Consider the following 59,495-nt stretch of genomic DNA (forward strand, 5'->3'; position numbering starts at 1 on the left):
GTTTGCATGTTCGCCCCATGTCTGCAGTGGGTTTTCTCCGGGTGCTCCGGTTTCCCCCACCATCAGAAAGACATGCATGTTAGGGTTAATACCCCTGTCTGAGCCCCTGACGGAGTCATGGCAAGACCAACTGGAGGTGGTTCCTGGGCGCTGCAGCTGCCCACTGCTCCTAGCTAGACAGCTAGCATGGGTTAAATGCAGAGCATAATTTCCCTACGGAGATCAATAGAGTATATCAAAATCAAAAAATCTGCAACAAGGAGCACCTCTGCATCTGACGACGTCTTAATACCATTCCAGGTTTGAGCCTGTTGTTTTTTTTCGGGCTTTGAGAGGAAGCAGACCACGAATAGTGAACTTCTGTCTCTGCACTGTGCACTGTCATAGACCATAGGGATGCCTATATTTTAATAATGCATCCTAATAATATTTGTCTTACATGTGCATGTACACATGTAACTCTTCCGATTTAATTTATCTCTAAAATGCAATATGAAGCAATGTACCTACATACATACAACATAAATTGGCCCACAGTTGTGCATGAAATGAGGCAGGGGGCCTAGTTTAGATATTGTGTATTTGAAAAAAAATGTAATACTACATACCATAGAGTGGATTTGACATTTGATAAAGATATAACTGAAATAATGTGGTCCTACGTGCCACCATTTGTCATTTTGATAATGGGATTAAAGCCGGGGGGAGGGGTGAACTATCTCCATCTCGTTGCATCAGAGTTAAATGTCATATTGTACTTTAGATTATTTATGACTTACTGGTGTGTTGGTCACGTTTCAACCTTTTGTTGAGCACAATCATCTGCACTATTCATTCACTTTTACATCCCCGTTTCTTAAAAAGAAACTTCCCTTTTTTGTTGCTCTGTTTTTTTTCTAATGCATCGTGTCCTCGCCACCTCTACTCTTGGCGTTCTCACCAGTTGCATGTGGGACGTACAAAACGAGAGGAACTTCTTCCTAATTTTGAGTTTGCCTTTTTCCAGGTTTGTGTCGCTCCAAGACACCCCCCCCCCCGGAGTGTAAACAAACCGCTTATACATTACACCGCCACTACATTTGTGGTGCTCAATCCGGTCCTCTAAGTACCACCAGTATTGCTGGTTTTCTTTCGCGTCAGGTGATTCATTGCATTTACCTGTTGTTCCAGGTGCAAAACCTCCTCGACCGGAGGCTGGAATAACTGTGGCACAAAAGGCGAATACGCTGACCAACCTGGCAGAATAGAAAACCAGCGGTATTGGCGGTACCCAGTCCCGGGTACCGCCAAGTGCAGTTCAACGATCCCACAGCCTCCACGCAGAGCCAGAACAACAGCTCTGCGTGGAGGTCTATTTCGGGGGGGGGGGGGGGATGCATTGCTTTGTAGTGCAAATGCATGCAAGCAATAGTGAAATCAGCATATCTTATAATAAGATATGATAATATATCTTATAATTATATAGATAATAATAAGTTATTATTATCTATAACTATTATAAATGGATAAATAATCTATTATTTTATTTGATTATACTATCTTGGGTGTATTGGCTGCTCATTTTAACTGGGTAAGTGCTGGGTCAGTGTGCTCAGCAATATAGACGAACACCACTGGTGCATCACAGGCTTGATCAGCAATTGCGCACACACCTATATGATGATAGGTACCCATTACCGGTGTTAGAATATTTCTAACTTAAATTCTGGGGGAATACATAGTATACTAGCTTAATTGTGGGTGTAGTATTTCTGCAGTGGAGGCTACTTTTGTTATACTTTTCAGTCACATGTAATAGTTACCTATTTTAATAATAACACTAGCCTAGTGACATTTAGGGGGTAGACAGGGATTTCAGCAATCTCACCATCGACCGCTGAGAACCTAGGACCCTGTTTTTGTTGAATATAAGAGTGTGACTCCTGTGTGCATTATAACACCAGATAAAAAGGGGGGGGGGGTTACATTTTAAACAACCAGTTGTGAAATCTAGCTCTTTCCCAGCAGACTCATAAAGACACTCATAGGTTATCTTGTGTTGTCTCAGGATAACTGCGGCATGTTTCACTAAGCATGTTGACTTGTCAGACCTGTGTCATGAGTGTAAATCATCGTGTTTTAAAAAAAACCCGTGAAGATTAATGTGTGTAACATAACACCGAGACCAGAGAGACCTTTTCCAATAAGATGCACAAGGAAGGAGACAGGGGACTATAACACTCTAGACACAGACACATACACACACAGACACGCACAAACACAAGCTCCGCCTCTTCTAGGCAAGGCTACTATTTTTTGCATCTGATTCTACTCAACATGCCCCATCTAAATCTGCAGCACCTTTTTCTCATTCACTCCATTAGGCTCTGCCTCAGCTCTGCAGGCATATATGTATACCTATCACTGCCATCAGACAGACAGATAGTCAGACATTCAGCTGCCTATCAGACTTTCAGTGACCTCTCAAGATGGCATGGTACCATAGGTAAGCCTCATCGCCTCATCAATCAAAGCCTGACTACCACTCATGGGGATGTAACTACACAGAGTGAAAGAAAAGGAGAAAGTGAAGGGGGAAAAAAGAGGAAGAGGAAGAAGAAAAAGAAGAGGAAGACAGACAGAGATAAAGAGGACTAGAGAACCGCAAGACGTTCTGAGTATCTAGTGCTGTGAAGTGGAGATGATCTCATTGATTGCCATCCTCATGCCTCTCTATGGGGCTCTGACTGGAGCTGGAGCCCAAAGCATGGAAATGGAGAGGATAGTGAGATGTGACACGCGATGCTCCCAGGTAAAATCGTGCCTTTGGTGGCACTTTAAACAATAGACAGGACTTGAATCGTATGCTTATATGTTGTATTACATTGCTACCGTTACTGCTGCAGCCACCAAAAATTAAGCGTTCTTGTGTCAATAAGAAATTAAAAATGCTCTGATTTTGCTTCTGGAGGGGCAGAGGGAAGGAGAGGGAAGGAGAGAGAGAGAGAGATTTTTCAATTTGCAATGTGTGTTTCACAAATATGAAAAGTAAGCCGCAAGAGATATTTCAAAAAGAAGGGGAAAAAATATATAGACCAAAGTAAGTCTGCATACTGCACAGTCTATGTCTAGTCTATGTCACTGCAACGGCGAAGCAGGAAAACTGCTTTATGAAAGCCTTTCCACTGTATAATGGCTTACTCCGGCTCTTTCAGTAATTGAGGAGGAAGCCAAAACAAATGTGTCTCCTTTGCTTGCCTCATGATGGAAAGCAAATGGGGAACACACGCCACTTTGACATATAGGCTTACTTCCTCCATCCATGACCTGAGCGGAGTCTGGGGCAGTGAATCTTTTACATACCCAAATGACCTTCAGCAAGTAATGCTCCATATTTTTCTGGGTGAAGAAAAATATCTTCCTCATATGGCTGCAGTTTAAGTAAAGTTCTACGAAGAGTATTATATTATATTATATTATATTATATGCTGCAATGTTGGTTTGTATTGCTGCGCTGCTCTGTTATATTTTGTGTCTCTTTTGCCAGTCTCTACTTTACATTTGCACTGATCTTTTTTTATCTGGGCTCTTTCCGATGACCCGCTGCCGTAATGATTTGATATCCCGGCTTGGCATCCTACTCAAGGGACACATTGCATTTTATGATATGTCAACCTTCTGGTTACGAGATGGTCACTATAAACTTCCTCCTATTCAGTAGGACCCAGACACCTTTGCAAACAGGTGCCCTGCATTTCACGTTGGGGATCGCTTAGTTATTTTATCACCGTGAGCCTGAATATGTCTCATGTAGTGGCTTTAAAACATCCGATCCAAGCAACGCGGAGAGCCCCCCTTTTACACACCTGTGTTGAGGAGCAGAGTGGTCACCGGGTTTAGAATAAGGGATGCCCGCAGCGTAGCTGTAACGGTTTTCAAACGGGCACATTTGCCTATCAACAGACGAAGACCAAGACATCTTCACTGTGCTAAAAAGGGGGATATACTTGAGTTTTGGAAAGTTGGGCAGATGGACTTTTGCCACTTCATGTAATGCATGCAGCACGTATCACATACGGTTCATTAACTGCATTGCACACACAGAAACTGAAAAGGAGTAAATATACAAAAAAACCCCGACAAAAAACAAACAAAATTACAATGATTTATCGGTCATTTCGCTGGTAAACCAACACAGTTTGTGCCCATGTCACACCTCACCTGGCAGCAATGAGGATGTGAGGTGTTGTTTTTGTTCAGGGAAATCCCTCACTGAGATTGGTGTTGCCTTTGTTCTCTCTGTTTGGTGTGTGCAGAATAATATTGATGGAGCGTCTTTGAAAAGCCTGAAAAAAAAACCTGTGCTTTTATTGTCTCTGTGCAGGGCCTCCAGTGCAAGACCAAGCCACGTAAGTATGGGCAGTGTTCACATGCATGCCTAATGTATCTGCCAGCATACAGAGTCATTGTGAGAAAATTGCATAATCTGCATGACTAGCAGATGGGCAGACCATGCAGAGATCCACAGAAACCTACCAAGTACAGTATTAACACTGACTGAGGTCACATGACAGGCCTTAATGCTCAATTCTTATTTTTCTTGCCTGATCTGATCTTTTCATTTGGTCATTCACATTCATGTTTGCAAAGTGACCAAAATCCGACACGAGTGTGAACAGATTGAGGCCCTGAAATGTGTGTATTTACAACAAATAATGTGGGCGCCCGGGTAGCATAGTGGTCTATTCCGTTGTCTACCAACACGGGGATCTCGGGTTCGAATCCCCGTGTTACCTCCAGCTCGGTTGGGCGTCCCTACAGACACAATTGGCTGTGTCTGCGGGTGGGAAGCCGGATGTTGGTATGTGTCTTGGTCGCTGCACTAGCCCCTCTGGTCGGTAGGGGCGCCTGTTCGGGGGGGGAGGGAGAACTGGGGGGAATAGTGTGATCCTCCTGCACGCTACATCCCCCTGGCAAAACTCCTCACTGTCAGGTGAAAAGAAGCGGCTGGCGACTCCACATGTATCGGAGGAGGCATGTGGTAGTCTGCAGCCCTCCCCAGATCGGCAGAGGGGGTGGAGCAGTGATCGGGACGGCTCGGAAGAGTGGGGTAATTGGCTAAGTACAATTGGGGGGAAAAGGGGGGGAAAATAAAAATAAAAAACCAAAAACAACCCAAAACAACAACAAATAATGTAATCCGCCTGTGCGTATCAAAAAAACAAAAAACAAAAAAAACAAAAACGACATAACTGCGAAACTGACAAAATAAACCATGAATGACATAGATGAAGCAGCGGCGCATGCGTTCACTGCAAGATGACTTACTCTGATAGTGGGATGACAGTTAGCTCTTGAGGACGAGGATGAGAAGATGAAAAAGGGACAAAGCCATAGTTGTCGCTGCATTAGCAGTCACTGCTGGTAGTCACGTACAAGTCTGAGAGACACAAAAGTTGCATGAATTCAGATCTGGCCGGTTGGACTCAGGTCACATTGACACAATCAGACATCTGTCAGATTCTAGCACCGCACGTGAAAGTGGCCCAAATATTGAATGGAGAAAAAAAAATCTGATTGTTGCATCCACACTACTCTGAAAAAAATCCCATCCTTTGACGCACATGGCAAATGAATCGGATTTTAGCCACATCTTGCTTGTAATGTGAACATATGGATTGTCACCCATTAGGATCAGACACCACACGTGTGTGAGGTTCACACAATGCTACAGAGGAACTGGAGTTACCTGAGTAAGGCATACAAAAGGCCAAAAAAAAAAAGCATCTGTATTTGTGTTTCCCACACTGAGCAGGGATAGAAAGACACAAATCCCATAAATCTTTTAGGAGAAGCAAAGTACGTGTTCCTGTATGGATTTTCCATGTTCCTCCATGATCACAACCATCTTCTTGGGTCCGTCCTCTACATGGTAACATTGCTTAACGTGTCCTCATCCTGTGTACCTATTCTTGACCCCTCTGTGTTTTAGACTTGTTCTACTCCCAGTGCCGGAGCCCTCCCAGATGCCTCAACAGCTCGGCTGCTTTCTCCAAAGTCGGCCTGTCCACCGTAATGAGCTGCAAAGGGAGGCAGAAGTGCTCACTGCATCTGCGAGTCAGCGCCGTACTTCAACCCAGCGGTGTGTATATTTGTGGACACAAGCTACATTTGGTTACACAACCTATGCCGTTTGATTGAGGCTTTTATCCAAACCGGTTAATAGCATCATAGCATCATGAGTAGGGGTGTTACTAGGATCCTAGACCCCCTGGCAAGACGTGACGCAGGGGCCCAAACTGTTAGGCATCTAATTTAGTGCACTCTTTAAACATACTAATTTGGTACAAAGCATCATTACATGTATCATGTGGTACGGTAATTTGATACCGAAGATGCCTGTTTAAATCAGGAATCAGGAACATGTATTTTTCATTTCATGCACTTGCTTACATGAAATGAAACGAAATATCGTTTCCCCCAGCCCACAGCAGTGCAACACAAAGACCAAAACCCATACCCAAACTACAAGACCACATATAGCCAAACTACAAAAACACATATATCCAACATAAAAAAAAATTCACTGTCCAAGAGCGAACACCAAGATGACTGTCGGAACTGCTGGTCTACATGGGCTAGAAGTTAGCTTAGCCTGCCCCGCTTCCACGTCCTGTCAGACCGCCCTCGGTGTTTCCTCCTCGGGCGCAGCTCCAGGCAGGGCCATGGTCCTGGGTGCCAAAGGGCCCTCAAATTGCTTGGGGCTCATGAAAGTACTTCCCACTGCCTCCCGTTAGAAGCCCCATAACTTCTGGGAGGCTTCAGTCTAAAATGGGGCAAGAGGCCGTCCACTATAGAGAGGGTTGGGATTACAACAGCAAGTCTTTATAATCTCAACGCAAAGAGCTGAAGAAAATCACATAAAAGTGAACACAGAGAGCTTTTCTGAGCTGTTCATGGTGAAGAATGAACAGGTAAGTTTTGCAGACCACTTGAAAGTCCGCCCATTTCCACAACTAAGCCTACCTGGCCAATCGCTGTGGGAAGCTGATGTAGACTTCAGAATGTCAGTTTTGAAAATGTATAAAAAAATCTCAGGCGCAGACCTCCCCTCCAATCCAAACTTCTGAGAGGAGCTTTCTGATGCTATCTTACGCTAAGAATAACACATCATTTGAAGCATGCAACAAGCCTAGTGCCACTCTCTACCCAATTCAATTACACAGAAAGGTCCACACCTCCTGAAGAGAGTAAACCCTTAAGCCACGTGCTGTTTCTAATGTGCAAGTTGTGAATGCTCTGAAATGGCTCGTGAAGAATCGGCTTCAGTCAGCTTCTGTTTGACGCCACCCGCCTCAAATCTTATTTTGCAGGCTGCGTATCCACATCATCACACAGAATAGGTTTCACAATGCCCGCTTTATATCATAGGAATAAATCCTACAATTTACCTGACTTTGCATCACCCGGACTTCAGCTGAAACTCACCAGGAAACATCCCGACAAAGAGTGATATATAGCTCTTTATGTGCCTACTCCCTTACTGAGTAACAGAGGTGGGTTTTCAGAAATAGAATAAAAGTGTTAACTGTTGATCTGCCAATTCATAAAATCAAACTAAGAGTGCTTTGGGAATGTTCACTGACATGTCTCATTCCTGATTCGATCAACAAACCAGTGTGGGTTTAATCAGTTTTTTTTTTTGAGGATCCCACCCCTCCTTTTCTCCCCAATTGTACTTAGCCAATTACCCCACTCTTCCGAGCCGTCCCGGTCGCTGCTCCACCCCCTCTGCCGATCCGGGGAGGGCTGCAGACTACCACATGCCTCCTCCGATACATGTGGAGTCACCAGCCGCTTCCTTTCACCTGACAGTGAGGAGTTTCACCAGGGGGACGTAGCACGTAGGAGGATCACACTATTCCCCCCTGTTCATCCTCCCCCCCCGAACAGGTGCCCCACCTGACCAGAGGAGGTGTGCGATCACGTTATTCCCCCTAGTTCCCCCTCCTCCCTGAACAGGCGCCCCGACCGACCAGAGGAGGCGCTAGTGCAGCGACCAGAACACATACTCACATCCGGCCTCCCACTCGCAGATACGGCCAACGGTGTCTGCAGGGACACCTGATCAAGCCGGAGGCAACACGAGGATTTGAACCGGCGATCCCCATGTTGGCAGACAATGGAATAGACTACCACGCCACCCAGATGCCCCCAGGTTTAATCAGATTTCATCTGTGTTGTGCAAAAACTGCATGTCATTACAGGCGAGCCATTACATGCCTCATATGACACAAGTTTGCACATTCATAGGCATACACAAATGCTCATATGTATGTATACACATGCACGTGCACACACACACACACACACACACACACACACGCAAACACACTCACACAAACACGTGCACAAATGCAATTCCCGCCTAATTAAAAGCAAGGCTACTATTTTAGTTTACAATACCATGGGCTATGTGTCACCAGTCCTGAATGGGGGGGGGGGGGGTTAAACAATAAACGACGCGGGTTACCTAGGCTACCAACAGCTTATCTGAGGCAGGAATGCCTATAAGATAGAACAGCCAACGACACAGCGGAGTGATTAGCACATCGCTGTATGCTTGCGGCCTACGCGGGGAGTGATTGATAGGAAGAAAGCGTGTCGAGCTCGGCCCCATTACACAGGTGTGTAGAAATGATACCAGGTGGGTTTTGAGATGACGGCGTGCAGTAGGCTCAAACGCTGAGATTCCAGTAGGCTAAATCCCAGCAGTTTTTTTTTAATCCAAGCATTTTCAAGCACTTTCCAGACCCATGGCAACCCTGACACACACACACACACACACACACACACACACACACACACAGACACACACAACGGCATAAAAATGGATCCTCAGAACACAGTACTTTGTTGGAATTCCTCCCTTCTCTCAAAGGCTCGGGGCCAGAGAGGGGAAAAACCTCTTGTAATTGCGCGCCAGTAATGGTCTATTGAGGCAAGATAACGTTACACATTTACATACTTCCTGTTGATCCAGCCATCACTATGACTGAACATGTCCTGTTAGAGCTCTTGATGTGAAAACACGCAGGCACGCATGCACACTCACACTCACACACACACACACACACACACACACACACAGTACTGACTGGCTCACTTGAACGTTGACAGGGGGAATCAGTCAATCAATAAGTACACAAATAAATCACATTGTTATGATTAGAGTCATGGTCTCTGACCTTGCTGACTTTGTTTCCCAGAGCTTGTCCACGGGGTGTCCATCTGCACAGAGACCGCCGGGATGCTGAGCCACTGCCAAATGGTCAGCTTCCCCAGAACATCCCGGAAGAAAAGGACGAGACAGCAGGTACTGCAGCGAGGACCACAGACCTCACTCACAATTACTTCTTATGCTCACATACACTGACTGAGCGTGTGTGTGCGTGCGTGCATGTGCGTGTGTGTGTGTGTGTGTGTGTGTGTGCGTGCGCATTCTGGAGGCATGCAAACAATACCACCAACAAATGAAAAAGACATAAATTATTTACCTACTACCTCTTGGCCACCTTTTCCGGAAATTTGACATTCGAATTTCACTGCTACGTGGATGACACCCAGCTTTATCTATCCACCAAGCCTATAGCTCCACCCTTCCACCCACTTCCCTTTCCTCCTGCTTACTAGAAATCAAATCATGGTTTTCATATCACTTCCTCAAGCTTAATAGTGATAAAACTGAGGTCCTCCTAGTAGGCGCTAAATCTACTTTGGCCAAACCTGATAGTTTTTCTCTGACTACTGACAATTCTATAGTTCCTCCATCGCCTCAAGTTAAGAGTCTGGGTGTCATCCTGGACAGCACATTATCTTTTTAAGCCCACATCAACAATGTTACTCGGTCTGCATACTTCCAATGCAATATTAATCGTCACTTGCACCTAAAAGCACCGCCATACTCACTCACACCCTGGTTACATCCCGTATTGACTACTGTAATTCTATCCTGTTTGGTCTCCCCCTCAAGTGTCTTCATAAGCTTCAATTGGTCCAGAATTCACCTGCCCGTATCATTACCAGAACTCCTTCCACAGATCATACCACTCCTGTTCTTCAGCAACTCCACTGGCTCCCTGTTAAATACCATATTGACTTCAAGATCCTGCTCCTCACCTTTAAGGCCTTTAATAACTTAGCTCCTTCGTATCTTTCCGAACTCCTTCATATCCACACGCCCTCCCGCACTCTCAGATCCTCTTCTGCTCTCCAACTCACTACACCATCGGCCCGCTTGACTACCATGGAGACTAGAGCCTTCAGTCATTCCAGAGCCGGCCCAAGGCATAAGCAAACTAAGCGGTTGCTTAGGGCCCCTGCGCCAGCAGGGGGCCCACAAGAGCGCTTGAAATGTCAAACACAACAGGTTGATAAATATATATATATATATATATATATATATATATATATATATATATATATATATATATATATATATATATATATATTTGTGTGTGTGATATATCATATCAGTAGTAATCACCAAAAAACAAAAACTAAATATTTTGATACCATGTTGTTAACAGACTGACAAATTGATGCTCCTGGTTTAATCATTTCCGCTGCCTATGTCAGAGCTGGGGTAAGGTTCATGCACATTATTGTTATGTTGTTAGATGTTAGAAGTTCCTCTGTTCATTGTATGTTATTATTTAAGTTTCTATTTAATTTATTTAACATTGTGTGTTTTTGCATTTGCATTTTATGTAAGAAAAATAATTTATTTCTTTTGTTACTGTTCTGCACTTTTGCACAGTTCAAAAGCAATTAAAAGTTACATTTCACGTACTCCAAAATGGCTGAGAGGGTTATTGCATTGTGACATCATCCACAATAGCTCGCTGGAAAAAAGAAAAACGATGGCGGTGCATTCCCCGTGCCAATCCCGGACAATATGACCCCCTGTGGTCATATGTCCTCCCACCGACCCCGTATTGGCACGCCCACCGGAAGCGCTATTCCTCTTTCCATCTCCAACTAAATGAGATCGGTCGATGGCTGTTTCTCTCTCGCTGGGACTAAGAGTAAACCTGCAAATACGCAAGTAATCTAGTGATATACTGGTATATTAGATACTAACTTATAGTTAGCTTACCTTTTATCGCCAAGATCTTCGTTAATCCGGTCGATGTGGCCGGATTCTACGCTTGGTGCGGGTGTGTTAAACCGGCGACGCTCCAATGGGACCCCCATCCGGACTGTGTCTCCCATATCCCGCATGTTCACTACACGGGCTACTTGAGGGATGTAGACCGTAATGAGATCGACTGCAATTTCTGTAAAACCATCAGAGGATCGGGGCGCCAAAGGTGGGCTGCCCTGTACCGTCAAAGATGGGGACTTGCCTTCGCACCTGCTAACGAGGCGGCTAGCATGGTGCTACCTAGCTATAGCCATGGGGCGGAGGCTAGCAACATCCCTCCGATGCTTCCTAGCTACAGTCACGGGACGGCGGCTAGCATTAGCATCCCTCCGGAGCCAGAGGCTATCCCACCATCCGGGGTAGTTAGAGAGGACTGGACCAATGAGATCCTATCTCTCCCTGGTGAATCCGTGGCATGTTATTCGGCGGGTGCGGAACCCGAGGATTCACTGCCTGAGGAAGTAGACGATCAGGGCGTGGAAGACGACCAGCCAAGTTCGTCTCAACCAAACAAAGATGGCGACGCCATGCAACGTGGGTCCGAAACATTCCTCGCCAGTTTCCGCGATCTGTTCGCGCGAGCGGTCAAGTCTGCCGACATCGTTACCGAGCCGGGCAATCCTCAAGATCCGGTGGTAGCCGATTTTCCACGAATGGCAGAGAGGGTCAGGGACTCCACTCTACCACCTTATCCTCACATCGAACGAGCGTTTAAGCGGGCGGAGGCGGATCCGCTACTTAAATCGTCCTCAAAGTTCAGTCAGAAGGGGGTTGACGTCTTGGCAGTCGAGGTTAGGAACCTGAACTACAAAGACTGGAAAATTCCGCAACCAGAGAGGGACGTTTTATCGTTCAACCCTAACACCAAGGTGGGGTCTCGCGATACTCCCAAACACCCTTCGCAGTGGGGCCAACAGGTGGATCGTTACGCGTGTGATGCATGGCACGCCAGTACACGCGCAGCTGGACTCGTCTCAACGGCTGGGATGATAACGGCGTACATGCGCAAGCTCTGCAGCCTATCAAACGTCGAGCAAAGCAAAGCCGCCATCGCTACAGCAGGTATCGACGGGGCCGATTTCAGTGACGTAGTGGCCAGCGAAGCAGGTTGTGAGTACATCTTGGAAATGGAACGCATAGCTGACTCCCTGGGATCGCTGCTGTATTCCATCGCTCTAGAGTGCGGTTCTAGCGCAGCTGCCTCCACCCTTTCGCGCAGACGTCTCTGGCTAGAGACAGCCGGGGTAAAAGAGGAATTCTGCAAGGAGTGGATGGCCCACTCCTGCGCAGGGAACCAGGGCCTGTTTGGAACGACCCCGGACATTATCAGCAAATACAAGGCCGCCCAGGCCGAGCGCGAAACCTTGCACAAGGAGCTTCTCCCGATGATGAAGAACCCGCCTACCCCTAAGCCCGCGGTGGGCAAAGGGCAGGGGGACAAGCCTGCGCGCAAGCAGAAATGGAGAGAGACTTATCCAAAAAGAGGTGGTAAAGCGGGGCGCGGGCGTGGACAGGGCTCACGTCCAAACTCCCAGTCTTCCACAGAACCAGCGGCCAAGGCGGCCAAGCCGGACAGCACAGACACTTCCAAGAAGGGAGCTGCCAAGTGACGTGTTTCGGCAGGATGTTACGACCCACACCAACAGACTGATTCCAGAGCCGTCTCCGGCGATATAGACGCTTGTTCAGGGGACACAGCGTGCACAGGGCTAAACACTGCGCATTTCATTTTGGTTTCTGATGCACAGTCTACTTGTTCTATTCCAAAGGTTGTGAATGTGAATAAAAGTTTTTATGTTGGTGATGATGGTGATTGCGTATTAAAAGGTTTGAAACGCAAGTCTGATTGTCTGTCTGAATCTTTAGGTAAAGATGATGATAACAATGTAATAACATCCCTGCTGGAAATATTGGATAATAATGACATGAGCGCAAATGAGCCCCTGGGAGGGGTCTATGATGCGACAATGTTTAGTCTCTCTGATGGGTCAAATGGTAATTTGGAAAGGTTCAAAACGCCAATTCCCCCATCTGGGGCTCCTTTACAAGGACGAAGCCCCCCCATGGATGCAGGGCACGGCGGGCGGGGCTTCCCCAGACCCTTTACGCGCAACTTACGCGCGCTACCTGAACAGCAAGGTACAGGAGGCAACGAGACCTCTGTCACGCATGTTACACAGGTGGAAGGAATTGGTCCCGTCGGCTTCTGTTTTGGATCAGATAGCCCACGGACACCAAATCCTTTTCGAGAACGGTATTGTACCCCCGTACTAGGGAATAGTGCATACGGAACCGGGGTCGGTGGCCGAAGCACAAATCCTAGACAACGAACTCACAGAGTTACTCTCGAAAGGGGCAATCACGGTGGTTCCTCCCCTAGAAAGAGAAGACGGGTTTTACAGCCGTTACTTTCTGGTCCCGAAGAAGGATGGGGGCATGCGCCCAATCCTAGATTTGAAACCCTTCAACAAGTATGTAGAGAAGGTCAGTTTCAAAATGCGACGCACACCGGTTCTGCTGTCAATGGTGACACAGTCCGATTGGCTAACTTCGGTCGACCTAAAAGATGCTTTCTATCATTGTCCGATTGCGGAAAGACACAGAAAGTATATTCGGTTCTGTTACCGGGGTCAGTGTTACCAGTACACATGCCTCCCGTTCGGATATCGCCTCTCTCCTCTGACATTCACAAGGTGTGTGAAAGTAGCGCTCGGAGTGTTGATGCGCAAAGGTATGCGCTTGGCATGGTTCCTAGACGACCTGTTGGTGTTGGCCCGGTCGCCGGAACAAGCAATACTCCATACTCAGGAGTTGATGGAATTCATGGAGTACATGGGTTTCACTATCAACATAAAGAAGAGCGCGCCATGGCCTTCGTGCCAGGCAACGTATCTGGGTCTGAGTTTGGATACGGTATCCATGCGTGCAACCCTTACGCAAGAGAGATGTCATTCCACCAGGACCACGTTAGCACATTTCGTCCCGGGGACATATGTCACTTATCGGATGATCAGGAGGCTGCTGGACCTTCTGGCATCGGCTCACCAAGTTGTTCCTTTAGGTCTGTTGTTCATGAGGAGACTGCAATTGTGGTTCGCAGTTCACTTCTTGAAATACGGCAACGAACGCCGGTACAACAACCATCTTATCCTGGCCCCGCGCGTGGTAGCGCAGGACCTAGACCACTGGAACAGAGCCTGCGTGGACATGTCTGGGGTCCCTATGGGCCCCAGGGGACCCGAGGTAACGATTTATACGGATGCGTCCCTCTCGGGTTGGGGGGCCATCCTTGGCTACAAAACAGCGCGAGGAGTGTGCCGTCTGGGGAGAAGGTCCACATCAACGCGCGCGAGACGGAGACGATTTGGCTGGCTATCCAGCATTTCGCTCAGGATCTCGTAGGCCGTCACATACTGATAATGACAGACAGCATGACGGCCAAGGCCTACATCAACCGCCAAGGCGGTATGAAGTCCAAGCGTTGCAGAGAGTTGGCCATGCAAATTTGGATTTGGGTCAACAGCAACGCGCTATCAATCAGGGCGCTTCATGTTCCTGGGAAGGACAACGAAGCAGCGGACATCCTCTCGAGAGGCGGCCCGCATGCGGACAATTGGAGCCTCAACCCAGCCATAGTGGCTATGATCTGGGAGAGGTTCGGGGTAGCTCAAGTGGATCTGTTCGCATCGAAACTCAATTACAAGTGCCCTCGTTGGTACTCGATGCTCCCGTCCGACCTAGCGCCGTTGGGGGTCAACGCGCTTGGACTAGATCCATGGCCCGAGGAGATGCTTTACGCATTCCCCCCGCGCAGGTGCCTCCTAGACCTGGTGGTCAAGTTCGAGCGCACAGGGGGTCGGTTAGTTCTCGTGGCCCCGTACGAACCGAGCACCCCGTGGTTTCCGCGAATAGTGCCCTGGATAGTAGGTGAGCGGTTCGACGTCCCGGAGTGGGCGGACGCGCTCACGCAAGCAGGAGGGCTGCTACGGGAGGGCCCCTGGATAGGAGGCTCCCGATTAGCGGCGTGTATGCTTACAAAGCCAGGCTCTTAGCTATGGGACTTAGTGCGCAAGTGATTCGTGTCATCTTAGCGGCGCGTAAAGACTCCACGTATTCCAGGTACCAGGGGTACTGGAATCGATTTGACCAATTTTGCGCTGAACGTGACATGGACCCTTTGTCAGTAGGGATTGGCCCTATACTGACTTTTGTGGAGGTCTGTAGGAGTGATAGACTATGGTCTTTCTCCTCGGTCAAAGTCTGTGTATCGGCTCTCACGTTCTTCCGGGGGAAGATCGAGGGTAGCACGGTTTTCACGCACCCGCTCATGACGCAGTACCTGTTGGGTGCTAAGAAGCTCTCAGCTAAGGAGCTTACGAGAGCTGAAACTTGGGATGCTTCCCTTGTTCTGCGCGCACTAGAGAAAGATCCCTTTGAACCCATGTCTACGGCAGACATGCGTTATGTCTCGGCTAAGCTGGCTGTGCTCTTGGCACTTACCACCGCAGTGAGGGGTTGTGAGCTCACTGCACTCACCATCAAGGGGATGGTGTTTTCTGGTGATCTGATGGTCACGCTCTTTACAGACCCCAGCTTCGTGCCCAAAACTGTGTCTGTCCTGACGCGTAGGGCCCCGGCGGTGATACACGCGTTTCATCCGTCACCGGTGACTAGGGATGAGAAACGCTTGCACCTCTCGTGTCCTGTACGGGCTTTACGCATTTACATGCGGCGCACAGCAGATATTCGTAGGTCTGACAGGCTGCTGTTGACCTACAGAGTGAGCAAACCAGGTTATGCCCTTTCCACCCAGAGGCTAGCACACTGGCTGGTGGATGGTATTACGGAGGCGTATACCAAAGCGGGTAAAACAGCTCCTAAGCTGAAGGCGCATTCTACCCGAGGGACTGCTACGTCGATAGCTGTGTTGTCAGGTATCGACTGGGAGGTCATCCGCCAGGCGGCGGTTTGGAGTGGTTAGATCACTTTCTTACGGCATTATTACCGGCACGTTAAGGTGCGGTCGGTTGCCGACGCTGTTCTGGAGCAGGCCTCTTAGGATGCTCTCATCAGAACGCGTACCCCTTCCCACCAGGGGTTTGAAGGGTTCATTGGACGGCTAGGGAACGGAGGCACGAATCCTGTCGTTGTTCAATGCAATAACCCTCTCAGCCATTTTGGAGTACGTGAAATGTAACTTTGGGTTCGCGAAGCGAACCCTAGTTATATGAACAACGACAAAATGGCTGAGAATAGAGCCGTTCTCCTCCTACCCGGGCCACAGGTGTGGAGCTCATTTAGTTGGAGATGGTTCGACTTACAAAGAGGAATAGCGCTTCCGGTGGGCGTGCCAATACGGGGTCGGTGGGAGGACATATGACCACAGGGGGTCATATTGTCCGGGATTGGCACGGGGAATGCACCTCCATCGTTTTTCTTTTTTCCAGCGAGCTATTGTGGATGATGTCACAATGCAATAACCCTCTCAGCCATTTTGTCGTTGTTCATATAACTAGGGTTCGCTTCGCGAACTCAAAGTTAACTTGTTCAGTAAATGCATTGTCTGCTGATTTATTTTAAGACTTTCCAGCACAATAGTAAGTCATGACAGTGGTATGGTAACGATAAAGCATGGACATAATATTGTCGGTGGTGGGAGGTGGGTTTAGCGGGGGGGGGGGGGGGGGGGCGCCCAAATCAAATTCTGCTTAGGGCCCCATAAAGCCTTGGGCCGGCTCTGAGTCGTTCTGCCCCCCGCCTATGAAACGCTCTCTCACAAGAAATTCCCAACATTGACTCTCTTTCAATCTTCAAATCCCATCTCAAAACGTACCTTTTCAAACTGGCATATTCAGTCTGAGCCACGCTTCACTGAGTTTTGTGCAGATGATGATTTTATACTTATATGTAGTATTAACTTTTTTATTGTGTACCCTGCTTGTTTTGATTTCATGCTGTTTGACAGTGCTGCTTGTTTTTTACGGTGTTCTGTAAGGTGTCATTGAGTGCTCTGAAAGGCGCCCACAAATAAAATGTATTATTATTATTATTATTATAACGCCAATGAACGTGACAACAAACGTGGTTAAGCACCATCAAACATACAAACTTAGATACGAATGTGAAACAAATGCTAATATTCAAATATTCACATTTGCTAATGACTTAATGTTGACTATATGCACACACATGTTGTGAGAGCTCAGCAAGACCGGTTAACTCATCTCTGCAGACTCTTCACTAATTACACATGGGGGAGGATAATACTCCCTTTTGCCATTACCCAACAGCAACCTAATTGACTGTTTAAAGACATACACAAACACATTCCTTGGCAGCAGTTTCTGTGCAGAAAACGACACGCCCAGTTAGACCAAGCAAATCTGTTTTTCAGAGAAGTTGGTATTTGCCTTTTCTAGTCCATTTACATGGAAAAAGGAAAAAGAGGCGGAGGTGCGAAGGTTCGGCTGTATTTTGATTTGTCTTTTTCATTCTGAAGGTGGAGGTTGAGAGCGACTGCTTTGACGTTTTCCCGGGCCAAGACGTGGAAGTAACTCTGAACACGGTGCCGAGCTACTGTGGCGTCATGTGGACTGGAGCCTATCATGTTCCAGGTGAGGGGGGGGCAAACATGTGCACGCCTGTAGACAGGCAAACACTTTTTCACATGCGTATATTGTACACCCATACTCAGGCACACACGCGTGCCCATTCAAGAATACTCATGCATGCCCGGGTAGCGTAGCAGTCTAGTCCGTTGCCTACCACCATGAAGGTCGCCGGATCGAATCCCCTTGTTACCTCCATCCCTACAGACACAGTTGGCTGTGTCTGTGGGTGGGAAGCCGGATGTGGCACTAGTGCCTCCTCAGGTCGGTCGGGGCGCCTGTTTGGGGGGGAAGGGGAACTGGGGGGAATGAAAATAATAATGATAATAATAATAATAATAATAAACTAAACTTGTGATCCTCCCACGTGCTACGTCCCCCTGGTGAAACTCCTCACTGCCAGGTGAAAAGAAGCGGCAGGCGACTCCACATGTATCGGAGGAGGCATGTGGTAGTCTGCAGCCCTCCCCGGATTGGCAGGGGGGGGTGGAGCAGCGACTGGGACAAGTCAGAAGAGTAGGGTAATTGGCCGGATACAATTGAGGGGAAAAGGGGGGGGGGGAAATCCAAAAAATAAAAATAAAAATGTGCACATCCATATACACTCACACATGCCCCACACATACAAATATGCATACACACTTGCATGCACATGCAAATACAAACATGCATGCACACGCCGTATGCCCGGTTGGACAATCACTGCACAGTGTTCATTCAACACCACTCACTGAATGGTTTCGTTGGGTAACTGAAGATGGTGTGATCCCTTAAGAAAACAGACTGACGCAGTAAAAAGTGAGGCGATCTCTCCGATGACTTCCTCTTAAAAATGTTTAAAACTGCCGTTATAAAATACCCCGTGATCTTCGCATAAATTATCTTGAGGTCAAGCTCATTAAAGTGCTCGGCAAAACAGAAACTGTGTAAAATCTGCTTCACAAACGAGACAAATTGCAACAGATGGTTGCAAAAGACATGTTTTGTTTCTTCTTTTGATGCAGTCTCTTTATCACATGGGTACTTTTTATGATTTGATGATCACTGATGTCTCCTCAGAATGCAGCAGTGGAAATCTGCGAAGTCATATCCCAGAATGCATCAGTAAGTTTTCTATTTTGCAATTAAATAGACCATGCTGTCCGGCGTCTCATGGTTGCAAAAGCCTAATTAATGGGCTTTCACACGCCACTGTGGCGTGTGAAAGTGGCAGCTCGGGATTTAGTAAACGCTTTCTCTCATTCTCTCTCTGACTCTCAGCTGGGAGACTTCAGTATTTGGTAAATCCAGAGAAAAAGGAGGTGGTGGTCAGTGTGTCAGACATGCTAGAAGACGAGGACTACCGGCTCCGGCTGTGCCACAAGGACTTCATCTGTGCAGGCACCGGAGCCAGTGCACTGGTGAGTCCATGGGGGGTTTAGCCGGGCCTGTTAGGGCCTGCACGAATAAAAACAGTGTGCAAAAATAACGGGGAAAATTGTGTAAAATGAGTATTTCAGCCCGTGTCATTTTGTTATTTTGCTAATGACAGGCCTTTCAACAAACTTTGAATTGTTGCAGGAGAAATAGTAAAGGGGGGGGGTGGCAGCCTGCTTAAGGAATGGCGTCTGCACAAGTTGTTTCTGAAAGCAGGAGTGCCCCTGTCGTTTGCAGATGGATCTTAAATCAATCAGTTGATCTCTTATATATGCAATGACTCACTCTCCCAGCTCCATTTAATTTTCTGTGAATCAGAATATGCGGGAGTGGAGATACTGGTTTTTATGACATAGAAAATGATATTACACTTACTCATGCACAGGTCCAAACCTGGTGCGCCACCTATTAAAGGAAATATTCCTTACTTTCAAAATTCTGTCTTGCCCTCCCTTTTGTCAAATTGTAACTTAACATCTGTCCTGCAACGGCAGACGAAACTCCTTGCTGTCTTGTTTTATTTGGCCTGTGTGTGGCCTGTTGTTCCTGTGATTCCTGTTGGCCGCTGAGGGAATCTCACTGGCTACACACGCATGCAGAGGAACCTATGTGTTTTCAGACACACACACACACACACACACACACACACACACACACACACACACACACACACACACACACACACACACACACACACACACACAGGAGAGGCAAAGATTAAGTGTAAAACCTTATTCGCCCGTCAGATAAAGAAAGAAGAACGTACGAGGAATGTCACCCTGCGGTATTCAAGACCTTTACCCTGCCTCTGCATTGAGGTGAGTGTTGCTAATTAAAAAGTTTCAGTTTAGTGTTTACTATCGGCCAATGGGGTATTCTAGGGCTAGGCTGTGACTGAATCCTTAACATGTGTTGCGGTGCGGTGTTCCCCACAGGGATGGTCGGACATGACGGATGCCCCCAGAGTTCAAGTGTGCCCATTCAAAGACCGTGAGTCATACGATTGCTCTTAGTCATGGGGCTTCTGCACATGGATCGTTACGTTTTCTTTTCCGAGGGCTGATATCCAACCCTGTATGTTGATTCAATCAGTTTCATGGAGCTCGTGGGTGTGCTGTTGGTGCAGAATGCCTCTAAAATCGATGCCGTAGATTATGAGGTTGCATGCAGAGCAGAATAAGGCTCACTCAGAGATTTCTCTGCAGGTCTGAGACAGACAAAATGAATCGGTCACCAACTGCTTAATCCACTGAAACCTAACAGGTGTAGAGGAACTGTGGTTTGGCGTGTCCTTTGACCTGGTCGAGGAGGCCTTGTCGTGGGAACCAGCTTGTCCGACTCTTGCCGTGATCTCGCTGTGTCAGAAAGGAGAGGAAGATATGTGTATGGATCTGCCGCATGCCATGCAGACTGCTGGCCGGGGAAAGGTAAGGGTCTACAGCAGGTCGAGACAAAGACGCAGATCTTAAATCAGGCATGAAAATTTGTGGTTAACGTGACTTGAATGCAGAACATTTCTCTTCAAACACAAAACCAAGCAAGTTAGCAGTGTTGCTGAGCACAAAATAAAGCCACTTTAGTTTTGAATATTTTCGAATATGTCTATCGATAAATTTGTGAACTGCTTTTGATGAGAAACTCAGCTTAAGATGTCACTGTGAAGGTGTCTGGGTAGCATGGCAGTCTACTCCATTGCCTACCAACATGGGGATCGCCCGTTTGAATCCCCGTGTTGCCTTCGGCTTGGTCGGGCGTCCCTGTAGACACAATTGGCCGTGTCTGCGGGTGGGAAGCCAGATGTGGGTATGTGTCCTGGTCATTGCACTAGCACCTCCTCTGGTCGGTCGGGGCACCTGTTTGGGGGGGGAGGGCAACTGAGGTGAATAGCGTGATCCTCCCATGTGCTACTTCCCCCTGTTGAAACTCCTCACTGTCAGGTGAAAAGAAGCGGCTGGCAACTCCACATGTATCAGAGGAAGCATGTGGTAGTCTGCACCCCTCCCCGGATCAGCAGAGGGGGTGGAGCAGCAACAGCAACCACGAAGGCTCGGAAGAGTGGAGTAATTAGCCAAGTACAATTGAGGAGAAAAAGAGGGGAACCCTTCCCACCCTCCAAAAAAAGATGTAATTGTGACGCTGAATGGTACTGGAGCAATTATATAGTACATTTTAAGTATAGTAGATGCAACACTGGCGTATGTTTTTTTTAAAATACAGCTGTGGATGCCCTTTGACACGATTATCATATTTGCATTTCAGATAACGTTTACGAAGGTGGAGCCACACCCTCAACTTTGTATGAAGGTAATAACCACCATCCCCTTGACCCTCTTTTTCTCTTGAGAGGTCATTCCATTGAGAAATTATATTATAGATGCGCTCACTTTCCAGGGCAGAGTAACGAATACATCATTTTCCCTTTCAGCAGCTGCAATAAACAGAAATGAGGTTATCCCAGCCCTACTGAATACCACTACTGCAGATTTTGCTCATTTTTCCTTTTGGTTTCAGTGTAAAGAAACATTTCCTACAACATACCACTCACTTTGTTGGACAGGCATACTGTAAAGAGCCAGAACACATCTGAATTAAATTTAAATTTTAAAAAAATCCTGTTTTTTTTGGAGAGGGGGGGCCGCTTTTTCTGTTTACTCTACCGTTTTTGTCGGAATTTCGTTTATCCCCCCCCCCTTGATGACTCGTTTTGGGAAATCCTACATTCAGCTGGACTCCGAATGCGTGCAACATGGTTTCTGGATTTTACTAAAGCTGGCCTGAGGGAGAGGCAGATGGACCCATCAGCACATAATGTCACATATCCAAATATAATTGAGTGATATCAAGATCCGTCTGTGTTAGTCATTGCTTTTCTTTTTCTTTTCTTTTTTTTAAATCAGCAATTCATTCAGGGAATGTTTGCCGAGCACGCGGGCGCTTTTTCAGCTCTTTCACACTTTGGCACATGCGAGCTGCTATATTACAAGCAATATCTCCCACTGTTAGACTCTCAGCAGCTCCCATTGGGCAGCTGAAGGCTGGTTGTTTATTATGAGGACCCCCCCCCCCAGCAGCTTGGGGGGACTCTATCGGTTAAAATGTGGACACGTTCAAGTCCAACGCCTCTGAAATGTTCAGTCAGTCATACTTCCCAAATCCACCGTACTTGTACCGCCACGTGTTTACCAAAGCTTCAGAACAGTCATGCCCTTCATCATAGTGTGGTCATCATTAGTAAAATACTGCGCTTGTGTTTGTTTAATGGAAAGGAGGGGCGTCTTCGTCGGAATAGACATTGACAGAATGACCTCATATCTGTGCAAACAGTTAGTGGTGTTAGGTTAGGGGAGGTCGGTTATGTAAAAGCAGTTGTGAAACAAGATGGCCATAATCTGAGGACGGATTGTCCTGAATACACGTGGTGGTTCAAGAGCGGCGTGGGGTGTGTTCTTTGATAAAATCCTTCAGACTGACGCCGAATACCATGAATACTATACCTTTGTTCTTACCTGTCTCCTCCCATTGAATGTCATGTAGTATGTTGTAGCATCTGTGTACCCATGTGTGAATCTGTGGATGCTATATGTAAACACGTATGGCGGTAAACTTGTTTTTTTAAGTACAGACTGTGGCAGCACATTTTCTCAAGCAAAGCAATGAAGAATATTACCAACTTGCTTAATTTAACAATGAAAAACTTGTTAGAGAAAACAACTTTTATTGCTATTGATGTTGTTCATGTTAATACTAGCTATTGATAATAGTTATGTACTGTTATTATGTGTTCCTCAGTTCACCGCAGGCTCTCAGTCCTGGACCAAGTGCCCTTTTGCTAAAGGGAAATTCCAAGGTAATCCGTTTTTCACATTTCTGTGTGAATGTAAACCATGTCTCAGCGATATGTCTCAGTCAACACAATGCTGTGTCACTCAGTCTGGGTTAACAAGGAAACCTGACAGCAAGTTCCAAGCAAATAAAAATGTGATGTCGACATTGCACGTTACTCAAAGTTCTCTGTAGTGCCCGTGTGCAATTCTCCGATGAACCTCGTTTCGTTTCACTTCCAGTTTGGGAGGCGGAGGTGTTAGCATCAGCGTCGGGTCATCAGGAGGTACTAATGCTGTCACAGATCACCGCCACCTTCTCTGTGGGAGTGTGTGTGAGGTCCGAAAGATCGCCTTTGTGCCAGCCTATTGACACACTCACTGTTGACATGGTATGTGCCACACTGCTACAGCCCCATACAGTCATCATTTCTGACATGTTGCCTGGAAAATTGCCTCATGACTTCTGCAAAGTGCATGACAGCTGCTTGTTTAGGATGTGACTCTATCACCTTTTTTTGTGTGCCTCGTTTCACTGCAATGCCTTTCACAAGGAGAGTTCCCCATTCAATTCATCCTTAGTAACCCGGCTTTAAGGAGCCTACAGTATATGATAAAGATTTTTTTTAGATTAGATTGTTTTATTAACCACACAGCCAAGGCCGGTGGGATTTGTTTTTGGTACACAACAAACTCTGCAGCACAATACATACATGGACAACAACAGACACTCCACATATTATCATGAAAATTACAGTTACACAAAAACAGAAATAAGCATATCACGCATAACAATTAGGTGAATGGTGGTATTTATGCCAATGGTGTGTGAGGAGAGGACTATAGGGAGGAATTCAGAATCCTGATGGCTAGTGGAAAAAACTGTTTGAGAGGCATTTAGTCTTAGTGGACAGTGACCTGTAGCGCCTCCCTGAGGGAAGGAGCTGGAAGAGGTGATGAGCAGGATGTGAGGGGTCGGAGATGATCTTCTTTGCTCGCTTTATAGTCCGGTTAGTATGTAGAGATTCAACTGAGGGGTGTGGGTTGCGTACGATTTTGGATACCTTGTTGACTATCCGCTGCAGTTTTTTTCCATGGTTGACTGTCCGTGCCGCCGTACCATACTGTAATAGAAGATGTTATGATGGACTCAGTAATGGCTGAGTTAAACAGAATGAGCAGCTGATGTTTGATCTGGTATTTTTTAAGCTGCCTAAGAAAGTAAAGTCGTTGTTGAGCTTTTGCAATTATGTGTTCAGTGTTAATTTTTCACTTCAGGTTATTGCTGATGTATGTTCCAAGGAATCTAAAAGCGTCGGTGGTGGTGATGGGGTCTCAGTTCATTTGTATGGGTGTTTTGGGATTCGGAATGCATTGGAAGTCAATAATGAGTTCTTGGGTTTTGGCTGTATTAAGCAGAACATTGTTGATTGCGCACCAAGTGACAGCTTGATCTACTTCAGAGCAGTACTTGGTTTCATCACTGTTGGAGATTAGGCTTACAATGGTTGTGTCGTCTGCATATTTTATTATTTTCACAGCGCTATCCGTGGATGTAAAGTGGGTGGTGTAAAGTGAGAAGAGCCAGGGGGCGAGAACACAGCCCTGAGGAGCACCTGTACTGAGGGTAAGATGGTGCGAGGTTAGGTTATTAACCTTCACCCTCTGTGGCCTGCTCCACAGGAAGCTCCGAATCCAATGGCATATGGCTGGGTCAATGTTCATATCGAAGAGTATGGTTAAGAGTTTGAGTGGGTTGATGGAGTTGAAGGCAGAACTAAAGTCTATGAACAGGATGTGTGCGTAGGTGTTTGGTGATTCCAGGTGTTGCAGGGCATATTGCAGGGCATCGTGCAGGGCTGTGCTAACTGCATCCTCAACAGACCGGTTGGCTTGATAGGCAAATTGATATGGGTCCATCATTGGGGAGGTGCAAGATTTCAAGTGTGACAGAATGATGTGCTCAAATGCTTTCATGGCCACAGATGTTAGGCCAACTGTTCTGAAGTCATTGAGGCAGGTGATCTTTGAGGACTTTGGCACAGGAATAAAAAAAGCTCCCCTGCGTAGCAGTGTACCTGGCCCAATAGCCAGGCAGGTATACTGACTTGCAGCCAACAGCACAACTAAATTCACCTGTACTTCAACAGGATTAACAGCGTACATACGCACAACACCAGCAGTATATTAACTAAAACATACATTCACCTGCAGTTTCCATCAGTTTTTCAGCAGGACTTTTGGGGCTGTTTGTTGACATGAACGACTAAGCCCTTTGACTATGCGACAAGAAATGCAAGGTTAATAACAGCGACTTCACGCAGAGGCTCTGGCTTAGGGGTCCCCTGAGCCCTTAGGCCCCTGGGCCCGGTAGGCCCCTTCAGTAGTAATCCACCCATGGTTACGTCCTATATTGTTTGTGTACAAGAGTAAAGTATATAGTATGTATGAGTGCATGAAATATGTATGTATCTGAGAGTGATTTATATATATATATAGGTGAGAGGTCCAGAATGAAGTGTGGCTAACGCAGCCCCTCATAGTTCGCCTCTTACAATGACTAAAGTAGTATAATGCCTTGTTCATGTTCACTTACTATGGTACAGCTGATAATATGTAAGGGCCCAAGAAGAGCCAAGCAGAAGCTATGGTCAACTCGGATTTGACCTGCACAGTTAAGGTCAACAAATGTTTTCATTTTTTCACCTTTGTCTTTCAGAAGAATCACAAGCCCGTGACCTTAAATCTAACAGGGGACTTGTGCAAACCAAATTCTTGTCTCCAGGTAGGTTTACTTAGCAAATACCAGTTCGTGGTGTTTTTTTCTCCCACATTTTTAAGCAATGACATTGACTTATGTGTTATTTGGACAGGTAAGGAGGCTTGATGTGAATTATGCTGCTAACGTCCTTAACTGTCACCTGCAATGTGGTAAGTTCGAGTCATGACCTTATGGCCCCCTTAAACACAACACTGAACTCAGTCATCTCTTCTTTTCCTTTCAATCCACCCATTTCTTTCCCGTCTCTTCTCTATAATCTAGAATTGACATCTACCTTTTGTAAGCTGAGGTCTCATTCAGCTTCTCAGAAGCTGCGATCATTCATCTGTACACTTAGCCCAGGGCACCAAGTGTTTTGGGAATTACAGTGAGGTTTATTCTGTGCAATTTTTTTTTTTTTTGGTCAACATGACCTATGAGTCATTCATAGATTGTTTGTGTCACGCAGCTTTTAAAACTCCTTGAACGGGACTGAACAAGTTCCCAACTTTACCCTCAAGTGGTTATTTGGCATCATATACAAAAGAAGTTTTCAGATTGTTTTTTGTTTCCAGTGAGGTAAGCCAAAAATCCTGAAACTGGCTTTGGAGGCGTAGACTTTTTCATGCAACATACAAACTGTATTTATCACACTCAACATCTCTTGTATGCCGGATATTTCTAAAACTGTTCCAGCCAGGATGGAGATAGGAATGCCCAAATGGTTTCCAAAAGACAGCAGCTGAATAGTGTGATGTCATGAGGCGGTGTGACCGTCTCTGTGCTCCGCAGTGTGGGTGGATTCAGGGACAAAGGAGACACGACAAGGTTTCTTTCTTCCAAAATAAAGCGGTTGGGGGATTTATTCTTCCAACAACAGAAAAAAGGCAAACCCATGTTGTACCGTTCATTGGTATGGAAACTCTCAAATCAAAACAGTTTAATTCCATCCATAAGGCAAACGTCTTCTTGAGCGCCTTACCGTTTATCAACTTTCTGGTTCAACCCTTGTCCCATCTGTCGCTGCTCTCATGAGCCCCTTATTGGCTACACCTGGGGCACCTGCCATGCGTTCCCCTCCTGCCTGGCTGCTTGGGGGGACTGGCGTTCTTCATGGCGGCCATCTTGACATGTAATCCTGCAGCCAGCCGGAGGGAATGTAGCGTCGCCCCCAGGACACGACCCCCTAGTGACATCACACAGTGACATCATAGTTTAGGGATGGGTGATGCCACTAATTTTCTTTTCGATCCGATTCTAAGTAACACCAAGGCTAGTATCCTGATCCTGATACCGATTCTGATACTTTAAAAAGTCTTGTGTATACAAAAGCAAATGCAGATACTAAAAAGTTATATCTGGAAGCCTTGGCATTAGTATTAAATAAACTACCAAAGATCAGACTTCTGTACTGACTGGTCGGGTGTGGCCGGCAGCATCTGTCTCCCTGCATGTGGTGCCGCGCCACTGCCTTTCAATTCAATTCAATTTTTTTTTATTGTCATTAAAAACAATGTGCAGGAACATGTTAAAAATGAAATGAGGGCTGTGGCTTCACCAAACAGTGCAAGACAGACACAGACAAACACAGCAAACACAGTATAAAATATACACACATGAAGACCAAAAGCTAAAAATAAGTTAAAAGAGAGCTGGAGTAAAAAATATTTAAAAATATCTACAGACATTCAGTGGGTAGCCAGGTTCAGGTGGGCAACAGCTTGTGGAAAGAAGCTGTTTTTGAGCCTGGTAGTGCGGGCTCTGAGGCTCATGTAGCGCCTCCCAGAGTGCAGGGGGGAGAACAGTCCATGGTTGGGGTTGGGTGGGATCTCTGCTGATGCTCAGACCCCTTCGAAGGCAGCGTTTGTGATAAATGTCTTTTATGGCTGGGAGCTGGGTACCGGTGATACGCTGGGCCGCCTTGACGATTCGCTGCAGAGCTTTCTGGTCTACTGAGGTGCAGTTGCCGTACCACACCGAGATGCAGATGGTCAGGATGCTCTCTATGGTGCAGTGGTAGAGGTTGGTGAGAATTTTAGGTGGTAGATGGGCGCTCCTCAGCCTCCTCAGGAAATGCGGGCGTTGTTGAGCCTTTTTCACAAAGGCCTGGGTGTTTAATGTCCACGAAAGGTCCTCGCTGATGTGGACTCCAAGGAATTTAAAGCTGGAAACACGCTCCACTTCCACCCCATTGATGTGTATGGGGGAGTGGCTGCAGCTTCTAGACCTCCTGAAGTCCACAATCAGCTCCTTTGTCTTCTGCACATTAAGGACAAGATTGTTGGTAGTACACCATGATGTGAGGTGCTCAATCTCATCTCTGTAGGCCATCTCATCATTACTGGTGATACAGCCAATGACTGTGGTGTCACCTGCAAACTTAACTATAACATTTGAGGGGTGAGTTGGCAGGCAGTCGTGGGTGAAGAGGGAGAAAAGGAGGGGGCTCAGAACACAGCCTTGAGGGGCACCTGTGCTGAGGGTCAGGGTGGAGGAGGAGTGGTCACCTAACCTAACAGACTGAGGTCTGTTGGTCAGGAAGTCCAGGATCCAGTTACAGAGGGAGGGGTTGAGGCCAAGGGAGAGGAGTTTGGTGGTTAGTTTGGCGGGGATGATAGTGTTGAAGGCAGAGCTGTAATCTATAAACAGCATCGGGATGTATGTGTTGTTAAGTTCAAGGTGGGTCAGAGCAATGTGTAGGGCAGTGGCAATGGCATCCTCAGTAGACCTTTTGGGACAGTGGGCGAACTGATGTCGGTCAAATGTGGGGGGGGATAATGTTTTTGATTTGAGCCAGAACCAGTCTTTCAAAGCACTTCATGGCAATGGGGGTGAGTGCTATGGGTCGGTAGTCATTCAGACATGTGGATGTTTGTTTCTTGGAGACAGGAATTATAGAGGTGGTCTTAAAGCATGCCGGGACTTTAGATTGGGACAGTGAGAGGTTAAATACAGGTGTGAAGACCTCAGCCAGCTGGTCGGCACATTCCCGGTAGACCCAACCCGGTACGCCGTCTGGTCCGGCAGCCTTCCGTGTGTTCACTCTGCGCAGTGATTCTCTGACCTCTGCGACTGATAGAGTGAGCACCTGGTTTTCTGGGTGGCTGGGGATTTTTGTGGCTGGGTCAGTATTGTCCTTGTCGAAGCGGGCATAGAAATGATTTGGCTTGTCTGGCAGGGAGGCATCATGGACAGCGGGACCGCGATTAGAGCTTTTGTAGTCTGTGATAGACTGAATGCCTTGCCACATTCGCCGAGGATCAGAGTTATTGTGAAAATGGTCCTCTATTCGTAGGAAATATTTGTGTTTGGCTGTTCTGATGCCCTTTTTGAGGTTTGATCTGGCTGCACTGTAGGCCTCACAGTTACCTGACTTGAACGCTGCATCCCGGACTTTCAGCAGCTGCCGGACCTCACTGGTCATCCAGGGTTTCTGGTTTGGAAAGCTGCGGACTGATTTTTTTGTTGTGACACTCTCAGTGCAAAAGTTAATGTAGGCTAGTATGGGAGATGTCTGTTCATTAATGTCTGTATGGGAGCCATGGGTAGCTGAATGTGCAAAAATACTCCAGTCTGTGTTTTCAAAACAGTCCTGGAGTTCAGAGACTGCTCCTTCTGGCCGGACAGTGATCGTCTTTACTGCTGGCTTGACCTGTTTTATTAGGGGTTTGTAGGCTGGGACCAGGAACAGGCAGAGGTGGTCAGAATGCCCCAAGTGGGGGCAGGGGGTAGCTTTGTATGAGTCCTTGATGTTTGTATAGAGATGGTCCAGGGTGTTTTGTCCCCTAGTGGGGCAGGGGACATGCTGATGGAATTTGGGCAATACAGCCCTGAGGTTAGCCTGATTAAAGTCACCACCTATGATAAAGGCATTATCCGGGTGTTTGGTCTGTTGTCTGCTGATGGCACATTGTAGCTGCTTAAGTGCTACCTTAGCATTAGCATGTGGGGGGATGTATACAGCGGCGATGGTAATGGCCGTTAGCTCCCTGGGCAGGTAAAAAGGCCTGTACTGAATCATAAGGAGCTCGAGATCAGCAGAGCAACGCCTTTCAACGATCTTTATATTGTTGCACCAAGAGTTACTGACATAAATACTCAAACCTCCTCCACGGATCTTGCTGGAGTCCGCTGTCCTGTCGGCACGGAAGGCTGTGCGGCCCGCTAGCTCGATTGCCGAGTCGGTTATGTTGCTGTTGAGCCAAGTCTCCGTAAACATCAGCAGACAGCAGTTCTGCAGCCTTTTCCGAGAGGCCAGCCTGAGTCTTATCTCGTCCATTTTGTTAGCTAACGACCGGACATTAGCCATGAAGATGTTGGGGGGGGGGGGGGACTTTGAAGGGAACGCTACTTAGCCCGCCACGTTTCCCCCTCTTCTGTTTACGTTGCCGACGGGGGCAGCGTTTCCACTGCGAGACCGGTCAGCGGATAATATCGATGGGGAAATTGTCCGTGATGGTGGAGGGAAGTGAGTAATCCATTCTGAGGTTTTAAAAGTTCCTGACGGTTGTAGAAGAGCGCATGACCTACACTTGTAAATAAACTTAAAACTAAAGTATAAATAACAAAGAAAACATGACACTGAACAGGGAACCACAGTAGCCGCTGCGTCCAGCGCGCTGCCATCTTGTATATACAAAAGCAAATGCAGATACTAAAACGTTATATCTGGAAGCCCTGGCATTAGTATTAAATAAACTACCAAAGATCGGACTTCTGTACTGACTGGTTGGGTGTGGCCGGCAGCATATGTCTCCCTGCATGTGGTGCGGCGCCACTGCCTTTCCATAAGGGAGCAGAATGCGAAGGCGGAAGGAAAAGTAGTCCCTATCCTAAACAACAACTAAGAAAAAAAAAGAGTAAAAAACGATATATTGTATATCACTAGTTGAAGACAGTACCTGGAATCATTTTTTAAAATATTAGGACTGATTCTCAAAATCTAACCCTCAGGATCAGAGAATCGATAATTTGGTATCGATTCGCCCATCCCCTAGTTCCTGTCATTTCAACAAACACACCAACCAAGTGTCCTTGAGCCTTGAGTTAGTCCCCTTGGGTTGGAACATAATGTCTAAAATGTAAACGTAAAAAAATAAAAATCTTTTCACAGTGTTGCAGAATGATGCTGCTGAAACAGCCTCTGTCATTCCCGCCAGCAAGGATGGGAATCTGTCTGTGACCTGGGCCGTTGTGCCAGCTGGTGTTTGTCTTGCTGTCATTATAATAGTCACTCTGATGGTCCACGCCATGAGAACAGGTTGGTCAAACTATGAAGCCACTTCTTACACCTTTGTATATACAAAGGACCAGATTATAAATTAAAGCGTAACTAAACCCTCGCTGCAGCTGTGTTCATCCTGCTATGCTAACATCACAGAGTACCAAGACCAGCCTGCCATGTTTTTAACCTATGCATGGTTTTTAAGCTGTGTTTGTCAGCAAAATCACTAAAATGGTCTCGGGTTTAGTTACTTTTTAAGGAAAAGGATGAACTTCGTCCCATTGATTCATACGTCTTGTGCAGTTCAGTGAACCTCCATTTACATAATGCAGCTGTATTATTTGCAATTTTAAGATGTTGATGAAGCCTATCATTTTTTGCAAGGCCTGCTTTGTATGTGTGTCACTCTCAGTCCATATCAAATTTTATTGTTCAGGGATGTTTTTTTTGGTTCACTTATGAAGCCCTGCTATTTTTACTTCACTGCTAAAGTAGTGTAAAGTGCTCCCAATTCATTAGAGTTAAAACAAATCACGCCTTGGTCAAGGAACATCCCCCATAACTTCCACTTTGTTCCTACTCAGTTCACCACACAAACCGGCAAGGGGGGGACCACGGCTGCCACCGTATGTCTGGAAAACGCTCAGATGCGCCGCTTAACTGTATCTAGGCCACCCATCTCCAAACAACATCAGATGTATTGTGATTCTGTTGTCTGCTTTTCCAGAGCCCCCTCCTCTGGCCACTGACTGTGTGGTCCCTGCATTTCAAACCATGCCTAGCCTCCACAGCCAGATCTCCGTATCGGACCCCACCCAGCTTGAGGACATTGAAAAGGCCAGTTTACTCATCAACTGACTTGCCAAAATAAAATCCTGGTGCCATCAAACGACATAACTTGTTTTTCATATTTTGCAAATATTAAATGTCACAGAAAAGAAAGTTCTCTGTTGAATGTGGCAGTGAATGTTGAGGACGACATGACAAAATGACTGTTATTTCAAATGCATTTTTCAATGTTTTGCATGTACATAGTGTGTACATAATATTAAGTGTTTCTGTTACAGTCTAGTTATAATGTATTCAGAATGTATTCTGTGCCAGTATGTGTTCATCTATTAATGACATACAATTCCTGACTGCTTTGCTCATTAAAGTGAACGTTTATGTTGTGAATGTATTAAGTTATTTGCTTTTCAACTCAGGTCCCAGTGCAAGTTCAGTAGTAAAATTGTATGCAAAATAATCAGAAGTCAAAATATTTAACACATTGACAATGCAATACTCTCTCTCTGTTCTCTTATTGTAGAAGTGCTCAATAAATTCGGGACCTTTTTTTAAAAATTATATTTAGAGTCACTGTCATTCACACATTACTTCATTTTTACATTAAAGAGTTGCATTTTTATGTTTTTACTGCCATGAGTTTTTCCACTGAATATTCATCAGTCTCCATTTAAGTTTGATGCCTCAACGTGACCGATATAATCATGTGAGACCATCAGTGAGAAGATGAGCTATTGCTATAGGATGATTTCAAACGCTTGTCTCCAGGTTGTATTCCCAGGAAAATCTGATGGAACAGATTGCGGCACACAGAAGGCAGATAGCTATAATTAGCGACACGTTACCTTATCGCTGTCGATCTTTCAAACAGCCGTGTTTCCAAAACACTAGGGCGTCTCTGAATGTTATCTTCCAAACAAATGCACGAGCTACCAGAGGGTGAACGGAGATCTTTGCAAACCGAGGGAATGCTTATGTCAAAGGAAGTCCTTCTACAGTAAAACACAGCTGTGTTTGTCCACAGGGGCGCGCAAAGGGTGCACAACAATCCCAAACTCCTGATAGCAAGTAAAGTTTTATTTATATAGCGCTTTTAAAATCACACAGTTGCAAACTGCTTTATACTCAATCAGAAAAATACCAGTAAATACATAAACTGAATGAATATAAAACATGGCACACGGAGTAACAGACCAAGCTAAAAATGAACCAAAACAGAAGGCCGGGATGGGGATGTATAAAAAGGCTTGCCTAAAACGATGGGTTTTTAGAAGCTGCTTAAAACACTCCAAAGATTTAATGGATTGGGGAAGATTATTCCAGAGGCTTGGGGCTAAAACTGCAAAGGCGCGGTCACCTTTTGTTTTGCAGTTGGAGTGGAGGAAGGATAAAAGACCGAGGTTTGAGGATCACAGTGGTCAGGAAGTGGAATGAGGAATGAGAAGATCAGAAATGTAACCGGGGGCAAGATCATGCAGTGCTTTAAATGTAACCAATAAGATCCATCCATCCATTACCCAAACCGCTTATCCTTACTCAGGGTCGCGGGGACGCTGGAGTCTATCCCAGCAATCATTGGGCAGCAGGCGAGGAGACAACCTGGACAAGCCGCCAGTCCATCACTGGGCCCACACACACACACAAACACACACACACACACACACACACACACACACACACACACACACACACACACACACACACACACACACACACACACACACACACACACACACATTCACACCTAGGGACAATTTTAGTATGGCTGATTCACCTGACCTTCATGTCTTTGGACTGTGGGAGGAAACTGGAGCACCCAGTGGAAACCCACGCAGACACAGGGAGAACATGCAAATTCCACACAGAAGACAACCTGGGATGACCCCCAAGGTGGGGCTTCCCTGGGGCTCAAACCCAGGATATTCTTGCTGTGAGGCGAATGTAGCGAATAAGTAGGAAGTAAATTATTGGTGTCTGCAGTAACTTTGAGAGCTAATATGCTTACTTATACCTGAATGTTACACGAACGCGCTTACCACTCCGCCATCGTGCCACCCTAATCAATAAGAGCTTATATATTATTCTGAATTTTACGGGAAGCCAAAGCAGGAATGCAAGAATAGGGTAATATGGGACCTACGGCTAGTTCTAGTTGGTAGTCTAGCAGCTGCATTCTGAGCCAACTGTAGATGATTTAATGTAGCTTGGTTAAGGCAAGAGTAGAAGGAGTTACACTAATCTAGACAGGGGAAAATGAAAGTGTGAATCAACATTTCGATATCCTTTAAAGACAAAATATTTCTGATTTTTGCAATATTTTTTAGCTGAAGAATACAGGATTGGACAAGCTTTAACATGGTGATTAAAAGACATATTCTGGTCAAAGATGATAAGATTTTTAGTAGTAGGTTTGATGTTTGAATGAAGTGGACCAATAATTTGAACAAAGTTCTCCAGACCAATTAGGAGAACTTCAATTTTGTCAGGGTTTAGATGGAGAAAATTAAGGGACATCTAGTCTTTGGTGGCAGCTAAGCAATCATGGAGGGAGGACAGTTGATTCACGTTATTGGGTTTGGCAGAGAAATAGATCTGAGTATCATCAGCATAACATCCATCCATTAGCTGAACCGCTTATCCTGCTCTCAGGGTCATGGGGATGCTGGAGCCTATTCCAGCACTCATTGGGTGGCAGGCGGGGAGATACACACACACACACACACACACACACACACACACACACACACACACACACACACACACACACACACACACACACACACACACACACTCATACCTAGGGACAATTTAGTATGGCCAATTCACCTGACTTACATGTCTTTGGACTGTGGGAGGAAACCAGAGCCCCCGGAGGAAACCCATGCAGACACGGGGAGAATATGCAAACTCCACACAGAGGACGACCCGGGATGTGTGACCCGGGATGACCCACCAAGGTTGGACTACCCCGGGGCTCGAACCCAGGACCTTCTTGCTGTGAGGCGACCACGCTAACCACTACATCACTGTGCTGCCCATCAGCATAAACGTCTTGAAAGTGACTAAACAAATGACCCAGAGGAAGCATGTATAAAGAGAACAGGATTGGCCCAAGGACAGACCCCTGATGGACTCCACACAGTGGGGGAGCTGACAAGGATAACATGATTGTTAATACAAACATTAAAATATCTATTAGTCAGATAAGAGCGAAATAAATTTAACGCTGTACCAGAAATACCAATCCAGTTCTCCAAACTATCAAGTAAGATGGCATGATTGATGGTAGGCAGTATTCACCTAGTATTCACCTTTATGCCGTCTCAATACTATATATACTTGTGATGAAAGCTGGATTGAAATTTATCAAAAATGTTATGACTCTGTCAACTGCAAGAGTTGGTCAACAACAATTTCCTCAAGGATGTTGGATAAAAAAAGAAAGTTTGGAAAACGGTCTATAATTCTCTACCCTTGCCGGATCGACAGAGGGGTTTTTTGAGGAGAGGCTGAACACAGGCACTTTTAAAATAGTTAGGTACGGACCCAGATCAGATGTGAGTGAGCAGTTGATGATAGAGAGCAGGCTGGGACCTAAACCAGGAAGGATGGATTTCAAAAATTATGTCGGCACTATATCACGGATGATCCGCTGTGGCGACCCCTAACGGGAGCAGCCGAAAGTAGTAGTAGTAGAGATGTCAGCACTATATCACAGGGACTGGAGGAGGGGCACGTAAGATCTAGAGCATTTAAGGAACTACAGAGAAATGGGAGCAAATTCCGACATTAAAATCGGATGGCGGAAAGGGGCGGGGGGGCAGTGGGTGTAAAATTGGACCTTAGACCATCGACCTTGTCAACAAATAAAGACAAGAAATGTTCACAGTCATTAGCAGAAGAGGGTGAAATGGTAGGAAGAGAGGGCTTCACAAACTGATGATAGCAGCTTTAGAGACAATGCTGACATGCGCCTTTACAGGTGGAACATGTCTTGATGCATTCTCAATCCAGGTAAGAAAATCAAAAACAGTTGAATCAGTTCATCTGGATACAATGTCTATTGACAGATACGTTTCATCACTCAACTAAGTGATATCCTCAGCCTAAACTGACTGCAGGTATCCCCACCCCTTGTAAACAATACAGTATAATACAGATGCATAACAACCGAAACCAACAACCAGTTTCATATGCAAATATGAGTGGGACCATTAACTAGATTCAAGATCCTTTATTGTTACGTCTCATTATACAAGTACAAGAGAGTAAAATTCTTGTGTTTCGGCTCCTCAACACTCCACAACAATAGCAATAAAATAACAACAAAGCAAAACAAAAAAGCAGTACTTATAAATAGTGGCGGCATGGTGATGCAGTGGTTAGAGCGGTCGCCTCACAGCGATAAGGTTCTGGGTTCGAGCTCCGGGGTAGTCCAACCTTGGGGGTGTCGTCCCAGGTCATCCTCTGTGTGGAGTTTGCATGTTCTCCCCGTGTCTTTGTGGGTTTCCTCCGGGTGCTCCGGTTTCCTCCCACAGTCCAAAGACATGTAGGTCAGGTGAATCGGCCATGCTAAATTGCCCCTAGGTATGAATGTGTGTGTGTGTGTGTGTGTGTGTGTGTGTGTGTGTGTGTGTGTGTGTGTGTGTGTGTGTGTGTGTGTGTGTGTGTGTGTGTGTGTGTGTGTGTGTGTGTGTGTGTGTGTGTGTGTGGGCCCTGTGATGGCCTGGCGGCCTGCCCAGGGTGCCTGCCGCCTGCCGCCCAATGACTGCTGGGTTAGGCCCCAGCATCCCTGTGACCCTGAGGGCAGGATAATGAATGGATGGAATAATAAAAAGTGTGTGGTGTTTGTAAGGTGCTGTGTGTATGTAGGCTCTGCCTTAATAAATGTGCATATGTATGTAGTTGTTTGCATATTTGTGTGTTTGTGTATGCCAAGCTACGTCTGTGTGTGTGTGTGTGTTTGTGTGTGTGTGTGTGTGTGTGTGTGTGTGTGCATGTAAACTGATGATCCGATGAAGACTATAGGTCAGTACCAGTCAGTCCAGCAACAGGCTTAGTGTCTTTAATGTTCTTTGTTCAAAAGCCTGGTCTTTGATAATCCTATAGGCTTTGTTGACACAACGTCCGTTATATATGTTCCGGATGGAGGGAAACTCACATCCACTGATGTCCTGGGCCGTCTGCACAACCCTCTGCAGGGTTTTGCGGTTGTGGGCAGTACAGTTCCCATGCCAGGCTGTGATGCATCCAATCAGGATGCTGTCAGTTGTGCCTCTGTAGAAGGCCCGTAGAATCTTGGGTCCCATCCCGAATGTCTTCCGTCGCCTGAGGTGAAGGAGGCGTTGCTGTGCCTTGTTCACCACATGGCTGGTGTGTTCATCCCAGGCGAGGTCCTTGGTAATGTGGACACCGAGGAATCAGGAACACTTCAGTTGTCGTTTCATTTGGTTCAACAGTTCAGCAGCTGCCTAAGTGTAAACCAGTGGTGATTCCGTATGTGGCGGGAGCGTTGGAAAAGCTGAGACATGTATTTTCTAAACATCACGTCTCAGTTGCGTTCAAACCCCCAAACACGCTGCGCCAGAAGTTGGTCCAACCCAGGAATCAGGTCTCCTGGCACAAACAGAGCAATACAGTGTACGCTGTTAAGTGCCAGGAGGATTGCCGTGACTTGTACATTGGGGAAACTAAACAGATGCTGGCCAAAAGAATGGCACAACACAGGAAGCTAATGTGTCAGGCCAGGACTCTGTAGTCTCCACTCATCTACAGGCCAGTGGCCACTCTTTCAAGGATGCGGATGTGCACATCCTTGATACTTGATAGGGTTTGAACGGGGAGTCAAAGAGGCCATCTATGTGAAGAGGGAATGACCATCCCTGAACGGGGGGGGGGGGGGGGGGTAAGAGTACATCTGTCACCATTTTACAATGCTGTGATTGCGACATTCCCTAATCCTCTTTGAATAGTACACATGGCCATTGAAACACTAGTTGATGGTCACACTCATATTTGCATATGAAACTGGGCGTTGGTTTCGGTTGTTATGCTACTGTATTGTACTGTATTGTTTATAAGGGGTGGGGGTACCTGCAGTCAGTTTTACACTGAAGGGGTAACTTAGTTGAGTGATGAAACATATCTGTCAATAAATGTTGTATCCAGCTGAACTAATTCAACCTTCTTTGATTACAGTTGGAACACGTTTCATGATCCTGGGGTCCTGGGAATCCAATCACCTACTTATGGTAATGTTTTGCAAACGCACAGCTGGTTACCTGCAGAGATAGATAATTTTCCTCTGGCTGCAGCCGAAGACTCGCAGGCCTGTGTGGCACAGTTTAAACACTTTAATGAAGGCTGCGAGAGAGGAGTGTGCTGGCGGAGTAGCTTACTAAATACAATATCTGAACCAACAAGCCTGTATTTTTAGAAAACAATGATTCACAACAAATAAAGACTGCATTTTGAGTCCACACAAGTCCACAGACTTGTTCAGTCAAAAATGATTTCCCCTCTGCTCAAAAGCACAAATACATATAGGGAGAGCAAGATTCATTCTGCCCATGTATTACTTGATTGCCTGGTACGCCGCTTCTGACTGCCCCTGCCTCGAACCAATGCTCAGACCGATGCTGAAAGCAAACCTCGTCTGCTGGGGCCTCTCACAGTCCACAGCAGCTGCCAACACTTGTCCTTTGTTACAACAGCTCCCCGACATGAAAGCCATTTCACAGAAGGAAGTTTGCACTCCAATTTTCATCCTGCCAAATTTATATGTATAGATCTATTCAGAGAGGCCACTGCTGTTGTGCACTGCCTGCATTTAAGTGGAAATGATTTTCCTGGGTTGTTTGCTTTTTCTTTTCATCTCCCTCTTTACTTGATATCATGCTGCCTGTTGTGGGGATCTCAAACCGCGATTAGATTTTACTTCATGGTACTGCATGTACATCGCAGTATGCTGATCTGTGATGACTGGTCTGGTGACATGACTCATTTCTGCCTTAACACAAAGTCACCATGACACATCAGGTCACGAGGTATCAGGCTATTCTGTGCAGATTATGAGGACACTACATTGATTATCGTAATGATTTTGCCAAATGATGTCATAAGACATGTAATAAGACATGCCTCAAAGGTTTTAAATCCCTCCAGTTTTCATAACACAGACAACACCAGATCCGTTATATATTTTGTGCTTACAGTGAATATAATTTTTTACTGTGATTCAAAGGCAAGTGAAGGGTATATACAATTATGATACGCCACAATGCATCACAAGACAGTACAAGTAACGGGTTTTCACTTTGTTCGTAGTCAGTCCTGACCTGGTCTGAGACACCGGGTGTGGATGTATGCGACACACATTATACCGGCCCCGAACATCTCAGTTTCTAGTAAAATTCATGGTCACACAATCATCCCATTGATCCCAGGTCAAAGCTCCTGATTAAAAGCTCCCGACTACTTTTAACCTGCCTTTGCATCCTGGAAAGGAACCAACCTTGAATGACACAACAGGGAGGAAGCCCTCAGTTACAGATAAATTTACTGATGACTGTCCCTCTCGACATTTCCCATATATCTCACCACAACTGTAAAATGAAAGCCCTGTCAGACTTATCTAACCCTGCTCCGAAAAGGAAGTGTACTCTCAATTTGCGCCTCAATGCCCTCCCTATGCTTTACATAAACAAATGACCCGGCTTACCGTACAACACACCAGGAAGAAAGTCGAAGCCTGTCTGTATCTGTGCTGACGTACACCAAGCCTACAGATGTGCATGCGTACACGGTGGTTGTGCGCAAATGTAGATGAGCAAGAGCCTGTAAAATACAATGGGTGACTGAAATGAAGAATTCAAACAAACATCCTCTTTGTCATGTACGCACTTCTTTACAGGAAGCAGACAAGAGAGAATGCGTATATTCAATGAGCGTAAGGAAGAGTATGCTTAATGACTGAGCCCATCTTTGTATTGTCCAGACCAGGCATTAGTAAAGAAACCAGCACAAATCCCTTATCCTCTACCAAGATGCAGGCCCTCGAACCGTGAGGCTCAGTGTCTATTTTCACATGACCCCATATTGAAAATTGCAGCGTGTAGTTTGTGATGATGGATACACTTCTACCTGTAATGCTGTTTTTACTCTACCACTGCCATAGCGTCTGCAATGTACAATGCTGTTAAATATCTTTCCCGCTTCTTGCTAACCCGCTCAACGTAAGAACAGGGTTTAAGAGTTGAACCTGTTCAGCAAGAAGTACAGTAAACTAGTGAGATGGTACTTGTGTTTCAAAATAGTACTGCTGCCAAAGTTGCAATATTTCACTGCTACATCATTGTTGTGCTGCAATTTCATTGAGAAAGGACAAATACTGAACACATGACTAATCTCCATGTGTCTGATTGAGGAAATAATTTCTGACCCCGTCATTGTAAGCTATGGCCCTGTTTTATGATGACTCGCCACGTGTCTCTCGAGTCCTAACCAGTTTCAAACAGTCTGCCCAGAAGGAACCGCGGACCTGCTAAGAGTTTGGGAAATCTATGGTTCCTGGTCCCACAGTGGCCCTCTAGGAGTATTACAGTACAGCATATTATCTCCCACTAGTGTTAGCCAAATCATTAAGTGTCTAGAAACCCTTCTAGTTTAGTTTCATATCATATCATATCATACCATATCATATCATATCACTTATTCCTTTGGCACATGTCCATGATGAGAAATAAAAGGAAATAAAGTGGCTGACAGTCAAACAGATTGACAGACAGACAGAGGGTGGGGTACGTGGGCGATGTTAAGTAGAATTTGTCAACATAATGACGGTCAACATGGGAGCACGGTGACTCTTGAAATTCCAATTGCAGATGTCAGTAGTCAAAGGGGGGGGGGGGTAACTCCCAAACACCCATCTGTAATCTCCACATTTATGATGGACCGTCAGGCAGATAAGAATGGAAGTGAATTACTGGAAATGCGTTGAGTTTCTTTCATTTCCCAGTTCTCTTCTGTGATGAATACCTGCATGATAGCTGCATAGCTGATATAATCACATCACATGCAAGGTTTCCTGATGAAGTTCGAATAACTACCTGGTGAAATCTGAGAATAATTACATTCTCTGTATTCAGTATGCAATATCTACTAATATGGTATCTCAACTATATATATATATATATACACACACATACATATATATGTATATATACACATACATATATATATATGTATATATACATATACACACATATATATACGTATATATGTATATATACATATATACACATACATGTATATGTATATATATACATACGTATACGTATATATACACACATACATATATATACACATACATATATATATATATATATATATATATATATATATATACACACACACACACACACACATACATACACACACACATACATACATATATACATACATACATATATACATATAGATATACGTATGTAGAAGGAGGGGAGAGGGGGGTTTGTCATAATGTAAGAAAGTAGAGTTCAGCCAGCGGTAATTCAAAGAACGTGGTAGAAAATGAGCAATACATAACATCCGGTAGGAGTTCGTCTGACTGACAAAACATTTATAGAACAGACATTTCCCAAAAATAAGATATACGGCATTAAAAAGTGAAGAAAGTAATTCTTCAACCCTACTCACAAAATATTGGGTATTATGAGTGTAACTGAATCCTTTAACAGATAAGATAAAATGCCTATCCACATCCCCGTTCAACCATCACAGGATCTTCTTCTTTCGGCTTATTCCGTTTCTCAGGGGTCGCCACAGCGGATTTTACAGTTTCCATCGGTACCCTGTGAGGGCACAGCACCAATGGTGGCCATTGTTAACCTGTGCCTTGACCGATCCTGTACGGAGCCTTGACCGACCCGGTATGCTCTTGTCAATCCACATACGGATTTGGCTAAATTTTTAGGTTGGACGCCATTCAACCATTATAGGATGTGTGCTGTTAATGGATAATGTCTTTTTTTCTTCTTCTTCTTTTTTTTCTGTGTCTTTCATGGCCTTTGTAAAGTCTGATGAAACCTGAAATTGCTCCAAACAAGTGTAGCCAACTATAAAACACCTGTGGTAGGCTTTTGAAGAGCTCAAATCCACTTGCATGGTGGACAATGCATGATTGGTATATGGTGCCATCCTCAGGCAACTACAGGAGATGCAAACAGTTTGCATACCTGTTGTCAATGCATTGTGACTGAGGGGAAAGTACTGCTCTTAGGAATTTATATTTATGATGCTGATAAAGTAGAATAATAATAAAACAAAAGTTTGCAAACAATTTGGTTTCCCGCTTGTAAACACTGACCAGTGACTCCAATGTGTTATGTTATCAAGTTGCATCTTGGAGCTGATCGGCGGATCATGATAGCAATACTGACCATTATACGTCAGTCCTTCGAATATTCATTTTTAGCATAAACACTGAACATTGAATAATGAAATTTACTTTGGCTGCATTTTTACATCTTCAATAAATGCTCTTATCAAGAAAATACAGCCAGATCCCCATCCGGACAGCCCTTCCTCTTTTTCCTTTAAAGTCAAATTTATTCCTGTGGAAAAAAAATGCTTTCCCAGTTTAGCTTTATTTTTGAGTGGCTTTATGGGTTTGGCTAAACTTGTCTTTCTGGATGCAGGGAAGAATGATGAATGTTTACTTACTCTGATGAAGGCCTTCTACTAGACACATTGGCTCCGTATACCTCTTTGAAGCCAGAAGATGGAGATGTTGACCATGATTTTACTTCCTGTGTGTCACCGGAGAGGATCTGTGCCACAGTGAGAGGCCATCTCTACCAAATAGATGGAAAGAAACCCCATTTCAATGTCAATTATGTCCATGACGATAATAAATGACAAGGTAATGCAGATTGAGGGCATGGTGGCGCAATGGTTGGCGCGGTCGCCTCACAGCAAGAAGGTCCTGGGTTCGAGCCCGAGGGTTGTCCAACCTTGGGGGTCATCCTGGGGTCATCCTCTGTGTGGAGTTTGCATGTTCTCCCTGTGTCTGCGTGGGTTTCCCCCGGGTGCTCCGGTTTCCTCCCACAGTCCAAAGACATGTAGGTCAGGTGAATCGGTCATACTAAATTGTCCCTAGGTGTGTGTGTGTGTGTGTGTGTGTGTGTGTGTGTGTGTGTGTGTGTGTGTGTGTGTGTGTGTGTGTGTGTGTGTGTGTGTGTGTGTGTGTGTGTGTGTGTGTGTCAGCCTAGTGTGGGCTGGCGGCCTGTCCAGGGTGCCTCCCCACCTGCCGCCTAATGACTGCTGGGATAGGCTCCAGCATCCCTGAGAGCAGGATAAGTGGTTTGGATAATGGATGGATGAAGTTTTGGTTATTTTATTATCACTCATCTAATCAATACACATATTCTGCATTGTTTCCTGATGATTTATGACTGATATAGTGACTTATTGAGTGGTTACTGTAAATCTATTACTGCTTGTCTGCTCTATTCATCTGAAATCTCTTGCATGTGAATCCATCCTGGAAGAGGGATATCCCTGTTTGATGCCCTTTCTTTCTTTTTTTTTTAACTGATAAGACTTTTCTGTGGAGTTTTTCCTCATCCGAATCAAACGGTCTAAAGATAGGGGGTGTCGTACATTGGCACTTGTTCTATTTTTATCTGCTGGAGGATGTGATGAAATTGTAAAAGCTCTCTGTCTGGCATCGACTTGACTCGACTCTTTGATGGGAAGCTGTACACACTAACTTGACCTTTGGCTGGTTCTCCATCACACACAAGCTGATGTGAAGTTGCCGTGTCGGTTTTTGGCTCTCGCGGGTAGAAAACAAATGCAAGTCAAAGATTGAGGAGATACTAGTGAGAGGAGCTCGCTGTTTGCACCTTGGATACCTCGGCAAAAGGGATCTAAAAACCCCACAGGGCTTATAAGTGGTTCCAGACTATGAACTATGAAAACCCCAAAACACGCAGGTTTTCATTCTAACAAAATATTAATAACGATGTACCCGTTCAACCACAGAAGGAACATTTCATCAGTGAAATCAGCTGTAGTGTTTTGCTGGAAGGGAAACCTGCATACTCTTGGGCATTGCTGGCACATAACTACGAACCACTAAATTGTGTTCAAATGAACTATTAGGTAGAGTATTCATTAAAAGGGATGGGTACTAGAGGAGTCTGTTTGCCGGTGATGGACAGTTTTGTAGGCATATCAGCAAAACTTCAGCCAAGTGAATGGAATGAAAGCTTTGCGCTCAGGCCTTTAGGAAATATTACTATTGCACCGCTCTCTCTCTCTTTCTTGCACGTACGCATGCACGCACACACACAAGTTCAAGTTTCATCAAGTTTCAGTTTATTGTCATACGCATATAAAAGTACCATGCACTGGGCATCCGGGTAGCATAACGGTCTATTCTGTTGCCTACGAACACCGGGAACGCCAGTTCGAATCCCCGTGTTATCTCCGGCTTGGTCGGGCGTCTCTACAGGCTGTGTCTGCAGGTGGGAAGCTGGATGTGGGTATGTGTCCTGGTTGCTGCACTAGCGCCTAATCTAGTTGGTCGGGGCGCCTGTTCGGGAGGGAAGGGGGGGAATAGCGTGATCCTCCCTCATGATATGTCCCCCTGGTGAAACTCCTCATTGTCGGGTGAAAGGAAGTGGCTGGTAACTCCACATGTATCGGAGGAGGCGTGTGGTAGCCTGCAGCTCTCTGCGGATCGGCAGAGGGGGTGGACCAGCTACTGGGACAGCTCAGAGAGCGCGGTGATTGGCCAGGTACAATTGGGGAGGGAAAAAAGTACTATGTACCTTCCAATGCAATGAAATGCATGTGCCCTGGCTCTCTCAGCCCCTAAAACATATATAAGAAAATAATTAAGAATAACTAAAACAATAAATAAGAAATCAGAAATCCCACAAAACAACAAATAGCTGAAGTTATGTACCCTACTGTTCATCATTCTGACCGCCTGGGGGTAAAAACTGTCTTTGAGGCGGCTGGTTGGAGCTCTGATGCTCTTTTAAGCGGTGTCCTGAGGGGAGGAGGGGGAACAGACCATGTGCTGGGTGGCTGGATGGTGTCCTGCATGACACTTAGGGCCTTCCTTCTGCAACGGATGGTGTGCATGTCCTGAAGCTGCGGCAGTGCTGCTCCTATGATTTCTGAAGCCCTTTTTACCATCCTCCTCAGTTGTTTGTGGCCCTATTCAGTCAGGTTGCCAAACCACACCAGTATGCTTCCAGTAAGGATGCTCTCTATGCTAGTCTGATAGCAGTTGACCGCACATGCACACGCACACACACACACACATTCTCTCCCTGGATGTGTATTTACAGCATGGCAGATGACTGTGCGTGTGTGTGTGTGTGGGTGAGCTGCATTCGTCTTTCTCTCTCTCTCTCTTTCTCTCTCTCTCTCTCCTTCTCTGTCGATAAGCCGTTGATGAAGTGAAAGAATGACAAACGTGGGGGCCAGAGACAACAGTCCGGGATGAGCTAAGCGGTGTTGTGTGGAATTCCAGACATACCGACGGGGTGTTGTTCCTGCCTGGGCTAATCAAGCCAGTGCCGGCTGAACACTCGCAGGGGAGCTTTGCCTTAAACAAACAAACACGGGCCTTGGAGCCACGGAAAGTGGAAATTTTAATGTCAAACAGTCCTGTACACACATAGGACACGCACACAGAAAACACAAACACACACCCACTTACATACACCCACACACCCGCACTGTGCTTACAGACAAGCGTGCATTGACATATAGGCATCCTGGGATGGCAGGGTAACTGGGGCAAGGGTGAAAGGTTCAAGGGTGAGTGGGAAAAGAAGGACGAATGGGAGATTACGGTCGAGCCTTGAGAGGGGAGAGGAGATTGGTGATTACAGAGGGGTTTAGTAAGAGATTCCCAATCTTTTCTTTGACCAGGTAATCCCGTAATGAAGATGGAAAATTCCTTTGGCGTTGTTCAAACAGTGTGCTGAAGTTGTTCCCTGTAGTTTTTTTTTCTTTTTGCTCTGCTATTTGCTACTTGTTATTGGTGCCACCGAGTCCGCCGCTCCCGCCAACTATTTACATGTACTGTAATGGAGCCCAGGCAGGAAATACATTGGGTCTACAATGAAAGAACGAGAAGGAGGAGGAGGAGGAGAAGAAGGAGAAGAAGAAGAAGAAGGAGGCGGAATCAGGAATCAGGAACACTTTATTTGTCCTTTCATGAAATGAAATATCATTTCCCCCAGTCCACAGCAGTGCAACACATATACAAAAACACACATCCAAAAACTACAAGTACTTCAAGAACACACATACTAACTAACACATATATCTAAACTAACACATATATCCAAACTAAAAAAAAAAACTGTCCAAGGGAACAAACGTCAGCCAGGATGACTGTCGGAACTGCCGGTCTGCATGGGCTAGCGGAAGCCGCCCTCGGTGTTACCTCCTCAGTCACAGCTCCTGGCAGTGCCATGGTCCCTGGGCTCACAGGACACAGCAAACCAAGCTCTCCCAGCCAATCCAGCGCCAGCTACACCACCCATCAAACGAAGACAAAATGCAGACGTGGACAAAGACATTGCATGGACGGTGCTAGGTGAGGCCGCCGCAAACGTGAATTCGCGCCGCCATCTTCCCACACTGAAAGCAGAGGAGGAAGTGGCATGTCGAATGCAGAACAGAAAGTGAGAGGTGCTAAAATACAAAGCTAAACATTATCGAACATTAAATTAGGTTTTGATATGGACTGATATGTTGCTCAATATTATCGTGTCAGATGACACTGTTGATCAGTCGTCTTTCTTCAAAATACACACGGTTAGCATTGGATTACCCTGCCGATGTTACACAAAATTCCGCAACAGCTGGAAATTCTGACCTGCATGTAAACGATTTCTGTGTGTTCAGGATCACGTCTGTTTGGAATGCAGGGCTGAGCTTTGCGGTGTAAAAACAGACTTTTGAAGAAGGATAACTGCTTTAACATAGACACATCATACCAGAGACACATACCCCGACTCTTTAAACGTTTATTTTCAAGAGCTACACAGAAGTTTACCTCCATTTGTGTGCTTGAGCAGGATGATGACAACGGCGTACGGATTATGAGAGGCCGTGCAGTATTTCACAACGCCCCCCGTGTTGTAGTTTGGTGAAGACTCGGTCTTGGCACCCAATTTTCATATTGAGGAGGGTCGCTTTCGGGGGTCACTTTCAAGGGTATATTCACCTTAAGGATGGGCAAGCCCGGGTTAGCGGGATGACTAAAAGGCGAAGGTGAATAAATGTTGGTGGACTTCAGGAGAATGCCCAGCCCTGTGCCCCCCCCCCCTCATGTGTGACTCCCCAATTACAACTGTGGAATCATTACATTTCCTGGGCACCGCCATCGCTCAGGACCTCAAGTGGGTGCTAAACACCAGCTCCCTCATCAATAAAGCACAGAAGAGGATGTACTTCCTGCAGCAGCTAAAATTCAACCTGCCAAAGACATCCATCCATCCATTCATTATCCAAACCGCTTATCCTGCTCTCAGGGTCACGGGGATGCTGGAGCCTATCCCAGTAGACACTGGGCAGGCGGTAGGGAGACACCCTGGACAGGCTGCCAGGCCATTACAGGGCCGACATACATACAGTTTAAGTTATAGCCATTCTCTTTCCATTTTTCTACCACACACACACAAACACACACACACACACACACACACACACACACACAGACACACACAGACACACACACACACACACACCTAATGGCCGATTCACCTGACCTACATGTCTTTGCACCCGGAGGAAACCCATGCAGACACAGGGAGAACATGCAAACTCCACACAGAGGATGACCCGGGATGACCCCCAAGGTTGGGCTACCCCAGGGCTCGAACCCAGGACCTTCTTGCTGTGAAGCGACCTTGCTAACCACTGCACCAAAGGCAATGATGGTAAATTTCTACACTCCCCTCACTGAGTCCATCATAACCTCTTCCACCATCTTCTGGTATGTTGCTGCCACCGCCATGGGCCAGGACAAGCTGCAGTGCATCATTCGCTCAAAGGAGAAGGTGATCAGCTGCTGCCTCCCATCTCTCCAGGACCTGCACACCTCCATGACCTTTGAGGTGGGCAGGGAAGATCGTTTCGGACCCCTCCTGCCCTGGGCACCACCTTTTTGAGACTATGCCCTCTGGCAAGAGGCCGAGGTCCATCAGGACCAAAACCTCACATCACAACAACAGTTCCTTCCCTGCTGCAGTCGGACTAATCAACAGACCCCTGTCCCCAACTGACAGACCTACTTTTTGCCGTTTTTAATTTTCCTATATCTCTAAATCTGTTTTATATATGCTGTCAAAATTAACACATTAATTTTTGCGACTGATTGAAACATTTAACTTGCTAAAAAAATTAACACAGCTGAGTTTTGTTTACTTCCTGTGGTGGCTGTGTGAGGCTGATTCACAGGCTTATCAGGAGACCTAGCTAACACATGATGTCGCAGCAACGTCGCTAGAGCCCATTTGGTCCCTGCGACATTACTTTCTGGTGGCATTCTTGTAATGTTCCAGCAACGTTGTTGCCATCTGGTCCCATGGATAACATTGTTGCGACATTGTGCCTTGGTCGGTTGCATACGTTAGTGTTGGTACCATGAATAATGTTGCCGTTGTGCGCTCTCCCTCCTACTTGTCGAATGTCTTTTCCCCCTACTCTGCTCCTGGCTGGACTGAGTGTGTAACCTTTGTCTTAGCTTTCTCACAGCAGTGGGCTGCATTTGTTCCCAGCCCCCATCCCCTCATGGAGAATGTTAGATATTCTACCATGATGTGCCATTAGGGCGCATATGGGGTTCTGTGATGTGCCATTATTAATGAGCACGTAATGAACGCCGGGAATTTACTACACTTTAAATTCAGCTGGCACTTGAACATGGAACACGTTTTTTGTTTTTAATTATCATTTATATTGGTGCATACGAGAAATTATTGCCTTCTAAGCTGATATCTAATTTTAATGGCCTTGGTGGTTTTGAAATTCAACTGGCACTTTAATATATAGGCCTGGGTTGTATTATTTCTGATAGTGCATATAAGAAATACGCCTTTCAAGCTGACAGTCCGTTTTGGTGGTCTTGGATGGTTTTATTGGAAATCTGTAGTTCACAGGAGAGAATCTGTGTTAAATGTTTAAAAGACGCTATTAAACAATAGTATTCGAATTTAAACATACTTCCTTTGTGTAGATTCGACATCAATTCCATGATTTTACATTTAAATATCCATTATTACAAGCTTCAGTCTTAAGAAGAAGAAAAAAAAGCGATTAATCATGATTTATCACAGCAAGTTTTCATTCTGATTTCTGATTCTGGAGAGGATGAAGAGATGAGCAAAAGAAGACAAAAGGCTAAGCTGCAATGTGGGTGAAGAGACCACTTCAGATGAATGGGTGGGGGAAAAAACGGAGGGAAAGAAAAGGAAGATGAGCTTATCGGGGCCGAGGATGGAGAAGGACCTCTGAAGGAGAGAGCAGTGCACGTTGGTGGGGTGTTCTGGGAAGTGGAAAAGGTCTCAAACACACAGAGACCTCTTTGTTGGTTTGTGAGTCATTCTAGAAAGGGCACAGCTGTAAACAGTCGACATCAGTCCATTAGGCCCCCGAGGTGCCGGAGTTTCTCTGGTGACTGTATCCGTAAAGAAACGGCAAGCTTGAATCATCAATAAACGGAGCGGTCAGATGAGCGGAGGGGATAATAGGAGACAAGGAGGAGGAGTCCAGGCTTTAGGAGGGATAACGCTGCTGAGTAGCTCAGGCCAGTGATCTCATACCTCTCCCGGCTGGCAAACAACAAGGCCTTTTCCATGGAACTCCTATCTCTCTCTCTTTCTATCGCTATCTCCCTTCCGTTGTTGATCCAACCGTTTAAGTCTCTTCCCACTCCCTCGCTAACACTCTCTCTCTCTCGCTCCCTTTGCACTTTTTATTCCCTCTCTTCAGCTCTCTCTCGCTCTCTCTCCTTCTTTCTCTGATTTCTTATCCAACTCTCTCACCCACTCTTTCTCTCTGCTTTCCACCCATTTTTTTGTGACTATTTTTCTCATTTCTTTAAACCCCCCCCCCTTTCTGTTTCACTGCTCCATGTGTATACTGGTGGAGGGAAACATTTCGTGGCCGTTGGTGTTTTTTTTTTTCTTCCGGAACCTCACTTCTCTGTAAATGCGCTGATTCAAAGTGCCGTGACACATTTCTGTAAATTCCCAACACACACACACACACACACACACACACACACACATCGTTGTGTTACCGTCCACCTGTTCATTTTTATACGCATTTTCAATTTGCGCACAAAAAAACCTGAGTGGAAATGTTGAAAATTCGAAAAAAATCTCGATATTATTGCAAAAAAGTTCTTACGCTTGGGGGCAGGGTGACCAGATCCCAACAAACCAAATGTGGGACAAAGAGTATGTGTGGGACAATGTGGGACATATTACCAATGCTGAGAGGTAGTCTAAAATTTTGACATAACGTCCATCTACATTAAAAAATAAACATTTATATTCTGGCGGCACAGTGGCGCAGTGGTTAGTGCGGTCGCCTCACAGCAAAAAGGTCCTGGGTTCAAGCCCCGGGGTAGTCCAACCTTGGTGGGTCATCCCGGGTCGTCCTCTGTGTGGAGTTTGCATGTTCTCCCCGTGTCTGCGTGGGTTTCCTCTGGGGGCTCCGGCTTGCTCCCACAGTCCAGACATGTAGGTCAGGTGAATTGGCCATACTAAAAAAAATTGTCCATAGGTGTGTGTGTGTGTGTGTGTGTGTGTGTGTGTGTGTGTGTGTGTGTGTGTGTGGGCCCTGTGGTGGCCTGTCCAGGGTGTCTCCCCGCCTACCACCCAATGAGTGCTGGAATAGGCTCCAGCGTCCTGAGAGCAGGATAGGCGGTTCAGATAATGGATGGATGGATGGATGGATGGATGGATGGACATTTATATTCTGCCCCTTAGCTGGTACAGCATCTCTATGTTTTGTCCTCTGACTGATTCAGTAGAACTAGACTATGCAGGTTACAGGTTAGGCCTTTAGCATGTGAAGAACTTAAGTATATTTTTCATGCCCAGTCGCAGGTCATTTTCTTTTGTTCGTAATCTGGCGGTGTATGTTAGCGAATGACTCATCGCCATCCTCATAAAAGTCAAGGATCTAGCTTTTCAAACCCAACTCTGGTGCCCCATATCTAACAGACAGTGGGAAAAGTTTTGTAGTGCCATGATTAGAAGCATCTGAAGCCACTGAAAAAAAGAAAAAAATGCCATGTGTGCGTTTTTGTCACTTTGGAGTTGAACCATTGGTGTTTCTAATTCTCTCCAACAAGTCTCCACAGAGGCAGGTGCAAGCACATCTGTAACTATGGACGCCGCTTTCGTATGACCACGACATTTTTTCTGCAATGTCCGAGTCAGGAAAAATGACCGGTGCTAGCTAGCTTACTACCACAGTCTGCTGGCCTGTGTGAGTGGGAGTGCTGCATAGTGTGGGACACGCTAGTTATTTCAGCTGCTGTTACCTTATCTGTCTGGCAATCATCTTTGGGTTTCAGTAGGAATGAGTCCATAGATCGCCACATCTCTTTTTGAGCCATGCATTTCTTGTGAGACTCACATGTCCCGCGTCGCTTCACGTCTTATTCCCCTCCGTGTGAAACTGAAAAATAACTGGCAAATTTCCCAAAAACCTCTCTGGGACTCGCCTTGCACCGGCTTCAACCAGTCATAAGTTGTTTCCCAGTCTTTGTTGTAGCTGCATTCCCTTTTCTTGGTGTTACTGTCTATCATATTTCGCTTAAATCTGCAGTGATTTTGTGGTGACTCGCAATTTTCCCCATTGGGCGTAGCCTGTGGCAGCAAAGACGGTGACAGGTTAACCTGAACTTGACCCACGTGTGCCCAGTTTGACTGACATCTAACACAGCCCTGTGATGACAGCCTTCCCTGCTTTCTTCACACTCACTGGTTAAAAGCCAGATTTTAGAAAAGCATCTGTCCTGCAGTGGTCTGACTTTTGAACGTTAGAGCCAATCAAAATACGGGGCATCGTCTCAATGAGGGACACTGGACAAGGGATAAAAATGCTGTGTAGCCCCGCCTAAGCAGGACACCTGGTCACCCTATAAGTTGGGGGAGGTGGAAAAGTTGGTGTATCGATAAAAGGTAAACGTGACTAAGTGCATTGGAAACAGATTCAGCTAATAAATGATGATGTGCAGAAATCACGTGAATTAAATATCACCCAAGCTTCCGCTCCACTGGAGAGATGAAAAACGACAGCAGACGAAAACATCAGGCATGTGTGGGCCAGTGAGGAGACCGCAATGTTTGTTGAATTAGTACAAGAATCAAACATAAATCCTATATTAGATGGGAAACAGCAATGAAACACCACTCCATTATCCAAACCGCTTATCCTGCTCTCAGGGTCGCGGGGATGCTGGAGCCTATCCCAGCAGTCATTGGGCGGCAGGCAGGGAGATACCCTGGACAGGCCGTCAGGCCATCACAGGGCCGCCACATTCTCTCTCTCTCTCTCTCTCTCTCTCACACACACACACACACACACACACACACACACACACCCCTAGGGACAATTTAGTATGGCCAATTCACCTGACCTACATGTCTTTTGACTGTGGGAGGAAACCGAAGCACCTGGAAGAAACCCACACAGACACGGGGAGAACATGCAAACTCCACACAAAGGACGACCCCCGAGGTTGGACTACCCCAGGGCTCGATGTTAGAAGACTAGACTAATACTTTATGTCTATCTCTGCGCAGATGAAGTGGATTATTAAACCGTTGTAAAGAATCGTACTGACTACCGAACTTCTACTGGAGGGAAAAATGCAGCCTCCGTTTATTCGGTCGTTTTGGGAGAAGAAGAAAATGAACAGCGTCTCAGTGACGTAATCAATCCGCGCATGCAAGCGCAACACCGCCCACTTGTGGACAAACAAAGTCATAAACAAAATAATAGTACACAGTAACACAGTCATACAAATACACTGGTGTCATATCTCAACACTCCCACTTATGAATCATGAGCTTACTGTATACCTTTTCATATTCATAGAACAAAATAAAAAAAAACTTGGTATAACCCATACCACTCACATTTCACACACCAAACATTGCCTTAGCAAATGTCTTCAGTTTTACCTTGGATGCGGGCTTCGTCATTACATCCATCTGGTGTAAAATCAAGTCATATTGAGCCGCCTTCTGTAGAAGCACTCGAACACTTGTTAGGTTGGCTGTCAGCGAAAACGTCTCCCCATAATCCACCCCAGCTCTCTGGCTATATCCCTTTGCTACAAATCTAGCCTTGTACTTGTCGTGTCCGTCTATATGTCTTTATCACATACACCCACCTTCCTCCCACTGTTTTCTTGCCCTCTGGCAATTTCGTAAGGGTGAATGTTTTGTTGTCTCTTAGAGACTCCATGTCCTCGTCCATTGCCCTGGACCACTTTTCTGATTCTGGCGATTCCATGGCCTCTTTGAAGGTCAGAGGGACACCGCACACTGCCCTGTATGCATAATCTATAGTAGTGAGTGAGCTGTCATCACTGTCGCCCTGACTATAGTCAATCAGGTATCTCGGAGGGTTGCGTTCCCTTTGGGGGTACTCCCACTGGCTGAGGCTTGTGACATCACCCTTGGGTGCTCCTCGTCATCATCTTCGGGTGCTGACTGTGTACCGTCTGTCTGTACATTTTTCTGTACTCTAGGCTGAGTTGCAGCTGTCTCAACAGACTTTCTCTCTCTGTAACGCCATTTTGATGGGGAGAGTATGGGCAGGACGTCTCATGTCTTATTTTGTTCCGTCTCAACAGGGTTTGAAACTCCTTGCCTGTAAACTCAGTTCCATTATCCGACCTTATGCATTTCACTGTCCCATAGGGAGCTACATCTGCCAGAAATTTCTCGGTCGCTTGCACTGTGTCACTCTTTTGTTTTTAAGAAATAAACACACACAGCCCCTGTGAACACATCTGTAAATGATTGCATGTACCTGAAACCATTAATGGACTCATTTGCCACAGGACCGGCTAAATCAGTGTTTACCAACTCCAGTGGTGTCTTGGCTTTGTCTGTAGATTTCCTGTTCCTGTTTTGGGTAAACTTCCCTTCTATGCATACTGCACACTCTTTGTCAGGTTTACACACTTTACCCTTTATATGCATACCATCAGTGATATCCTGTAGCTTTATGATATCGTCATAGTTGCAGTGGCCCATTATCTCATGCCAAGTTTTGATATCATGGCTCACATGGCACTTTTCAACAACACATTCAGTTTGCAAATAGTACATTTTCCCTTTTACAAAAATGTCAAACCTGGTACCATCCGGTAACATCAGGGCATCTCTGCCCTCTTTGAAGAACACACTGGCTCTGTGTGCTGTCGCAGACTTCACAGAGAAGAGCTCTTGGGGGTACGATGGAATATATAGTGCGTTCCGCAGTGTCACTCTACACCGTCGCCCCTCACTGTCGAGCAGACATACCGTAGCATCTCCCCTGCCCTGCACCACACCAAAGGTGTGCTTACCGCCCGCCAGCTCCATGCAGTGTTTCTCTGGCTCGAACGAGCTGTCAAAGCTCTTGAACTTCTTCTTATCATTGACTATGTGGGAAGAAGTCCCACAGTCCACAATCAATCCTGGTTTGAACTGTTGCCGTCGTCCTGGTCCTGCTGAGCTGGTCTCTCCAGCCTGCACTCTGAAGATGTAGTTCTCTTCTTCCGCAGCATTCCCCGGTCCCTGACCTCGACCTGCTCCGTGACCACCACCGCCGCCGCCACCTTGCTCACGTGCATACCTGGCTCAATCAGCGCGGTCCTTCTTCTTGCACACTTTGTCCGTGTGACCCTTGACCCGGCAGAAGCTGCACCACACGCTGCGTGAACAGTCCGATTTCCGATGGCCTTTGTCACCGCATCGCCAGCACACCGTTTGTTCATCATCTCCCTCACAGCGTTTCACTGGCTTTTTCTTAGGCGCTGCGTGGGCCTTCATCACCCTCTCGGATGTCTCGTCCGATGCTGTAGCATTAGCTACATCTTCGGCCGCCTCAAAGTTTCTCAATTTGGCCTTAAATTGTCCCAATGTCAACTCACTGTCGCCATGTGTCACCATTAGAGTGAATGTCTTATATCTCTTGGGTAACCCCCTCATCACCATGGCCATCATTAGTCCCTCACTCGGTGCTTCTCCCGCCCCTTTGAGAGCCGTAATGATTTGTTCAGCTCGGATAATGTATTCGGTTAGCGTCTAATAATTATCAGCTTTCTTTAGCCCAGTCAATGTTACATACAGAGTGACAATCCGGGGTCTGCCCTTACCAATGTAATGTTCCCGCAACACCCGTAGACTCTCTCTATCTTTGTTCTTCGTTTCTCTGAAGATCAGTCCCAAGCTTGTGTTGTCCAATAAAGGCGCCAATGCGCAGTAGGCGTCCGCGTTCCGCTCCTCGTCTAGGGCTTGCTCTTCCGCTGTCAAAGGTCCCACGGGCTCGGTAAGAATGGTGGTTTTCAGCCCCACACCATGCACGCAACAGAGCATTCGCTCTTCCCACAGTTCATACTCATCAGCCTGTCTGTTGAATGTGGACCACCTGCTCTTCTTCCGCTCCATCTCCCTAGGTAGCGTTAGCTTAGCTTAGCGTTCCGTTAGCTTCCCGATAGCCTCTCTCGATGCTAACTAGCTTCACACTTGCTAACTTGCTACTCCGTGCTAACCTGCGCGCATCCCGCCATCCGAGGTTATCACACTTCGTGTACTTCTTTTATCAAACTACTAAATAATCCAACGTTATCTGGGCCCATAACCTGTTAGAAGACTAGACTAATACTTTATGTCTATCTCTGCGCAGATGAAGTGGATTATTAAACCGTTATAAAGAATCGTACTGACTACCGAACTTCTGCTGGAGGGAAAAATGCTTCCTCCGATTATTCGGTTGTTTTGCGAGAAGAAGAAAATGAACAGCGTCTCAGTGACGTAATCAATCCGCGCATGCAAGCGCAACACCGCCCACTTGTGGACAAACAAAGTCGTAAACAAAATAATAGTACACAGTAACACATAGTCATACAAATACACTGGTGTCATATCTCAACACTCGAACCTAGGACCTTCTTGCTGTGAGGCAACCGCGCTAACCGCTAACCGCAATGAAACACCACCATGCATTAATTACATCATCTCCTTGCGCCCTCTTCTGAAGAAGAGGTATAATGCCACCTGACTGGAAAATTAGCGCCGCTTACTGCTTATCTTGATAAACCAACCCCTAATATTCACATAATAGCAGTTGATGGAAACGTCCATAAATTTGTATTTTCTTTTGCCAATTTTCTGGAAATTCGGTTAAAATTTGCGATACAGTTGGATGGAAACCCGACGACCCCCCCCGCCCCCCCCCCCCCACACACACACGTCCACCCTACACAACTCGCTGAATCAAATTCACTGACATCTCTGTCTCCCTCCTGGCAGGGGCAGTAATCAAACCTAACATTTTGATTTGCCTCCCTTCTTTTAATTAGCAACCACCTTGGCCATTTTGTTTTATAATTTTATTTCTGATTTTTTCCCCCTTTTTCTCCCAATTTAGTGGCCAATCGATCCTTTAGTTCAAACACCCACCCTCGTACTGCATGCTTTCGCCAACTGCATCTCTCTGGCCGGCAGTCTCGAAGGAGACGCCTCGCCACTTTTGTGACAAGGTGAATCCAGGCTGAACCACTGCTTTTTCCGACACACCCAGAGACGCATTCATGTGACGAACACAAACTGACTCCATCCCCCCCCCGAAGACAGCGTTGCTGATTATTGCTGCTTCATCGAGTTCGGCCATAGTTGGATCTGACGGCTCGAACCCCGGTCCCCAGTGGGCAACTGCATTGACACAAAGCCGATGCTTAGACCGCTACACCACTGCGGACCCTGCCAGGATCTGGGTCAGAAAGGGCGAAATCCTCAATCAGACTTCGGGGGGGGGGGGGGGGACCGAGTGGGGAATAAGAGAGAGAGAGAGTCTGTGTGTCTGTTTGTTGCTGTAACCAATTTTTCCCGCTGGTACTATCACCTGCCCATTTTATCTCATCTAGATACTTCATTCATGGTTCTGATTATGTGGCTTGTAACGTAGCGGTTAACAACCCGCCTCTTCCTCTCATAGCAGGAAACCCCAGTGTTAACAGAGACAGGTGATGACCAGCTTCATGACACGGTTATTCAGGATGACTAATGTTAGTTTTAGTGAAGCTTCCATCAATCCAATATCCGAACCGCTTATCCTGCTCCCAGGGTTGCGGGGATGCTGGAGTCTATGCCAGCAGTCACCGGGCGGCAGGCGGGGAGACACCCTGGGCAGGCCGCCAGACCATCACACAGGGCCGACATACACACACACACACACCCACACACATTCACACCTAGGGACAATATAGTACGGCCAATTCACCTGACCTACATGTCTTTGGACTGTGGGAGGAAACCGGAGCCCCTGGAGGAAACCGACAGACATGGGAAGAACATGCAAACTCCACACAGAGGACGACCTGGGACAACCCCAGGGCTCGAACCCAGGACCTTCTTGCTGTGAGGCGACCGTGCTAACCACTGCACCACCATGCAGCAGGTAACCCAAAAAGAGATAGAGACCTCAGGACAACAGCTGGTGATATGGATGTTGGCTGCTAGCCAAGATTTATCAACTTTTTTTCTCCCCTTTCTCTCCCCAGTTGTACCTGGCCAATCAACCTGATCTCCAAGCTGTCCTGGTTCCTGCTCCATCCCCTCTGCCGATCCGAGGAGGGCTGCAGAATACCACATGCCTCCTCCGATACAATTGGAGTCAGTCGCTAGCTGCTTCTTTTCACCTGACATAGAGGAGTTTCACCAGGAATTTCACCAGGAGGTGGAGCTGGAGGTGGAATATACCCAGATCCTGGGAGTGACGAAGAAGGACAGGAATAGGAATGAGTATATTAGCGGCACAGCTCAGGTTGGACGGTTTGGAGACAAATCAAGAGAGGCAAGATTGAGATGGTTTGGACATGTGTGGAGGAGAGATGCTGGGAGAAGGATGTTGAATATGGAGCTGCCAGGGAAGAGGAAAAGAGCAAGGCCAAAGAGGAGGTTTATGGATGTGGTGAGGGAGGACATGCAGGTGGCTGGTGTAAAAAAAAAGGACGATACAGAAGACAGGAAGAAATCGAAACGGATGACCGGCTGTAGCGACCCCTAATGGCAGCAGCCGAAAGTAGTAGTGAGGAGTTTCGCCAGGGGGACGTAGCACGTGAGAGGATCACGCTATTCCCCCCAGTTCCCCCTCCCCCCTGAACAGGCGCCCCCACCGACCAGAGAAGGCGCTAGTGTAGCGACCAGGACACATACCCACATCCGGCTTCCCACCCATAGACATGGCCAGTTGTGTCTGTAGGGCCACTAGACCAAACCGGAGTTAACACGGGGATTCGAACAGGCAATCCCCATGTTGGTAGGCAACGGAACAGACCGCTATGCTACTGGGATGTTTATCAACTTTTTTGTCTTGCCCCAGAAAACTCTGGAAAAATGAACTTCAACACAACATGCGACATGCTGCCAACAATATTTCTTATGAGTGTTGTTTGAGTAATACAGTGTCTTGGTGCTCACCTCGAACTCGCATTGTATCAGTCCGTTTTCTGTCAGCCTCGTTTGTCTCTTTTTACCGGGAGGTGGAGAATCCTCTTTTGTTTCTTTTGTGGTGGACCGCTAGATACGCTTACACTCAATGCTGCCTCCACCTGATCGAGTGTAATTAAACACAGAAAAGTAAACGACGTAGTGCTGTTTCATGAGCTTGAACCTGCATCGATGAATGACAATTGTTGACAATTGTGGAGGGGGTTAAATTTCCCTCTTTTGTACACTGGGGGGGGGGGGGGCGTGTCCCCTGGTCTCCCGTGGCAATTATGTGATTGAGGGTCAGCTCTTCGGGGATTGTGCATCAAAATGCCGGGTTGTTGGTAGCAGACCAATAGCTGTGAATGCTGTGAATATAGCCAGAAGAGCCCGGGGCTGGCTGACCTAAGTGGAGCCACTGGCTTTTGTAGGCTTTATTGACCCTTGACCTGTTGTGACCTTGGCACACGCCAAGCCCACTCTTGACCCTCAACTCCCACCCCTCCCTTGCTCAGTTGTGTCTGTTGACACGCCGAGGCCGCGTGAGTGTGCATAATGACAAACATCATCTCCCCTCCCCCAGAACCATTCACACACTCACACATGTGAGCATGCACACACACACACACTCGCACACACAAAGAGTCCATCTGTTGGAAGGCAACCTGTGACCCTTGACATTTGAACGACTGAGGTCAGACCACATGCTGACTGGCCAGCTGCAGAGTTCCACAATTGTGTATGTTTGTGTGTGTGTTTCTGTATGAATGTGTGAGGGTGTGAGATATGACCAGGTGGGCAGAAGGCCAAACAGTGCCATAAAAACAACAAAACAATGGCAAAGGCAGCAGTAGGACACAGCTCGCCCACTCAGCAAAAACATTGTTGTGGAAGGAAAGGGCAAAGCACAGGTTAGCCTCGCATCCAGCTGT

General features: G+C 46.3%; 1 protein-coding gene across 1 annotated transcript; it reads left to right on the plus strand.

Moving 5' to 3' along the window:
• The first annotated feature begins 17,601 nt into the window (after window positions 1-17,601).
• LOC130110689 (interleukin-17 receptor E-like) lies at window positions 17,602-38,211 on the plus strand. The gene is made up of 14 exons (XM_056277864.1): window positions 17,602-17,799; window positions 18,853-18,897; window positions 19,054-19,193; window positions 19,956-20,027; window positions 20,145-20,199; window positions 20,473-20,636; window positions 21,469-21,513; window positions 22,999-23,056; window positions 23,274-23,422; window positions 25,750-25,815; window positions 25,904-25,961; window positions 30,905-31,051; window positions 31,743-31,852; window positions 38,000-38,211. Exons 1-14 carry the CDS (start codon window positions 17,772-17,774, stop codon window positions 38,015-38,017), a joined length of 1,155 nt encoding a protein of 384 aa, XP_056133839.1. The 5' UTR covers window positions 17,602-17,771; the 3' UTR covers window positions 38,018-38,211.
• Window positions 38,212-59,495: the final 21,284 nt, after the last annotated feature.

Source organism: Lampris incognitus, chromosome 3 (assembly GCF_029633865.1).
Source record: "Lampris incognitus isolate fLamInc1 chromosome 3, fLamInc1.hap2, whole genome shotgun sequence".
Classification (NCBI taxonomy): Eukaryota; Metazoa; Chordata; class Actinopteri; order Lampriformes; family Lampridae; genus Lampris; species Lampris incognitus.

Bases quoted from the DNA above. Each gene is read 5' to 3' on its own strand.
- LOC130110689 (XM_056277864.1), top strand. From the start codon at position 17,772: ATGTGGACTGGAGCCTATCATGTTCCAG. The intron at 20,637-21,468 runs GTAAGGGTCTAC...TTTGCATTTCAG, and splicing joins AGACTGCTGGCCGGGGAAAG to ATAACGTTTACGAAGGTGGA. The intron at 23,057-23,273 runs GTAATCCGTTTT...TTTCACTTCCAG, and splicing joins TGCTAAAGGGAAATTCCAAG to TTTGGGAGGCGGAGGTGTTA.